The sequence below is a fragment of the Eleutherodactylus coqui genome, chromosome 4, assembly GCF_035609145.1.
Source record: "Eleutherodactylus coqui strain aEleCoq1 chromosome 4, aEleCoq1.hap1, whole genome shotgun sequence".
Taxonomy (NCBI): domain Eukaryota; kingdom Metazoa; phylum Chordata; class Amphibia; order Anura; family Eleutherodactylidae; genus Eleutherodactylus; species Eleutherodactylus coqui.
In genome coordinates, this window is record NC_089840.1 from 216,244,773 (window position 1) to 216,316,861 (window position 72,089).

Sequence of the window (72,089 nt, forward strand, 5' to 3'; positions counted from 1 at the left end):
CCTCAGTAGCAATAATGACACCCACAGTGGCCCCAGTAGTAATAGTATCCCCAACAGTTCCCTTAGTAGTAATAGTGACCCCCATAGTGGCCTCAAAAGCAATAGTAACTCCCACAGTGGCCCCAGTAGCAATAGTGACCCGAAAGTAGACACAGTAGCGAGTGTCGCCCACAGTGGCCCCAGTAGCAATCGTGTCCCCCACAGTAGCCTCAGTAGCAATAATGACACCCACAGTGGCCCCAGTAGTAATAGTATCCCCAACAGTTCCCTTAGTAGTAATAGTGACCCCCATAGTGGCCTCAAAAGCAATAGTAACTCCCACAGTGGCCTCAGTAGCAATAGTGACCCCAAAGTAGACACAGTAGCAAGTGTCCCCCACAGTGGCCCCAGTAGCAATTGTGACCCACACAGTAGACCCAGTAGTAATAGTATCCCCCAGAGTTGCCTCAATAGTAATAGTGACCCCCACAATAGCCTCAGTAGTAATAGTGACACCACATATCAGCCCCAGTAGTAATAGTATTCCCTATATCAACCCCAGAAGTAATAGTGCCCCTACAGTGGCCTCATTAGCAATAGTGTCCCCCACAGTGGCCTCAGTAGTAATAGTGACCCCCACAGTAGCCTAAATAGTAGTAGTGACCTCCTATAATGGCTCTAGTAATAATAGTGTCCCTTATATCGACTGCAGTAGTAATAGTGACTCCCCACAGTTGCCTCAGCAATAGTAACTCCCACAGTGGCCTCAGTAATATTAGTGACTCCATATATCGACCCCAGTAGTAACAGTGACCCCCAAAGTGGCCATAGTAGCAATAGTGTCCCCCACAGTTGCATCAGTAGTAATCGTGACCCCCCCATAGTAGCCTCAGCAATAGTGACTCCCACAGTGGCCCTCAGTAGTAATAGTGACCTCCACAGTGGCCTCAGTAGTAATAGTTACCTCCACAGTACCCTCAGTAGTAATAATGACCCCCTATACCGATCCCAGTAGTAATAGTGAGCCTCACAGTGGCTACAGTAGCAATAGTGGCTCCCACAGTGGCCCCAGTAGTATTAGGGACCCCCACAGTGGCCTCAGTAGAAATAGTGACACCCACAGTAGCCTCAGTAGTAATAGTGACCCCCTATATTGACCATAGTAGTAATAGTGCCCCCTATATTGACCATAGTAGTAATAGTGACCTCCACAGTGGCCTTAGTAAAAATAGTGAGTCTCACGGTGGCCCTAATAGTGACTCCAACAGTGGCTCCAGTAGTAATAGTGTCCTGCAGTAGCCCCAGTAGCAATAGTGACCCCCGCAGTGGACCTAGTAATAATAGTGTCCCCTACAGTGGCCTCAGTAGTAATAGTGACCCCAACAGTTGCCTCAGTGGTAATAGTGACCCCCCACACTGGCCTCAGATGCAAAAGGGACTCACACAGTGGCCCCAGTAGCAATAGTGAGCCTCACAGTAGACCCAGTAGTCATAGTGCCCCCACAGTGGCCCCAGTAGTAATAGCAACCCACACAGTAGCGTTTCAGTAATAATATCTGCCACAGTGGTCTCATTAGCAATTGTGACCCTCACAGTTGCCACAGTAGTAATATTATCCCCCACAGTTGTTGCAGTAGTAATAATGACCCTCATGATAGCCTCAAAAGCAGTAGTGTCCCCACAGTGGCCCTAGTAGCAATAGTGACCCCTACAGTAGACCCAGTAGTAATAGTGTCCTCTACATTGGCCCCAGTAGTAATAGTGACCCCCGCAGTGGCCTCAAAAGCAAAAGCAACTCTCACAGTTGCCCCAGTAGTAATAGTGTCCCCCAGAGTGACTCTAGTAGCAATCGTGTACCCCGTAGCAGACGCAGGTGTAATAGGGTCCACCACAGTGGCCCCAGTAGTAATAGTATCCCCCACAGTGGCCTCAATAATAATACTTACCTCCACAGTAGCCTCAGTAGTAATAGTGACCCCCTATATCAGCCCCAGTAGTAATAGTGTCCCTAATATTGACCCCAGTAGTAATAATGTTCCCCACAATGGCCCTAGTAGCAATAGTGACCCCCCCCCACAGTACACTCAGTAGCAAGTGTCCCCAACAGTGGCCCCAGTACTAATGGTGACCCCCACAGTAGACGCAGTAGTAATAGTGACCCCCACAGTGGCCTCAAAAGCAATAGTGACTCTTACAGTGGACCCAGTAGTAATAGTGTCCCCCGAAGTGACCCTAGAAGCAATAGTGATGCCCACAGTAGACCAAGGTGTAGTAGAGTCCACTACAGTGGCCTCAGCAGCAATAGTGATCCCCACATTGGCCCCAGTAATAATAATATGCCCACAGTTGCCTCAGCCTTAATAGTGACCCCATATATTGGCCTCAGTAGTAATAGTGTCCACTATATCGATCCCAGAAGTAATCGTGACCCCCACAGTGGCGTCAGTAGTAATAGTGTCCCCCACAGTGGCCTCAGTAGTAATAGTGACCCCCACAGTAGCCACGGTAGTAATAGTGACCTCCTATATCAGCCCCAGTAGTAATAGTGTCCCCTATATCAACCTCAGTAATAATAGTGACCCCCACAGTGGCCTCAGCAATAGTGACTCCTACAGTGATCCCAGTAGTAATAGTGTCTCTTACAGTGGCTTAGTAGTAATAGTGATCCACACATTAGCCCTAGTAATAACCTCCTCAGTAGCAATATTAACCCGAAAGTAGCCACAGTTATAAAAATAACCCCCTAAGTAGTATTAACTCCACGTTAGCATCAGTAGTAATATGAACTCCTCGCAGTAGCCCCAGTCAGAGGCGTAACTTGAAGCTCCCGGGCCCCAATGCAAAACCTGTAACAGGGCCCCAACTATAATGGTTTAATAATAGTACTGGGCTCCCTATATAGAGAAGAGAGGCCCTTTGGGCCCCCTAAGGCTCCTGGGCCCGGGTGCAACCGCATCCCCTGCACCCCCTATAGTTACACCCCTGGCCCCAGTAATAGTAGTAACACCACAGTACATTGTTACGCCTGTCAGCTCATAGTTTATTTTGCCAGCACACCTCGTTCTGTCCAGACAAGCCAGGGTTAACATCTCCCGTGCCTCCCAGTCAGGTTAATTATCCTGCTATGTGTCTGAGGAGTGTGCTGGTGATTGACAGGTCTATTTACCTATCGGCTCCTCCCGCCTTCCTATAAGATCCAGCTCATGCTGCCTGGAAGTTGCCAATTATTGTTCTGTTGTTCTAATTTTCTTGTCTGTTGGACCTTGCTATTGTCTGCTTTACTTTCTGTTATCTGCCAGGCCTGTCTGCTAGACCTTGCTTTTATTTTCAGTTTTCAGTGTCTGCTGTGTAGTTCAGCTACTCTGACCTGCTGGTAATCTGGCCCTGGTACTTTGTGTCCTTCCCTCAGTCTGCTTGCTAGTCTGCCTCGTTTTGGTATCCTGCTTCCATCACCTTGTCCGCTAGACCTCACTGTTATCAGCCACTGTTTTCCAGTCCACCTCTGTTTGTATCTTGCTTCTGTCAGTTTGTCTGCTAAGCCTCGCTGTTATCAGCCACACCTTACCATCTGCCTTTCCTGTCGGTGCTAGTGGGTAGTAGTCTCTTGCATAGGTACTGCGGTCCCTGTCTGTCCCCCCTAGTAAGCGTAGGGTTAGAGTTGGCGGCCTGGACGAGTTCACCATAAGGACTATCTCCAGGAAGGGACAGTGGCGTGGGTGTAGGTCAGGGAGCCCCGCGCCTTGCGTACCTAAGCACCCCACTAGTACCGTAACATACATTGAGTAATAGTAACCCCCTCAGCAACCCAAGTAATAATATTACCCCTTCCAGTAGCCCCAGTAATTAACTCCCTCAGTAGTAATATTATTTCCCACTGTAGCCCCAGTATTAATAGTACTCACCTAACCCATATACTTACCTCCTCCTTACAGTCAGCGCCGCTTCTTCTCTTCGAGAAGTAACAGCCGGCTCCCACTGTGGGATAGTGTTGGCTCAGCTTCTGAACCACGCCATGCACAGGACTTAATTTATGTCCTGTTCCGTTAAGTATATGACAGCTAGGACATAAACTTACGTACTCTAGAGTTAAGAGGTTAAAGGGCCATTCCAGTGATTTTTTTCCCATTCATTATATAGCTGTCCCTCCAGTATATAAAAGTGAGCTAGTGTAAGTTGATCAGATTTTTCCAAGGGTCAAACCAGGACAAAGGGGTGTGGTCAGGGGGTGGGGCTTATCCGATGTATGATTCTCATCACAATTGTTACAAAACGTACAGGGCCCCCACAGTAGCCCCAGTAGTAATAGCGACCCCCACAGTGGCCTCAAAATCAATAGTGACTCCCAAAGTGGCCCCAGTAGATAAAGTGTCCCCCACTGGCCCCAGTAGTAATAGTGACCCCCACAGCAGACCCAGTAGTAATAGTGACGCCAAAATCAATAGTAACTCCCACAGTGGCCCCAGTGGATAAAGTGTCCCCCACTGGCCCCAGTAATAATAGTGACCCCACAGTAGACCCAGTAGTAATAGCGACTCCCACAATGGCCCCAGTAGTAATGGGGTCCCCTATATCGGCCCCAGTAGTAATAGTGACCCACACAGTAGCCGTAGCAGTAATAGTGTCCCCCACAGTGGCCTCAGTAGTAATAGTGACTCCCACAGTTGCCCCAGTAGTAATATTATCCCCACAGTTGTCATAGTAGTAATCGTGACCCCCACAGTATCCTCAGTAGCAATAGTGACACCCATAGTGGCCCCAATAGTAATAGTATCCCCCACAGTGGCCTCAAATGCAATAGTGTCCCCACAGTAGCCTCAGTAGTAACAGTGACACCCATAGTGGTGCCAATAGTAATAGTATCCCCACAGTTGCCTAAGTAGTAATAATGTGCCCCACAGTGGCCTCCAAAGCAGTAGTGACTCCCACAGTGGCCATAGTAGTAGTAGTGTCCCCCACAGTGGCCCTAGTAGCAAGTGACCCCCACAGTGGCCCAAGTAGTAATAGTGACCCCCACAGTAGAACCAGTGGTAATAGTGACCCCCACACTTGCCTCAGTAGTAATAGTGACCCCCTATACCGATCCCAGTAGTAATAGTGAGCCTCACAGTGGCCTCAGTAGCAATAGTGGCTCCCACGGTGGCCCCAGTAGTATTAGGGACCCCCACAGTGGCCCCAGTGGTAATAGCATCCCCCACACTTGCCTCAGTAGTAATAGTTACCTCCATGGTAGCCTCAGTAGTAATAATGACCCCCTATACCGATCCCAGTAGTAATAATGACCCCCACAGTGGCCTCAGTAGCAATAGTGGCTCCCACGGTCGCCCCAGTAGTATTAGGGACCCCCACAGTGGCCCCAGTGGTAATAGTGTCCCCCACAGTTGCCTCAGTAGAAATAGTGACACCCACAGTAGCCTCAGTAGTAATAGTGACCCCCTATATTGACCATAGTAGTAATAGTGCCCCCTATATTGACCATAGTAGTAATAGTGACCTCCACAGTGGCCTTAGTAAAAATAGTGAGTCTCACAGTGGCCTTAGTAGAAATAGTGTCCACCTTAGTATCATCAGTAGTAATAGTGTCCCCTATATCGGCCCCGGTAGTAATGTCTCTGATATTGGCCCTAATAGTAATAATGTCTCCCACAGTGGCCCTTATAGCAATAGTGATCCCCACAGTATACCCAGTAGTAATAATGACCCCCCCCACAGTGGCCTCAAAAGCAATAGTGACTCCCACAGTGGCCCCACTAGTAATAGTGTCCCCCACAGTGACCTGAGTAGCAATAGTGATTCCCAGAGTAGACCCATGTGTAATAGAGTCCACCACAGTGACCTCAGAAGCAATATTAACCCCCACAGTGGCCCAAGTAGTAATAGTATCGCGCACAGTTGCCTAAGTAGTAATAGTTACCTCTACAGTAGCCTCAGTAGTAATAGCGAACCCCTATATCGGTCCCAGTAGTTATAGTCCCCCCAACGCATATACTTACCTCCTCCTTGCAGTCAGCGCAGCTCCTCCTCTTCTTGGCGCTGATCCCGGGTACACACTGACAGCAGTGCAAGTGCCCGGAACATTTTTTCCCTTGTCCTCTCCTGCGGAATGAAGGAGAGGACTTAGGGGAGGAGGATCCCGGATGCACACGTTTACATCAGAACATGCGCCATGATCAGTGCTGCCAGCGGCACAACTATGAAGGGCTCTGCATGCCACCTCTAGCACGCGTGACCTACCCACTGACCTAGGTGTGTGTGAAGACTTATAAGACGATCGATACTCTTTTGGAAATATGCAAAAAGGGAACATGGAACAATACCTCTGCAGCACCAACTATTGGAAGACAACATTCATGCAAGTCATTGTTATAAAGACTTACATAAAGAGTCAGACAATGCCTTGCAGGAATGCTGGTCTCCTCACTGACCTTCTAGGTTATAACTTATAACCTTAAGGAGAAACGATACACTTTCTGAGGGTGCCTTCCCACTTGCAAACGCGATATTGCTGCATTTTTTTTAATGCGAATGTCAATGGGACTTTGTAATGTTAAAAATGCATCGCACAAAAATCCCAAGTTTATGCTTTGTGATTTTTGTGCAATGCCTTAACATTAGAAAGTCCCGTTGACATGCACGTTAAGAAAGCGCAGCTATATCGCGATCGCAAGTGTGAAGGCACCCTGACCGCCATTCCTATATAAAACACTGAGTGGGGAGTGTTTAAATCCACCGAGAAGTGAGCGAGCCAACGATGATTATTGTGCTGGCTGAAACTGAACAATGAACGATAGGTTAGTCGTTGGCTCGCATTTAAACTGAGCGATTTGTTCACTTTCATTAGGCTTAATAATTGTTTGACCGATAATCGTTGCGTCTTAACGCACCTTTAAGCGTACAAGGAGAGCGGTGTGCAATGCATATTCTAACATTTCCTCCCTTATGAAACAAAACTGCTAATATTCCTTGTTAATAGATTTTATTACTCTTTTGTATAGTTATAAAACACCTAGAAAAAAATTAAAGAAAGAAACCCCAATACAATTAGGTCAGTTTCACGCGACCAAGAAACTCACATGAGATTTGTGCGTTGCACACAAATCCCGCATGAATATGATCCCTATTCTTTGGAGTCATACGCATAAGCAATGTAAAACGCGCTGCATGTTCTATCTTTTCACGTTCCTTGGAACGCATTGCCATTGTTTCCAGTTGGACAGTAAACCACAGTGCACTTGTCGATCCTCCGACACGGCTGAAAGCTGCGCCGGAGGATCGCTTCTTTACTGAAGTGATTTGAGGCATTTTTGCCGTGGATATCGCGTTCGCCCCTGTGTATAGGTAGCCTCACTGATTAGCTATAAAATTAATTAAAATGAAAAGTCCACTGGAGCTCTGTTTAATAAATCTATCTATTTCACCACAGAGGGCTCTGTTACTTCCTAGTACATCCTACGGACCTCACCAGTCCACACACCTACACATGTCCATCCCTAGGCAGTCACATTTGGCACTATACGGGTCACCCTGAGCGCAGGAGTCATCCTCTTTTTCTCTTTACTTAACCCCTTAGTGACCAAGCCTGTTTGCGTCTTAATGACCAGGCCAAATTTTGCAAATCTGACATGTGTCACTTTAACATGGAAAAACACCAGAAAGGTTTTGCATATCCAAGCGATTCTGACATTGCTTTTTCGCCACATGTTGTACTTCATTTAGGCGGAAAAAAAAGACCGATAGAATTTGTGTTTATTTATTAAAAGCGCCAAAATTGGGAAAATTTTGAAAAAATCATCATTTTTTCAGATTTCCAACTGCAATATCTCAAATAATCTGCAAACATTATCCAGAAATTTTTGCTGAGATATATATTTCCACCCGTTTACTTTATTTTGAGCGCACATTGGAAAAACTTTTGTTTTTTTAACCATTTAGGAGACGTATAAATTTAACATTACTTTTCAGCATTTTGAGGAACACAAAGCCAAGATTGGAAAGGCTCATAGGAGTCAAAATGATAGATACCCCCACAAGTGACCCCATTTTAAAAACAACACCCCTTAACGTATTCACTGAGGGGTGTCATGAGTATTTTAACCCCACAGTTTTTTCTCACGAGTCAATGCAATTTAGAAGAGAAAAACTAAAATTTTTTATATTTTTGCAAATATGTTATTTTAAAGACAGGACTAAGGATGAGCGAGTATACTGGCTAAGGCACTACTCGTCCGAGTAATGTGCCTTAGACGAGTATCTCCCTGCTTGTCCATAAAGATTCGGGGACCACTGCGGCTGACAGGTGAGTCGCGGCGGGGAGCAGGGGAGAGCGGGCGGGAGAGAGAGATCTCCCCTTCGTTCCTCCCCGCTCTCCCCCGCAGCTCCCCGCTCCGCGGCGGCCCCCGAATCTTTAAGGACGAGCAGGGAGATACTCGTCTAAGGCACATTACTCGGACGAGTAGTGCCTTAGCGAGTATACTCGCTCATCCTTAGACAGGACGTTTTTCTATAGTACACATGAAAATGAGGATTTGCACCCCAGAATGGATACCCCTGTTTGTCCCGTGCTCAGAAACATACCCATTGTGGCCCTAGTATTACGTCTGTATGCACAATGGGGCCCAAAATGAAAGGAGCAACCGGTGGCTTTCGGAACAGAAATTTTGCTTGAAGGAGATTTAGTCCCCATTGCACACTTGTAGAGCCCTTGAGTGACCAAAACGTTGGAAAACCCGCACAAGTGACCCCATTTTGAAAAGTAGACCCCTTAACGAATTTATCTAGGGGTACGATGATTTTTTTGACTTCACAGTTTTTGAATGAATCTAAGCCAAGCAGAAGGAAAAAATTATGATTTTCATTTTTTTGGCAATTGTGTCAATTTAAAAACAGTTTTTTTTTGTACAGTGTACATAGGAATGAAGACGTTCACCCCAAAATGGGTACCCCTGTTTGTCCCGTGTTCAGAAATATACCCATTGTGGCCCTAATCTACTTAAAGGAAACATAGCTAGGCCTATAATGGAAGGAGCACCTGTTGGATTTCAGGGTACAACTGAATAAATTCCAGGCCCCATTGCCCACTTGTAGAGACATTGAGCGGCCAAAACATTAGAGAACCCCCACAAATGACCCCATTTTGAAAACTAGACCCCTTAACGAATTTATCTAGGGGTGTACTGCGTATTTTGACCCCACGGTATTTGAATGAATTTAAGCAAAGCAGAAGGAAAAAATTACGATTTTCATTTTTTTGGCAATTTTGTCAATTTAAAAATGGGTTTTTTTTGTACAGTGTACATAGGAATGAAGACGGTCACCCCAAAATGGATACCCCCATTTGTCCCGTGTTCAGAAACATACCCATTGTGGCCCTAATCTACTTACAGGACACATGGCTAGGCCCATAATGGAGGGAATGCCCGCTGGATTTCAGGGTACAACTGAATAAATTCAAGGCTCCATTGCCCACTTATACGGAAAAAAAATTGACTTCCTAAAAATAATCCCCCCCGCCATCGCCATTTTTTTGGCATTCCCTAAATATTAGATAAAAGTAATAATATAAACTGCATTTTATGTCCAAAGACAGGGGTAATTACGGTGGCTGGTTGGGATGGGCACATGGGGCAAGAAAACCGGGTATCCCCCCTTCTCTCTCGGGGGTATTTCGTGACCCCAGCGGCAGGGATAGGGGTGTAAAAAGTGGCGCTCTGTGAAGCTTCGTAAGCTTGCTGCGGTGCGGCGGTCTCACACAGAAGGTGCTCAATAAGCTGCTCCTGGAACTGCAGGTAGGCGAGCGTTCCCGGGGCTTCTTGTAAATTACGGATTACAGGTAGCGATCTGAATAACGCCGGGCTCTCACGGCCATATGCAGAATCCGCTTGCGGAGGCCCGCAGCGGATCCCAGCTGTGCGCCCGGACGTGACCCTGCGTATGGCTGCGTAATGTACTGCGCATAACTGCCTACTCACACAGGCGGTCATGCGCAGTACACCGTTTTTTGTTTATATTTCCCGTGCTGTTGCTTAGAGATGACCCGGGTACCCGCAGCCCGTACACAATGTATTTGCACATGGGCTGCGAGTATATCCGCAGTCATAGAGCACAATGGGCTCTAGGTCACGGATATCCACGGTAAAATATAGCATGCAGTGTTCTGTTTCTGCGAGTGGATTACGTAATTCCGACCCGCTAATTGGGGGGAATTGTGTAGTCCAATGCATGTGATTCCTCTCCAGTCATGCGTGACCGGCCTGTTATATCGCTAATTTATCACGTGACCGGGGACCGCTCAACGAGGCCTCCGATCACTGCTGCAAGCACTCAGCGACCAACGCAAGGAGATTTAAAATTTCCTGGGCTCCCCGGCTCCTGTGAATGTGTCCGGCATTTTGCCGGCGGGTGCATACCCAGTAGCCGGCAGGATCCATGGAGGATAATCGCATCTGGATTCAAATGCGGAAGCCTCCGAGAAGATGTTTCATCTCCTCTCACCGATCGCATTGGTGAGGGAAGATGAAACTTCCACTTTAAGAACTTTTACGTGATCGCCATTATGCATTGGATAACGGCGATCACGTGATCAGTAACCGCATACCGCAGCTCCCCGTGACATCTCCAGGCTCTTGGCTACGTTTGGTAGCCAGGAGCAGGGAGATTTTAAATTTCTGGGGCAATCTTTCACTTTTGCGCATGCATCCGCCATCATGCTGACGGGCGCATGCGCCGAAGCTGGGGTAAGGTCCGCGGATCAACATCCCACCAGGGAACAAATCCGGGGATCTTGGGTACGTAATTTCATCCCCCCTTACAGATATGATCCGTAAGCGGAGATGAAACTTTAACTTTATAAACTTTTAACTTTTTTTAAAAAACTTTTTAACGTTATATGATCACCGTTATACGATTGATAACGGTGATCATATGACTAGAAACCGCATACAGCGGTCCCCAGTCATATCTCCCTGCACTCGGCTATCTGTGACAGCCGGGTGCAGGGAGATTTTGAATTTGACGGGCTCACCGGCCTTCTGCGCGTGCGCAGAAGCCAGCGGAGGGTCCCGAGACTGACCGGAGGACATGGAGAAAGCAGGGTGAGTATTTTCACCTTCCCTCATGGATCCGATCCATGAGGGGAGGTGAAGCTTTTCTTTTTTTTACATCTTACTTCACTTTTCCGCGATCGCCGTTATCCATTGGATAATGGCGATCGCGGTACCGGGGACCGCTCACCGCGGTCCCCGCTGACATCTCCTGCCTCCCGACGACCTACAAGAGCCGGGAGCCAGGAGATTTTAAATTTCCCGGGCCGCCGGGGCATGCGGCTGACGTAAAGCCGCCTGGCGCGCATGCGCAGAAGGCCGGCTTCAGGGCCCGGAGGACCAGGAGAGCGGGGAGCAGTGCGGCGGACTCAGGTGAGTAATTTCAGCTGCCCTAATAGATCCGATCCATCAGGGCAGCTGAATCTTTAACTTTTTAAAAACTTTTTTTTAACTTTAATGCCGATCGCATTGCCGGGGGGGAGGGGGGTCCCTGCAGCCCGGGATGACAGCTCCATGCTGTCGGCTACCTGCGGACACCGACAGCATGGAGCTGTCACGTCCAGAGCCCGAGGGGCTTTATTCTCTGCAGGACACATGTTTTTACGTCCTCAGAGAATAAAGCCCACTTGGGCAGGACGTAAAAACACTATGGGCTGGTCGTTAAGGGGTTAAAATTAAAACCTGTCACACGTGAAGTGTGACGTGAAAAACATTTTCTTGTTATAATCTCACCTGTCAAGGGGTGGGATATATTAGCCCCTTAAGGACATGACCTATTTGGGGTTTAGAGACGCAACGATTTTCTGGGGATTTTCGTTTCTGCTTTTCAAGAGACATAACTTTTTTTTATTTTTCCATCGACACGGCCAAATAAGGGCTTGTTTTTTGCATGGCGAACTGTAGTTTTTATTGGTATCTTTTTGGGTGCATATAATATATTGTAAAACTTTTATAATGTTTTTTGAGAGCAGGGAGAGAAAACATCAATTCTGCCATTCTTTTTTAATTCTCATCAAACAGCATAAATGACACAATATATATTTTTTGCGAAACAGTACGATTACAACAATACCGAAAACATAATTTTTTAATGTTTTCCACTTTTGCATAATAAAACCCTTTTTTGGAATTGATGATTATTTTTGCATAATTGCATTCAAAGTCGCATAACTTTTTTATTTTTCCATGGACGGAGCTCTGTGAGGGCTTGTTTTTTGCGTCACAAGCTGTAGTGCTTTATATACCATTTTGGGGTACATATGGCTTTTTTGGAGGTAAAGGCCGCCTGCAGACAGGCGGAAATTCTGCGGCGGGATTTCTGCCGCTGGAAGCCTGCATAGGATTGCGTTAACAAACGCAATCCTATGCAGACGGCCGCAGTTAGGCTTTGTGAAATCTCGCGAGGCAAACAAACCGCGGCATGTTCTATTTCTGCGAGCCCCGCACAGAAACGTCACTCACCCGCTGCTGGCTCCGGTCTGCGCATGCGCCAGCTGCCGGTACATGAAAGATCCGGAGCTGCGGGGCATGGGTGAGTATGCGCTGCTCTCTGCAGGCGCTCGGGTCGGGTCCCGCGGCGAGAATTCTCGCTGCCGGATCTGATCCAGCCGTCTGCAGGCGACCAAAATAAATAAAATAAGCATTTTGCCTCCATTTTTTTTACCATTTTTTGCTGTGCAGGATAATTAGTGTGCTCAAATTGGTGCTCAAACAGGTCATTAAAGACACGAGGATACCACATTTGCGTTTTTTTTTCTATAGAAATAGGGAAAAATGAGCAAGAAAGGGTTTTCTTTCTTTCTGTATTTTTTTACACCATGTCTTTTGTTTTTTACACTGTTTATGTCCCTGAAGGGGACCTCATTCATAACAGCTATGATAGGGCATTGCAGGACTGCTATGGCTTTTCGCTGGTTTTAGCGAACATAGGCAATGGCAAAGCAGGATGCCTGTATCTGGCGTCCTGTTGCCACGACAACCCGACGGTCCTCGCAATTACATTGCGTGGGTCCAGTAATGTCCAGAGGCAGCGCACTCCCTCTGTGAACCCTTTAAACGCAGCGATCTACATAGATTGCAGCATGTAAAGGGTTAACAGCGGGGATCACTGTCCCAATGCACCCCCGCTGTTGCAGGCTATCAGTATAAGCCAGCTCCTGCTGCCAGATGGCGCAGGATTGTTTTAGATCCCGCGAGATCCACATGACGTAAGGTTATGTAATGTTGCCTTAAGTACCACCCTGCCATGACATAACTCTATGTCCTATGGCGGGAAGGGGTTAAAGGTGTTGTACCAGGATATAAAGTTATTCCCCTATCCACAATATATGATTGGTTAGGGTCCTAGTGGTTGGACCCTGACCAATCGCAAAAATGGGGGTCCCAATGGTCTCCACGTGAATGGAGCAAAGGACACACGAGCATGCCACAGCTACGTTTATTTCAATGACAGTGCCTGAAATTGTCGAGTATGAGCGCCAGAGATTGCTGAGCGCTGTCACTGAAGTTAATGGAGCTGCAGCACGCATCACACTCATCCTCACATCCAGCCATGAGGGGTCCATCGGAACACCCATTATTGTAATCGGTGGTCGGATCATAATGTTATTCCCTATCCTGTAGGCAGGGGAATAACTTTATATCTTGGTACAACCCTTTAAGCATCAAGTGAAGAGTCAGCTCTTGGTGTGTTGGAAGCAGGTAAAATGGGCAAGTGTAGGAAACTGAGTAACTTTGGCGAAATAGTAATGACTAGACGACTGGAACAGAGCCCTCCAGAATACCAGGGAGGGCGGTTCCCAAGATGCAATGGTTAGTACCTACCAAAAGCGGTTCGAAGAAGGACAACTGGTGACAGGGTCATGGGCACCATAGGCTCATGTATGCATGTTGAGAGAGACTTTTGTTAAATGTAAATGAGCAAATTAAAGAAGTATAGGGATCATCGCACTGTAAGAGGTCATTAGATACCTCTACACCCTGGACAGTGGATTTCTAAATTACACTTTAGTTTTTTCTTGCTGGCACAACATTACATCTTACCTCACAATTAAAACACTAATAAAAATGTAACTACAAAACTCATCTTTATTTTAGAAAATAAAAACATTTAGCAAAAATGTAACATTATACACAAGTTTTCACTGTATACAAATCTGAAAACAATCGTCCCTGTTCATTCCCAGTGAAGGTACAATGGTAAACGGCTTTATGGGTCGGGATAGTCACAAATGGTAGAAGACTTCAACGTGTAGCGATTTGTAGACTCATTCTATGGAGCGGCAACGACTGCAGTATAAGATGCTGGTTTTAGAAGAACAACTGAAGACATGGTAGAGGATGTTGAGCCCTGGTAGTACCTTCTCATGCTTGCACATAACAGTTTAATCGTTTAGTATGGTCCGGCTCAGGGGTGGAAGTGGGCTAGGGGTCATCTGCTTCCAACTCTTCCACTAATCCGGCCAACTTCTCCATCCGGGATACTTGTTGATCTGAAAAGATTAGACCTAAACAAATGTTACTGCAATTAGAACAGGATTCTCTCCAGTCTCTCCAGGTTGCTCCATGATGTCGGGTAATCACTGAGAAGGATCATAAGAAATCACTGCTTTTGACAGGAACATAGTCTTATCACAGTGTACATTGACACTTACAAGGTGCTCTCAAGCTGGTGACAGACTGTCTGAGCAGTTAGAAGACTTAGAAGGTTCTTTAGGGATGCTTCTTTACCCAATTAGTGTAGGCACAGGTTAGACTGTTCATATCTGTGCAAGCGTCTTCGGCACACAGCTGACATAGATTCCCGAGCAGCCTGGCGGAAGCCCGGAGGACACCATGCTAGTCAACTGGGTCCTATGGACATCATTCATGTCAGTTAAGCATGGGGTCCAGCACTTCCAATGTTTAGCTCCTATGATGGAGCCAAACAATGGAAATAATAGTGCAAATGTGAATCCAGCCTAGTTTTTGGCTGTGGATGGAGGGTTTATTATACTATCAGGATCAAATATGGCTGGATATTCAGAGGAAGTGGATAGTTTGATTGAGAAAAGAGGTCCATCCAAGTGTAAAATACCCCATTTTTAATTTTGCATAAAATGCCTTTATCAAAAATACAAATAGTGGGTGCCTTACTTGACTTATGGTCAGTAAATTACGGTGTAGCATAAGCAGAGGCAGTGAACGATAGCAAAGTACAACTCAAATGGTGCATTTCCTTGAAAGCCAACAAAATCTTGGAGATTTTCTACAGTATAATTGGCTGTGGAAATCAAGACTTCTAGACCAGCTTTTCTCAACTCCAGTCCTCAGAGACCCCCGACAGGTCATATAGGGGGGTCCCTGAGGACTAGAGTTGAGAAACACTGTTCTAGACCAGTCAACGCTTTGATGGGCTGCGCCAGCTGTCTTGGCAATGCTGATTGGAGGACCGTCTCTGACTGATGCATATCCCAAGATATGGTGCATATTTCAAAATGTTGGTGCAGAAAATGAACATGGCATGGGGTTGAGGGGGAAGGGGAAGGAAATATCATACTGCAAATGTGCTGATAATGTAAGCCTTTAAAAAGCTAAGTTGATATTTCTGTTGCCAAATTTTGTGCCTTCTGAAGTGTCTCTCGTTTTGATTGGAAAAATAGCTCTGCATACAACGCTGTTTTTCTAGTCAGAATTAGTGATGAAGGCTCCAAATGTAGCCCAACCTTTGCAGAAGTCCTTACCACCTCATGACATTAGCACAGTCTAGTCTTATAGTTTTCTTAAATCATAAGTCATAGGAGTACAAAAGTAACCAGTCATTTGTAGTAACTCATACCTCTTGTTATAGTTGTATATCTCAAGATCTGTAAGTTATAGCATTAACCTCTTCAGTGGCACGCCCGGAAATTTTCCAGGACTAGCTGCGCTGCCCATAGTGACATAGCCCAGAAGATTTCCTGGCTATGTTTCACTATAGGACCATGCAGAACACAATGCCATAAGCTGTGGCATTGTGCTCTGCCTGCATAGTCCCACAAAGAACCAGTGCAGGACTTTAAAAAAAGAAGCGGGAAGATATAACCGATCTACCGGCAACTTTCCGATTCTTCCCTGCACTGTTTACATCTGGCCACGGAAACCATCGGCTTTTCAGACGCCGGCTGATGGTCCGCGTGCAGGGAGAGCTGGTGACCAACTGTCAGATGATAGCCGGGCACCAGCTCTTACAGCAGAGAACAAAGAAAACCTCCAATCTCCGCTGTTTAACCCTTTACATACCGCAATCTCTGTGACCGCAGCATGTAAAGTGCTGACAGCTGAGAACGGAGAAAACCTCTGATCTCCGCTGTTTAACCCTTTAACATGTTGTGGTCTGTGCGACTGCAGCATGTAAAGGGCTGACAGAAGCAGAGGGCTCCCTCTGTCACCATTGGACAGCTCTCCCTGCCACGTGGACCATCGGCTCGTCAGAAGCCGGCCAATGGTCTCCATGGCAGGGAGAGCTGGTGATCGGCTGTCAAATGAAAGCCGTGTCACCATCAGAACCCTCGCAATGTGATCAGGCGGTTCTGAAGGGTCTCAGTTGCATCCGGAGGCTTGAATATAGCCTCCGGGTTTGCCAGCTAAATTAGGCTATGGCGCTAAGACTCTGAGCTTCATAGCCTGTCTAATACCCTACTATGCCTCAGCATTCCAGAGTATTAGAAGAATAAAAAAAAGGATTATGCAAGTTCCCTAAAAAAGACAAAAATGTAAAAAAAATGAAAAAGTTAAAAAATTATAAAAAAAACAACAATAAAAATGCCAAAACCCCACCATTCTCCCTTTAGGGCTTATTTAGACGGGCATATATCGGTCAGGTTTTCACGCCCGGCTGATATACGCTGCCCCTTTCTGCAAGGGGAGGAGCTAGTGCATTGAACTCCCGCCCCCTCTCTGCCTCTTGCTACTGTTTGCAATGGAGGGTTGGGTCAGGGGCGGAGCTATGTTCCATCCTGTTATGCCCCCTCCATTGCAAGCAATGGCGAGGGTCAGAGAGGGGACGGGATCTCAGTTCACCAGCTCCCCGTCCCATCTCACCTGTTTCTGGGCTGGTGCACTGAGCTGATTTCTGCAGGAAGCAGACAGCTCCATAATCACTGCAGTGGCAGGGCTCGGTATTGCATCAAATTTTCCATTCATTTCAATGACTGCAATGCAGGGGGTGGGGTTAGTACAGTTAGAACTGATAGATCAGCCATAAGTACGAATAGCAACAAAACAAATTTAAAAAACAAAAAAAATGAAATAAATTGTATGATCACGAATGCACGAAGTCTGATCGGTAAAGTGGGCGAGCTTGAAGCAAGAATGACTGATGAAAGTTATGATATGGTCGGAATTACTGAAACATGGCTTGATGATAAGTGCGATTGGGCAGTGAATTTGCAGGGGTACAATCTCTTCAGAAGAGACCGAAGGAACCAGAAAGGGGGAGGGGTATGTCTGTACGTCAAATCGAACTTGAAGCCGAGGCTACGGGAGGATATAGGGGTAGGAGACGAACAGGTGGAATCTCTGTGGATAGAAATACAGGGAGGAAAAAATAACAAAATCCTGATAGGGGTCTTCTATCGACCACCAAAAGCAACAGAAGAAACTGAAGACTTACTACTAAGGCAGATAGAAGAGGTGTCAAAGCGCAACGAAGTAATTATCATGGGGGACTTTAATTACCCAGATATAACATGGGAGAACGAAACCTGCAAATCTCACAGGGGTGATAAGTTCTTGAGAGTAATTAAAGACAATTACCTGAACCAACTTGTGCAGGAACCAACAAGAGGGAGAGCCATTCTGGACCTAGTGCTAACTAACAAACCGGAACGTATAAAGGGGGTGCAGGTTGAGGGGCACTTGGGGAACAGCGACCACAATATAATCAACTTCCAGCTGTCAATCAATAGGAAGCCTTATCAGGGAGTGACAAAGAAACTAAACTTTAGTAAAGCAAAATTTGATGAGCTTAGAACTACTATCGGTAACATTAATTGGGACAACATCCTCAAAAATATCAGTACAGAGGAAAAATGGGAAAAGTTCAAAAGGATCCTAATCGCCTCATGTGAGCAGTCCATTCCCTTTAAAAATAAAAGAAACTCAGCTAAAAGGAAACCAATGTGGTTCGACAAGACGGTACGAGGGGCAATAAACGAAAAGAAGAAAGCGTTCAAACTACTAAAGCAACAAGGCAGCGAAGAAGCGCTAAAATCATACAGGGAAAAAAAACAAAATATGCAAAGACACGATTAAAACTGCCAAGGAGGAAGCAGAAAGACGGATCGCAAAAGAGAGCAGAAACAACCCGAAGCTATTTTTCAACTACATAAACAGCGAAAGGATTTGCAGGGAGAGCGCTGGCCCTTTAAAAAACAATGCAGGAGAAATCATTGATGATGACGAAGGGAAAGCAAATCTAATAAACAGTTTCTTCTCAAGTGTGTTCACCAAAGAAAAGGAAATGCAGGGGCGTGTCCTGACTTCCCTTCATGGCGGACGTGTCTCACCGGAGCTCCGGCAAAAAGTGAGATATTTGGCCCACCTAACCACCTAAAACAACCAAACTCCCATCAGTAAGCAAAGCACTGCTCACCGGAACACCGGAGAGCAGTCGGAGAAGAAGACCGGCAGACGAAGCGCCAGCGGGGAGGAAGAAAAAAGCCGGCGGCCCACTGAGACCTGCGGACCCTGACAAGCCGCCGACGGTGGGAAAAAGCACCCGTGCTCCGCAGACCAACAGCGGGGTCCATCGGCCGGCTGCCGCCGACACCTGCGAGTCTGACAAAGACTGCCTGCACACCGCATCCTTCACACAGTCGGTGGTGGAGACCCGGACGACCGCACGGGGTTGAAGGAGCGGTCCGCGCTTCTGGGGTCGGCTCTCCCGCGACTTCCGACAGACGGCAGGTACGTCCACAACCCCCCTCTCCCGCCGACAGAGGCACTCCTCGGAGCCCAGAAAAGACCCCGATACGGGGGAAAAATTAGTGACCCAGCTCGGGCGGAGACGCCAGCGAGGCGGCAACACGAGGGTCGCGGAGCCCCCCATTCCCCCCCCTCCCTGGGCACGGTCGCCATTTTAGGTCACCACTCGCTGAGGGACTCCATTACCCCACTGGCGGTCACAAGTAACTCCAACCTGACAGCCGAATAAAGAAACTACCAGGGATAAGCTCCCCCGGCACATCCTTGAATAAACTGGGAACAGCAGCCAGTATCCCACATCGGCATAAAAAGAAGCAGTGCCGGCAAAGTGACAACCACCAATTCCTGCCATAATAACCCCGCAGAGCCAAGGACACTATCCTAATACCACGGATAAGATAACCAGTGGGGACTGCATATTACCCTATGAGCAGTAGCAAACAAGCCACTGGTCCCCTGGCCTCCCGTCAGAGACAAAGACACCATTAACCCCCCTCCGCGGGCGGAGGCGCTCCTGTGGGCCGTGTGAACACTCCGACTTCACATAGGAGCAACGCTTCACAGTAAATACACAGCAACAAGCCCAGCTGAATGTTGCTGTAAGTCTCCCAGAACGACTTAGGAAAGCCCTTTCCAGCTCTGCTACACCTCACATAGCAGAGCCCACAACATAACAAAACTAAGGCAAACCGCTAAGAAGCAAATGTCCATCTGGGACAACCAAACTCCTCTTTAATAAGTGGTCTTTAATACAATAACCAAAACTCTGCATACGATCCACTACAGTGGGAGCCCCCCACTGCTCCTATTAACGACCTTCTATATACTCAGAGTTAGCAGCTAACAACGCTGAACAGACCCACTTTATTCAAACAGTCCTAACTTGAAAAGCACAAGAGTTGGACTCTGCTGCCACCAAGTGGCCGTGAACAATATTGCTAGAAGAAAATTACATAATCTTTACAACTCTTACGGAAAAACCTCCCTATCTCCTGCAATAGAGACAAATACCATACACGCTACACAAATAGAGCGTGGTACATATACCATCGGAAGGAGGAGGAAACAAAGAGATAGGAGGGGTGGGAGGAGGAGAGAGGAAAAGGAGGAACGAGGGGTGAAGGAAAAAAAAAAAAAGACACTTAAGAGTAAAAAGGATGACCTCCTCTTAATGTACCCTTAGCTACACAAGTCTCTAAACGGGGGCTAAAACTGCCAAGTGGACCCAAAAACTACTAATAGTATCCTGGATAGGGAGAGAGAGAAGGACGAGAGAGAAAGAAAGACAATAACAGCGCAACCATGCGCCCCACACAAACACAAACCAGACAGGGGAAAAATTCTCTACCCCAACAGACGAGTTCAAAAAAATCCTCAAGATCACAAGACATCTCTGCATCCTCAGACGAAAATTCCCGCTCCTCAATAGAAGACCCACAAAACGTATCACAACCAAGCAGCGGAAACTCAAACCCGAATCGAAGCCCTACAATGAGCCCTACTTCCAACATCCCAGAAAATCTCTTAATCCAGATAGAAACACTCCTACAAAAGGAACTGTCAAAGACCTCTTCAGAAATAACAACAAAGCTCTCTGGAGAAATTCGAGAACTTAGCCAAAGAACAATTGCCCTCGAAGATAGGATGGACAACGCTACCGTAGTTCTTGAATCCCATGAAAAAGACATAGAGCAGCTCCATGAGGAAATCAACTATTTACATGACAAACTAGAAGAAGCGGAAAACAGAGCCCGCCGCGATAATATACGGATCCGCGGAGTCCCTGAATCGATAAAAGATCTTCAATCAACAACAACTGCACTATTCCAAGAACTTTGTCCCAGCATCCCAGTTGACAGAATGGAATTTGACAGAATCCATAGAGCCCTGAGAGCACCAAACCCTAACGGGCCTCCCAGAGATGTAGTGCTCAAACTCCACTTTCACCGCACTAAGGAGCAAATAATGCGCACAGCCCGCTCCTCCCACAAACTAACCTTTCAAGGGTTCGACTACCAATTATATCCAGATCTGGCCCCCTCAACTCTCTCGAAAAGGAAAGCACTAAAACCCTATCTACAAATTCTACAAAGAGAAAAAATACAATACAGATGGGGCTTTCCATTTAAACTGACTTTCTCTTACCAAGACAAAATACATACGATACTCTCACCAGAAGGAGCTCGACGGTGTTTCACAGATCTAAATATCCAGCAACCACCATCGCAATCGACCTCCACAGACCTACCAGCAGCGTCACCATCTTCCCCAAGACCCACTCCCGAAAATAAGAGGAAGAATTCAACACCTCCTTGAGACCACCGCAGCAGATCTTCAAGGACTTCAGTAAAATGATACACAGCCACAAGTAAAAGTGTAATATCTGTGTTTCACCTCTCTTTCCCCCCCCCCTCTTTTTTTTTTTTTTTATTTTACTACTCCCCCCCCCTCTCTCCATCTCACTTACTTATTATTCCCAAGTCGCACCACGGAAAACAAGAGAAAGAACCCAACAACTTCTTGAGATCAACACAGAGGACTGATAAGGACTTCTTGAAAATGAACCTCTGACGCAAGTAAATGTAAAATCTGTGTATTACTCCTCTCCCCCCCCCCCCCCCCTCTTTTTTTATTTTTTATTTTTCTCTTTCTCTTCCTCTCTCTCTCCTCCTCTCCCCTTCCTTATTTATCTATTATTATCACCTTCTCCACACCACCATCCCTTAACCTCCCACCAGGTCCACTTGAACAATCTCTCCCCAAGTTATATTAATTCATAACCCACCCGTTCTCAGAGTCGATGTGGCTACACCTCTGCAAACCACTCGAACCTATGAGATCCCTTTGGCATGCTGACATCAAGACAGCGAAGCCTACATACCTTGAAATAAATGTTAACAGTTGGCCACCACTTGCATGTTCCCTTCCCCCCCCCCCCCCACCCTTTCCCCCAACCCCCTCTCCCGCGGGGTGGAGACCCTGAGACAACTATATTCATGCATAAATCTCACCATTTGCCATGGATTTAAAAATAATATCCCACAATGTCCAAGGTTTTAATTCCCCTCAGAAACGTTCAAAAGCATTTCGATACTATAAGACTAAACGAGCAGATATAGTCTGCTTACAAGAAACACACTTCTCCACCGACTCAGCACCACGCTATCTATCCCCTCAATACCCAACGTTCTACTCAGCAAACTCACCAACTAAGACAAAAGGAGTAACTATCTGCTTCAGCAGATCAGTCCTCTTCTCACACTCCTCAACAACTGCCGACCCAGACGGCCGCTATTTAATCTTAACAGGGGCCATCCAAGATGTCCCAATAACCCTAATCTCCTACTACGCCCCAAATTCGAGGCAAATTCAATTCCTCACAAAACTATTTGAAATAGTAGAAAGCGTCAAAACAGGCACTGTCATTCTCTGCGGAGATTCAAATTGTATAGTTGACCCGGATCTGGATAGGAGCTCAACCACTCTCCCGACCCACCCACTAACACCACAACACTCCATTTCCCACAAATTTAAATCCCTCCTCCAGCAAAACCGCCTAGTGGACATTTGGAGAGAAGTAAATCCAACCACAAAAGACTACACACATTTTTCAGCCCCACATTCATTATATAGAAGAATAGACCATATTCTGGTACCCGACACATTCATATCCCAAATACCACAGTCAGAAATACTTTCAGTCCCCTGGTCTGACCACAGCCCTTTGTCCATCTCTTGTAACTCCCTAATGTCAAAACCCACAAACACATCGTGGACTCTTAACGACTCCCTTCTTTCAATGCCTGAAATAATAAACTTACTAAGACCACAAATGGAAGAGTACTTCCAAATAAATAGCCCCTCTGTATCTTCTCCTGTCTCTCTCTGGGAGGCCCACAAAGTAGTCATACGTGGCCACCTGATACAAATAGCAGCGCGCCGCAAACGAGAACGCCTGGCATTACAACTAAAATTAGAACAACAGGTCTCTCAACTAGAAGAAACCGCCAAAAAGCACCCAACTAAAAAAAACCTCCAGGCACTCTCACGCGCCAAAACCGAACTAGACCTCTGCCTTACGGACATAATAGAGAGAAAGTTACGATGGTCACGTCAACGATTTTATGCCTTTAACAATAAACCCACTACGCCACTAGCGCGTAGATTACGCGCACAAGCAGACACAACACCATTCTACAAAATACACACTAACCAAAATACAATAACGGCCAACCCAGTAACAATAACTCAAGAATTCCAGAAGTTTCTAAAGAAACTTTACTCCCAACAACACACCACTCCACAAGAAGAAATTATTTCTTACCTACAGGAAATATCCTTCCCTAGGCTACAACCAACAACACTCGAACACCTAGCCTCAGAAGTCACCCATGAAGAAGTGACAAATGTCATCAAATCACTTAAAAGCAGCAAACGACCGGGTCCGGACGGCTTTTCTGCCCCATATTACAAGAAATTTTCCCCAATCCTAACCCCCCACCTAGTAAGCTACTTCAATGCAATAAAAGAAGGTACTCCTGTTGGCCAAACAGCTCTTTTAGCCACAATCTCTATGATACCGAAACCAGATAAAGATTCACTAAACATCCAAAACTACCGTCCCATATCTTTAATAAATGTTGATGTAAAAATCTTAACGAAAATCCTCGCAGAACGTCTAAACACAGTCCTCCCCTCAATAATTGGAGGAGACCAGGTAGGATTCGTCCCCGGTCGACAAGCTCCTGACAGCATCAGAAGAATTACCCACCTCACACACCTTTGCAGGACCAGAAAGATCCCAGCGATGCTTTTATCCCTCGACATTAATAAGGCTTTTGACACGCTGAGCTGGGACTTTCTGTTCTCAACTCTTGAACACTGGGGGCTTCCGGGCGGGTTCCTGTCCTGGATCCGGTCACTATATGCCCATCCCAAAGCCTCTGTACGCTACCGAGGCTTCCTCTCAGATACATTCCGAATATACCGGGGTACACGCCAAGGTTGCCCGCTATCCCCCTTACTTTTTATCATGGCAATGGAAACATTAGCCATTAAAATTCGAAACAACGCAAACATAAAAGGCAGAGAAATAGCCTCAGTACATCACAAATTCTCAATGTTTGCTGATGACCTACTTATGTTAATAACCTCCCCCCATATCTCCCTACCTAACCTTATGCAAGAGCTATCCAGATTCGGGTCAATATCAGGCTTAACCATTAATCAATCTAAATCAAAAGCATATAACCTCACTCTGCCCCCCGAAATACTAAACACACTCCAGGGAAACTTCCCTTTTCAATGGGCGACGGGCTCCTTGGGCTACCTGGGTATCCAACTAACAAACGACTATGCAACCTTATACGACCAAAACTACATCCCTCTCCTTCGTAAGGCAAGGGCACTTCTGGAAAGCTGGAGTCGCTATCACATCTCCTGGATAGGTAGAGTCAATGCATTGAAGATGACACTCCTTCCTAAACTATTATACTACTTCCGAGCACTCCCGATCCGAGTACCCGGCCACTTACTAAAGACTCTCCAGCTTATTTCCCTTCGGTTTGTCTGGAACGGAACGATCCCGAGGGTAACGAGATCCACCCTTTACAGGCATAGACGGAGGGGAGGCCTGGGAGTCCCAAACTACTTAAAATATTACCAGGCGGCCCAGGTAGCCCAACTGGCCCTATATCACTCAACTCACAACACCCCACTATGGGTATCCCTGGAGGCCACGGAAACACATCCTCTCACAATAGACGCCCTGCTCTGGACCCCCCCCAAACACAGACCTACAATCTCTAATCCAATAGTCAACCATTCTCTCCATATATGGGACTCCATTAAATATTCAGGGAAACTGATCTCTCCCCACTTACCTCTTGTGCCAATAGTACGTAATCCAATGTTTCTACCAGGTAAAGAATCGCCACAATCGTTCATAAACTGGTCGAAATCAGGTCTCACTAAAGTATATCAACTATACACAGCGAACGGACCAATCTCTTTCCCCTCATTACAAGAAAGGCACAAAATACCGTCATCAGAAATTTTCCGATACCTGCAAATAAAACACTTCATTTCCACTCTGCTCAAAAATGTAGACTCCCCACTAACCTTAACGCCATTCGAAAAACACTGCTACAAACACCCACACGCGAAAGGCCTCATATCAACGATCTACTCAGATCTAATACACTCCTCCCTCCGAACGCAACTCCCATACACTACCCGATGGGAAAAAGACCTCGGGAAAACCCTCTCTGAGGAAGAGTGGACCCAGATATGGGACGCCACCAACAGCAGCGCTAGAAATATACTAATGTTGGAAACCTCCTTTAAAGTCCTATTCCGCTGGTACCTAACCCCAGATCGCGTTGCCCACGCAGTCCCCGGAAGGTCTCCCAACTGCTTCCGCGGATGTCTATCCACAGGAGACATGCTCCACACCTGGTGGACCTGCCCTAGAGTGAAGAGGCTCTGGATTAGAGTTTATTCATTAATATACTCAGTCACAAGTTATAATATCCGTAAGGATCCTTGGGAGGCCCTCCTAAACAAACGTATAAAAAATATCCCACCGGACTCTAGAAAATTAATATCTTTCTTTTTCTTAGCCACAAAGCAGGTAATCGCACACTCATGGCAAAAAGCCTCGTTGGACTTCGCTGAAGTCAAACGACGACTAGACTGGTACCTAACTAACGAAAAGTTAACTTCCATCCTATCTGACAAACACGAAAAATTCCTAAAAATTTGGTCCCCATGGTTGGAATACTCACTTCCCTCGCAAAACAGTAGATTCTTGCCCTCACTATAAACATTATGAAATAGAGAAACAAACAAACAAACCAACATAAGAGGGAAAACTCTCTCAAACCATCTGTTTGCTACACTGTAGCAAAACACATGGACCATGTCTGCCTCTGGCAATCTTCACCCCGCGGGAAACACCCAAACAGTCCTTGTCACATCCCCCCCCCGCCCCCCCCCCCCCCGCGTCACCTTCCCTACCCCGACTATCCCCTATGCTCTCCAACCCCTCAATATTACTAAGTTGGGCCCTGGCCAGGCCGATTATTCTATATACTGTTTCTCTTAATGAAAACTACAAAATTAAGACTGAACGGAGACACTACGAACAAACACCATATTGAAGGCTTTCAAGCGCACATCTCCTCAGTCTCTTTTGCCTTATTGTAGACATTGTTTACTGTAAATCTACAAGAATGTAACATTTTCTAATGTACCGTCTACCACTCTGTTGTAAAACTGTAAAACTTTAATAAAATGCAAGTTGAAAAAAAAAAAGAAAAGGAAATGCCACACGAGATGCAGGGGAATAAAACGAACTCCTCACAAAATATCTCATACCTAACGCAGGAGGAGGTGCGGAAGCGTCTAAAGAAAACTAAGATTGATAAATCACCGGGCCCAGATGGATTACACCCAAGGATACTAAAGGAACTAAGTGACGAGATAGCTAGGCCGCTATACCTAATATTTCTAGACACTATCAAGACCGGAGTAGTACCATTGGACTGGCGCATTGCCAACGTGGTTCCAATTTACAAAAAAGGGAGCAAAAGTGAGCCTGGTAACTACAGGCCAGTAAGTCTCACTTCAGTAACGGGAAAAATTTTCGAGGGGATTCTGAGAGACGCCATCGATGAGTACCTCAAGGAGATTAAGGGAATAACTCCTCACCAGCATGGATTCATGAAGGGTCGCTCATGTCAGACAAATCTGATCAGTTTCTACGATGAAGTAAGCTCTAAGCTGGACCAGGGAGAATCTATTGATCTTGTATATCTGGACTTCTCTAAAGCCTTTGACACCGTGCCACATAATAGGCTAATATACAAAATGAGGCAGCTCGGACTGGGCGAAAACGTGTGTAAGTGGGTAAAAAATTGGCTCAACGATAGAAAGCAGAGGGTGGTAATAAATGGTTCGTACTCTGATTGGACCACAGTCGCTAGCGGGGTGCCACAGGGTTCAGTATTAGGCCCCACTCTGTTCAACATATTTATCAATGACCTGATAGAGGGGCTGCACAGCAAAATATCAATATTTGCAGATGACACAAAATTATACAATATAATTAATGCAACGGAGGACAATGTGCGGCTACAAACGGACCTGGATAAGCTGGGGGCTTGGGCAGAAAAATGGCAAATGAAGTTCAATGTTGAAAAATGTAAGACTATGCACATGGGCAAGAGGAACGGATGTCACAAATATTCACTTAATGGGGTACCACTAGGGAAAAGTGATATGGAAAAGGATCTGGGGGTATTAGTGGATAATAGACTGAGCTGGAGTAACCAATGCCAGTCAGCCGCTGCAAAGGCAAATAAAGTCTTGGGGTGCATCAAAAGAGGTATAGGGGCGAAGGACGAGAACATTATCCTTCCATTATATAAGGCACTTGTCAGACCTCACATGGAATACTGCGTACAATTCTGGACACCGGTGCTCAGGAAAGATGTCACAGTGCTTGAGGGGGTTCAAAGAAGAGCGACTAAACTAATACATGGAATGACGGGACTGGAATACCCAGAGAGGCTATCCAAATTGGGACTATTTACTCTAGAAAAAAGAAGGTTAAGAGGCGACCAAATAACCATGTATAAGTACATGAGGGGACAACACAAGGATCTCTCCCGTGATCTGTTTACACCCAGGACTGCGACGGTAACAAGAGGACATCCGCTACGATTAGAGGAAAGTAGGTTTCATCACCAACATAGAAAGGGGTTCTTTACTGTAAGAGCAGTTAGACTGTGGAACTCTCTACCGGAGGAAGTGGTGATGGCAAAATCGATAGAGGAGTTTAAAAGGGGACTTGATGTCTTTCTGAAGAAGGATATTACAGGATATAAATTTTAGGTTAAGTGTCAATCCTGGTATATAGGCAGGTAGGAACCATTAGGGGTTGATCCAGGGAACAGTCTGATTGCCATTAGGGAGTCGGGAAGGAATTTTTTCCCCAAAAGGGCTAATTGACTTCTGGCCTTGGGGTTTTTTGCCTTCCCCTGGATCAACACAGTAGGATAGACAGGCTGGACTAGGTGGACAATGTCTTCATTCGGCCTTACATACTATGTTACTATGTTACTATGCCAGGGCTGGCCACCGCACTGAGAAGAAAGCTGTCTGCTTCCTGCAGATTTAAACTTAGTGCATTGGCCCTACAAACAGCTGATCGGTGGGGTTCCTGGTAACGGACTTCCACCAAGCTACTATTGATGATCTATCTTCAGGATAGGTCACCAATAGTTTACAAACTCTTTAATTCACTTCCCTCAGCCATAAAACAGGCATGCATTACTTAATACAGTTTGATAGAAGAGAAATCTGTAGGATGAGTTTCTGTTTGCTGGTGTAGACTGGATTATGGTCATGATTTGCACTCGTTACTTACCATGTTTCACCTGCTTCAGCGCTGATGCGACTTGATAACTGAACACGGATTCACAAATGAAAAATCCCTCTGAGCCATCTGCAAACAGAAGGATAGAAAAACGCATGAGCAACGTTCTTGACCAGACTGCACTATTGTATGTCCTGCCTACAAGTTGTAGAACATCTACTGACACTGGCCAGGATTCCAATCATTTCCACCTACTTTTACTGACATGTGCATGTTATGGCCCCCCGTGCACGCTTATGGACTACTAGCGCCAAACACATGTCTAGGTTAAATGGCCGTTGATGAAACTGTCCCGCATCTGCAGGCGCGTGTAGTGTGTGTTTGCGATAGAAACATTACATTGTGAGCGTTACCGGCGACCATGACAGATATTAGGGACGACAATCTCTGTACATTGCTGCAGAATATGTTGGAGCTATAGAGGTAACAAGAAAATGAAGACCAGCACAAGTAACCATTTCTCCGCATTCACATGGGCGCTTGCGTATTTCGGTCTGTAAATACGCTGTTGCCTTGCGCTTTGCGGCGTATTGGTATTCTTTTACTTCACATAAATATGCAGCGTATTTCCGCATGTAATAGAAACGTGCGAAATCTTCTTGATTTTGTGGGTAAATACGTAGCGATTACGCAGGTTTCCTGTGTATTTTGTGTGCATTTGCGCATGCACATTGATTTCAATAGGCTTCTACAGTGCGTAACAGACGCTAAGATACCGTGCTTCCTTAAAAAGAAGACCCTGTCTTATATTAACCCCTTAAGGACACGGCCTATTTTGGGCTTAAGGATGCAGCTATTTTTGGCAGGGTTTTATATCCATTTTTCAAAAGCCACTTTTTGTCGCCACGGCCATATAAGGGCTTATTTTTTGCATGGCGAACTATAGTTTTTATCGGTGCCATTTTTTTTTACTCTAAATCATCACTGTTATCTATTGGATAACAGTGATCACGTCCCCGGTGACATCTCTCTGCACATGTTACCCAGGAGCAGAGGGATTTAAAATTTCCCGGGGCACGAGCCCCTCTGCACAGAAGGATACTTCAGGTCCCAGGAGATTGGGACATCGCGGAGGACCCGAGTGAGTATTTTCACCTCTCCTTATGGATCCGATCCATGAGAGGAGATGGAACAAACTTCTTTCCAACCTTTTAAAACCTTTTCGTGATCGCCGCTTTCCATTGAATAGTGGCAATCACGTGCACAGGGGACCGGTCACCTCGGTCTCCAGTGACATCTCCTGGTTCCCGGCTACCATCAGGAGTCGGCATCCAGGAGACTTTAAATTTGCCGGGGCTCCTGGCCTTCTGCGCATGCGCATGACGTCATACATCTGGCACACATATGCAGAAGAGCGGTGACGGGTCCCAGAGAACCAATTCCCCGTGGGACACCACGGACAAGGCGGGTGAGTAATCTCAGCTGCCCTGATGGATCGGATCCATCAGGGCAGCTGAATCTTAATCTTTTTTTAACTATTTATTCATTTAATTGCGATCGGCGCTATACACCGGATCACATTGCCGGGGGGGGGGCAATAGGGCTTTAATTCTAAGAGGATGCATGTTTTTATGTCCTCCAGGATTAAAGCCCACTTAGCTAGGACGTAAAAAGGCAATGGGGCCGTCACTAAGAGGTTAAAGTTGAAAGTGTAAATTGTTACAGATGCCCATAATCCCACTGACAGATGATGTCACAGGAAATCAGGTGACCGCTGCAGCCAATGAGAAGCTGCAGTGTCACCATCCATTCTCCTGGCATCGGCGCTCAGACCCTGATAGCCGCGATGCCAGGAGTTCAAGAACATGATGCTGCATTTATCATTGGCTACAGAGGTCATGTGACTTCCTATGCCCCTCCCCCTGAGTCTGCAGCAGGCTGCAGTGCTGAGTCCTGGGGTACGCGTGTATCTCTGTATATTATTTTCACACAGGGCGTCCTACTGAAAAGGGGTTGTCCGGTAACCGGAGAGTCCTTAAACATAGACATATACCTTATATTTACCATCTACAATGCAGTAACAATAAAGCAATATGACCGTTGTTCTCAAACAGCTGAGCGATCTCTCCGAATATAAGTGCGAGATTTACTAAACTGAATAAGGCAAAATTCTGGCTCAATCTTAGGCTGAAGCGGTGCGCCCCCTGTGTACGTATGATGTAACTACACGCTATGCCTCACACTCACTCATCATCACCATAGCATCTGCAGGGTGGTCCACGGAAAAGAAGGACGGCAGCCCACACTGTCTATAAGAAAGTCTATCAATGTTGTCCATAGCAACCAATCACAGCGCAGCTTTCATTTCTTATACTGCTGAGGTAAATGAAAGCTGCGCTGTGATTGGTTGCTATGGCAACAAAGATTTTCTTTTAGACAGCTTTGATGAGAGTGTGGTGACGGGCTAATATTCCGTGGCCCATCCTGTACAAGAAGCTTCATTAGAATATTGCTTACTGGGAAATATTGTAATTAGATGCGCCAAGAATATAACAAAAGTCTGGAAGCTGCTGAACAGTTCCGCCCGTGGCTACAGAAATACGGCGGAGGGGGCATGCAGAGGGACCTCCATGTTGGTTCACCCCGAGTACTTTGTGGATTAGGAACAGAGGACGCCTTTACATTATAACTATTATTCCTAAGGGCTCGTGTCCTCGGGTGGTCTTTCACCGCCTATTACACATGCGTTGCACGGCCACGTAAAGCGTGCTGAATGGAGCTAATGAGAGTAAATGGACCTTCATTAGTCCTTGCACATGAGCGTATAGACACTGCATGTAGATACCAGCGAGAACTAGATCGCAGCATGCTCTATTCTCCGGCGTACCACGCAGAGTGAGCCGTATACGTTTGTATAAGCAGCGTATGCAAACCTGTCCATACACAATACATTATGTACGGGCGGCGATTCATACGCAACGCAGATACGACACAGCGGGGGATTAAAAAAAAAGACAGCCACACTGCGCATGACCGCGGCCGTGAGATACGCAGATATGCGCAGTACACTCGCTGCCCGTACGCGGTATCACAAACACTGGTAAAACGCTGCGAGGGCACCTGTGGACATGAGCCCTAAGGCCGCTGAGTAATTCTCCTGAGCATGGAGATATGTATATAGATTGCAGTCGCCGTCGGGACGGGCTTCCCAATAATACACCATATCCCTGCAGCACATCATATATTCTGTCACACAAGTACCACGTCCGCTGCCGGATATCCATACTAATAGTATACATGCTAAAGTAAGGCCCAATGTCCACAGGCGGATTCGGTTTGTGGAACCAGCGCTGGAGAACCGCAAATCAAGCCGTCCATAGGGATGCATGGATGTCCGCAAAGCAATGACAAGCATGCAGATGTGATTTTTCCCACACACCGCATACAGGGCTCAGGCAGGCAGATCAGCCGGAAGGTCAGTTTCTTACTTTGATATCTGATGTTCAAAGCAGCTTTCAAAGATGGCGCCGTTGTGCTGACTTCCCACAATGCCCTGCGCTCTCCCCCCTCTGTGTGCGAGCTCCCAATGACTGGCCTCGCTCAGCTCCCGTCCTGGCCACGCCCACCTCTAGTGAACTCATCTAAGTCTCTTCCTGCCCAGGCCCCGCCCCCTCTAAGTCCCTCCACAGGACAGCATGTTCTCCTGCTGTACAGTGTACTTAGAGGGGGCGGGGTCAGGAGAGACTGTCTATACTCACAGGATAAAATCCTGAACGACGAGAGTTCAGTGTAAACAGCAGCCGTTCAGTACTGAACGTCCGCTGTGCAAAGTGAATGGAGAGGGGCGGGGAGAGAATACCCGCTTGACAGGCACCTCCCCCCCGACTGTGACAAGTTATGGTGACAGCCCCCTCCCACCGTGCAACAAGTTATAGCAATAGCCCCTTCCCCCCTGCGACAAGTTATGGTGAGAACACCCCTCCGCCTCTCCCAGTGCGACAAGTTATGGTGACAGCCCCCCTCCCGTGCGACAAGTTACGGAGACAGTCCTCCCGCGCGACAAGTACACTGACAGCCCCCTTTCCCCCCACATGACAAGTAACACTGACAGCCCCCCCTCTTCCCCGCGGCGACAAGTTGTCAGCACCCCAACTCCCGCGGCGACTAGTTGTCAGCACCCGAACCCCCGCGGCGACAAGATGTCAGCACCCAAACCCCGCGGCGACAAGATGTCAGCACCCAAACCCCATTGCGACAAGTTGTCAGCACCCCAACCCCTGCGGCAACTAGTTGTCAGCACCCCAACCCTCGAGGCAACTAGTTGTCAGCATCCCAACCCCCGCGGCGACAAGTTATCAGCACCCCAACCCCCGCGGCGACTGGTTGTCAGCCCTCCAACTCCCGCGGCGACTAGTTGTCAGCACCCCAACCCCCGCGGCAACAAGATGTCAGCACCCAAACCCCCATGGCGATAAGTTTTCAGCACCCCAAACCCCACAGCGACTAGTTGTCAGCATCCCAACCCCCGCGGCAACTAGTTGTCAGCACCCCAACCCCCGCGTCGACAAGTTGTCAGCCTCCCAACTCCCGCGGCGACTAGTTGTCAACACCCCAACCCCCGCGGCAACAAGATGTCAGCACCCAAACCCCCATGGCGATAAGTTGTCAGCACCCCAAACCGACTAGTTGTCAGCATCCCAACCCCCGCGGCAACTAGTTGTCAGCACCCCAACCCCTGTGTCGACAAGTTGTCAGCCCCCCAACTCCCGCGGCGACTAGTTGTCAGCACCCCAACCCCCGCGGCAACAAGATGTCAGCACCCAAACCCCCACGGCGACTAGTTGTCAGCACCCCAACCCCCGAGGCAACTAGTTGTCAGCATCCCAACCCCCGCGGCAACTAGTTGTCAGCACCCCAACCCCCGCGTCGACAAGTTGTCAGCCCCCCAACTCCGGCGGCGACAAGATGTCAGCACCCAAACCCCATGGCGACAAGTTGTCAGCACCCCAACCCCTGCGGCGACTAGTTGTCAGCACCCAAACCCCTGAGGCAACTAGTTGTCAGCACCCCAACCCCCGCGGCGACTAGTTGTCAGCACCCTAACTCCTGCGGCGACTAGTTGTCAGCTTTTAACCCGCGCGGGGACTAGTTGTCACCCCCCAACTCCTGCGTCCACTATTTGTCACCACCCCAACTCCTGTGTCGAAAAGTTGTCAGCACCTGAACCCCCGCGGCGACAAGTTGTCAGCACCCCAACTCTTGCGGCAACTAGTTGTCAGCACCCCAACCCCCGCGTCGACAAGTTGTCAGCACCCTAACCCACACAGCAACTAGTTGTCCGCACCTCAACCATTCAAAATAGTCATGGCTCTCCTCCCTGCACAGACAGGATTACACTGAGAGGTGGCACCTATATATAGATAACACAGGACCACCATTCACAATAGTCACAGCTCACCTCCTCTCCTCCCTGCACAGACAGGATTATACTGAGAGGTGACACCTATATATAGATAACACAGGACCACCATTCACAATAGTCACAGCTCACCTCTCCTCTCCCTGCACAGACAGGATTACACTGAGAGGTGGCACCTACATATAGATAACACAGGACCACCATTCACAATAGTCACAGCTCACCTCCTCTCCTCCCTGCACAGGCAGGATTATAGTGGGTGGGTTGGTGGCTCGCTGGGCAGGTCGGTGGCAGGGGCAGTTATACAACCCACTCCCCTCCCTCCCTGCAATAAGTTATGGCAGCCCCCTCCCCCACTCCCATGAGAGAAGTTATGACAGCCCCCGCTCCCAGTAGTAATACTTACCCTTCAGCTGATGACCGGTGGACACTCCTGTCCGTCTCTAGTACGGACTGCGCATGCGCGAATAATCTGACGCGTGTTCCTGAGCCGGCAGGCGCTGCTGCGCATGCGCAAAAAAACAGGCGCGCACCCCTGGCCCGAGGACGTGTGTTTACGGCCCGACAAGAGGAGAAGACTGAAGATAGGGAGCACTCCTGTAGGTAAGTATATATCTTCTGTATGGCTGATTTACAAAGCACAAAGTATATTACAAAGTGCTTTGTAATGGCCATACAGAAGTGCATACATACATTTGTCAGGGCCAGACAACGCCATAAAGTGCGGTGGAGCGGAGTGCCTCCACAAACGGGCAGACACCTGAGGGCAGACGTCGTTGCCGCACGTATGTGATTATTAGGCTAGCAGGGGTACCAGCGTTGCCCCGGATTAAGGGTGGGTTCACACAGGGCGGATTCCCGTCGGAAATCTCGCGGTTTGGCCACAGCAAAAACCGCGAGATTTCCGCCGGGAGAACCACCGCGGTTTAAGCTGCGGCGGCTTTGAAGCAGCTCGGCGGCATGCTTTTCCGTTGCGGCTGGTGCTCCCATAAAGGGAGAGCGCGGCCGCGGTTTCAACCGGATTTACTGCAGCGGATTAGCCGTCCCGTGTGGACGAGGTTTCTGAGAAGTCTCATCCACATGGCTGGCTAATCCCGAGATTAGCGGCCGCGGGCGGATCTGCTGCGGCAAATCCGCCCTGTGTGAACCCAGCCTAAAACTTGAATGAATGCCACATTAACATGGATTGAGATTTTAAAGAAAATCTGGGTTTCCCATAGCAACCAATCACAGCGCAGCTTTTATTTTACCTCAGTAGTATAAGAAATACCAACCAATCACAGCGCAGCTTTTATTTTACCTCAGTAGTATAATATATACCAACCAATCACAGCACAGCTTTTACTTTACGTCAGTAGTATAATACATACCAACCAATCACAGCACAGCTTTTACTTTACGTCAGTAGTATAATACATACCAACCAATCACAGCACAGCTTTTACTTTACGTCAGTAGTATAATACATACCAACCAATCACAGCACAGCTTTTACTTTACGTCAGTAGTATAATACATACCAACCAATCACAGCACAGCTGTTATTTTACCCTAGCTGTGTAAGAAATGATTTTGACAATTGTATTTCCCATCCATTTTTTGCTCTTCCTGTAATTCGCCTCACAAGGACAAGTCAATCACAGAACATGGCCGTTACTTACTGAGTGAGGAGTGCATATAGACAAGTCAGCTCGAGCGCATCTGATGACCAGAGCATTTGTAATGACCATCAATAAGGCTCAAGGGCAAACACTGAGGCCCAATGTCCCCAACCGAAAGATACACAAAGGGAAACATGGCCGTCCGCAATGAAATAAAGCATGTGGATTTGATTTGCGGACCTTTCGGTCTAGAAACAAGTTGCAGCATGCTCCATTTCAGTGCGGATCCCTCATGGACGACTTCCATTGCAGTCAATGGAAGCAGTCTGACCCGCGGCCCACGCGTATCTAACTGTGCCGCCGGGCAGCGGATCCCGCGGGAAAGCAGGAGACTTGAAAAAAATCCTCCACTGCGCATGTACGGCGGCACGCCAGCCGGCACTGCCGCACACATACGTAGTGAAGAAAATAGAAGACCCGGACGGGTAAGCAGTGTCCTCGGCCACGGACAGAGTGGGAATCCACTGCGGGCTACTGCCACGGAATCCGACCCGCCCGTGGACATGAGACCTTATGGTAGGTGGTGTACATTTTCTCATGGGCACCTATGCGCCGCGCTCACATGTATACAGGCCACAAAACCTTTATATCCTAGCAAAAGATGACAAGACCAGAAACGTACAGAACTGCGCTGACAGCAGATCGCGGCTACATTCCTTTCACTATTTCATAAAAAACACAAATTCCACGCAGATGGAAATATGCTATAGCCCCCCCTTGGCTCATGTGCTGGGATAGCGCTGCCGCCGCACACGGCTGGGGTCAGGGGTTGGCCACGGCAGTCATGTGTGTATATGAAAATGTCACCCCAGCAGCATGTCAACAAAAGCCAGCGAAGAAGCCTGGAGCAGTGGAGAAGACTAACCACTTTACCCCTCATCCGCTCCATCCATGGCAGGGCGGCTGTCTCTGACAGCTGACACCCGCCTGTAACAGCCGCCATCAGCGTTCACATTGATCGCAGCTGTTAATCCTTTAAATCGATCTGACAGCGGCATTTAAATGCCCCAATCGGCATTTAGTGGTCCAAAACAGCCCCCTCGCGATGAGATTGCAAGGTGCGGTTTGGTTGTCATGACACCCTGGGCCTCCTGAAGATTCCCAAGGCTACCATGAAGAGACTGACTGTCAGCATACAGCATAATGCAATACTATGGTACTGCATTACACAGTATGGCCTCATGCCCATGGCCGGGTCCATTTCCACCTGTGAAATATCGCAGCAGAATCAGACCTGGCGTCCCCCAGACACCCTATAGCAGTGATGACGAACCTTTTAGAGACCGAGTGCCCAAACTGAAACCCAAAACCCACTTATTTATCGCCCCAGCGGTAATAGTGACTGCGCACAGCGACCTCAGTGTTCATAGTGACATCCCACAGCGGATTTATTTAGCTTCACAATACATTATATGGTGCATTAAAGAGAACCATAAAAAACTACAATTCGCCCCACAAGAAGCAACAAGCCCTCAGACAGCTGCGTTATCGGAAAAATAAAACGGTTCGGATTTTCTGAATGTGGGGAAGAGAAACGAATCTTATATAAAACCGCCTGCAGGCTTTTCTTGCACCGCACTTTGACCCCTTTGTGTGACCTTGGGTGGATGATTTTGGTGTCATTAGATTTGTGACATCGTCACCACCGCCGTAAAATCATGAAATTAGAGTTTGATGCATTGAGTGACTCTCAGGCCGGGTCAAAGATCTTATGTTAAGTCTAGCGGCGCTGTTGTGCTTCACCCATTGATTATGAGCGCTATAACCAGCGATAAGGTATTGCTGTACAGAAGTCATGCAATGCCTTACCATAGCAATCACTGCTGCTATGGAGCAGGTCCGCTTCAGGGCTTATTCACGCCTGTCCGATATACGGTGTCCCTTTCTGCAGGTGGAGGAGGTGGGCTGGTCCAGGAGCAGTGCACTGAGCTCCCGCCCCATCTCTGCCCCTCGCCACTATATGCAAGCGGAGGGGGCAGGATGAGGCGGAACTTCTCTCTGCCATCCCCACCCTCCTGCCCCTCCCATTGTAAACAGTGGTGAAGGGCGTAGAGGGGGCAGGAGCTCAGTGCACTGCTCCCGGACCGCCTCCTCCCCCTGCAGAAAGGGACACCGTATATTGGGCGGGTGTAAAAACCAGGACAATATACGGACGTCTGAATAAGCCCTCAGGGAAATAAACAGTGTAAATAAACTAAAGAAATAATGTAAAGAAATAAAATAAAATACCTTGGTTTTTTACTTGTTTACCGCTATTTGCAAGAAAAAAAATTACTAATTTCAGAAAAACCTCACATATGTGGTATCATTGTGTCCGTAATGAGCACACGAATTATCCTGCGCAGCAAATATCTCCTAAAAAGAGCAATAAAGGCAATCCAAAGAGCCATATGTACCCCGAAATGGTACAAATAAAAACTACAGTTCGTGACGCAAAAAACAAGCCCTGACAAAGCTCTGTCCATGAAAAAATCAAAAACGTTATGTGACTTTGAATGTGATGAAGTGGAAAAACCTAAAAAAAATTATGTTTTTGGCATTGTTGTAAACGTATCGAACCGCAGAAAAAATGAATTGCGTCATTTATACGGTTAGGCCTCATGTCCACGCGCTTAGAATCCGCAGCGTTTCTCCTGCACGCGGATCCGCGCCTCATAGGGATGCATTGCACACCCGCAGGTAGTTAAATACCTTTGGATGTCATTTCCCGCGTCAGGCGCGGATCCGCGTGCGGGAAACAAAATGGACATGCTCCATTTTCGTGCGGGTCTCCCGCAGGGACGGCTCCCGCAGGCTTCTATTGAGGCCTATCGAAGCTGTCCGGATCCGCAGGAGACCCGTACCAGAATTAAACTCACCTGCTCCGGACGATGCGGTTCTTCCCTTCTTCGCGGCCGGATCTTCTTTCTTTGGCCCGGCAGATGTGCCCGGCACGCCGCCGGCGTGTCGAGCACATCCGCCGGGTCGGAGAATGAAGATCCGTCCGCGAAGGAAGGAAGATCCGCATCCTCCGGAGCAGGTGAGTTTATTCTGATTTTTAGGCATCATGTCCGCGAGGCAGGAGGGACCCGCTGCGGGATTCTACATGAAGAATCCACGGCGGGCCTGATTTTCCCCGTGGACATGAGGCCTTAGATTGTCGCTGTAAAAAAAAATAAAATTAAAAACAATGGCAGAGTTAATTAATAAAAACTATAGTTGACCACGCAAAACATAAGACCTTATACGACTGTCGACTGGAAAATTAAAAGTTGTGGCTCTTGAAAACTGTAAATGAAAATTCCTCAGAAATCGTCGCGTTCTTAAGCCCAAAATAGGCCATGTCCATAAGGAGTTAACCGCTTAACATCACAGGACCACAGATCGCGGTATGATGTAATGCTATACATTAGATCATACTGTAGGAGCGATCAACGCATCACAAGTTGTTGTCCCCTCTGGGGACTAACAAAAAAGGTAAAATTGCATTTTTACTGATTATTAAATTAAAAAAGCTAATAAAAGTAAAACAAAACCCTTTTGCCATATTTATAATAAAGGGATCTAAATAGTAATACAAAAATACATATTTAGTATCGCAGCGTCCGTAAAAGTCTGATCTATCAAAGTAATGCATTATTTACCCTGCATGGCGAACATCATCAGAACTAGAGATGAGCGAGCCTACTCGGCCAAGCCCCTTTTTTGCCTGAGTACCGCGATTTTCGAGTACTTCCGTACTCGGGCGAAAAGATACGGGGGGCGCCGTGGGTGAGTGGGGGGTTGCAGCGGGGAGTGGGGGGGAGAGGGAGAGAGAGAGGGCTCCCCCCTGTTCCCCGCTGCTACCCCCGCTCCGCCACGCCGCCCCCCCCCCGAATCTTTACACCCGAGTACAGAAGTACTCGAAAATCGCGGTGCTCGATTGAGTAATTACTCGAAACGAGTAGGTTCGCTCATCTCAGAACATAAAAATAAAGAACACCAGAATTGTGCTTTTTTGGTCACCCCTATATCCAAGAAAAAATGTTATAAAAAATGATCAAAAAGCCGTATGTACGCCAGAATGGTAGCAATGGAAACAATGGGGCGTCCCGCACAAAATGAGATGTCGTACAACTATGTCGAAAAAATGAAAAAGTTATAGTCGTCAGACGATGGAAGCAGGAAATAATTTTTAAAAATTACATATCTTCGAAAAACAAAAAAAAGGAGTACAGCCCAAAAAAAACCTATATAACTTTGGTATTATAAGTATTCGTACTGACCCATAGAATAAAGTGATCAGGTCATTCTTGTTGCAGTCTGTACGCCGTAAAAACAAGACACACCCAAGATGGTGGAATTTAGTTTTTTTCCCATTTCACTCCACTGAGAAGTTTTTCCTTACATTATATAGTACATTATATAGTACCACTGAAAAACACAACTCGGCCCGCAAAATACAAGCCCTCATAGAGCGACGTCGATGAATAAATGAAGGAGTTATGATTTTTTTAAAAGGGGAGAGGAAAAAGCGAAAATGGAAAAACAAGGGCCGTGTCATTAAGGGGTTAAAACACATATATACCGAGCAAAAAATATATAACCATCACTTGCATCATATATACACTTCTGTACATCCCATATGCCCCCTGTATATACAGATAACGACAGTTATCACACATTTTATATATAATGTGAGCCCTCACTGACCGACTCTGAGGCTGACTTCACACTGCGCTCGTCAACGTGCGATTTCACCGCGGATGCGAGGCGTCTTTTGTATTAAAAACATCTGGCATCACTTCGGAGAAGTAGCGATCCTCCGCCGCGGCTGATCACGGAGTTTCTCCCATTGTTCTCATTGGTGAGACGCCTCATTGCATCGCGTGCATCTAGCACATGGAGCGATGCTGCCGCCGGCCCCACTGACAACAATGGCCGCTGCGATGTGAAGGCGCGCCCAAAGACGGTACGTGTCGCGATTCTTTTCCTGTATCGCTTTGTGGTGCAATGTGGGTAAACAATCGCTCATGCGTATGACCCCGTTCAAAAGAATGGGGATCATATTCACATCCCGCAAGGCACAAGACTCGTGGGAGAATCTTGCCCGTGTGAAGCCGGCCTGACTCATCACTAATTCCCTAAGGCCGCTCTCACGCACGCATTAGCACATCATGGCGTTTTACTGTGATTTCGCGCGGCCTTTTCTAAGGCATTCCACTATTTGTCAGCGTTTTTTGAAGCGCCCCACTATGGGTGATGAGGTGCGTTAAAAAGTGCTAAAATGCACGAAAATAGAGCAGACAGCACTTGAAAATCACAGCGTTAGACATGCTGCGTCCGAGCGCTAGTCGGCAGAACATCACTGAAATCAATGGAGGCGCTGTGCCGCGATTAAGCATCGCAGTAAATAGCGGGCTGTGTGAGAGCGGCCTTACTCCCCATGGAGGACAAACATGACATTTGGCGCAAATGTTCCTTAGATCCTAAGTAGGAAACGTAACGGGTCACAACTGGATTATACAATTCTAGCCAAGGAAGCACGCGGTCACCTCCACGCGGTGTTTCCTGGGTAACGTGAAGAACCAGGCAAAGTGGGGAACATACTATAATCCTCGGTTCCTGTTCTCTGTACCAAACTAACTGGGGCGAAGCCGAGTATATCAGCCAGTATATATATATATATATACACACACAACACCCGTATGCGCATAGCGCTCACACCATACATATAGCACCATCATCCACCGGCCATACACGCCTTCTACACAGGAATATGGGGTCGGACACATATACTCTATCATATATATATATACAGAACAGAGATCAGAAGGCAGCGCCCCAGAGTGGGGGGGGGGGGGATTTATATTTACCAATTTAATAAATATAATATTTTTATCTCACCCTGCGGTAACCGGGTTTCCCTGGGGAGCGCCGGTGGGTCAAAGATCCAGGCCGGCAGGAAGAACCAGATAATCGGGTGGTTGAGGTGATAGATATGCTGGTCGCCGGTCCTTACGACATCACATCATGGAGAGCATCGGAGGGAAATTAGAATATATAAGTATAAACCGGAGAGAGATAGACAATAGCAGAAACTAAATAAAAATCCCCAGCGAGCGGTCCGGACCATGCGGAAGGGGCGGGCCCAGGGGATTATACAACGCTTCTTTAGATGAGGGGTGCACTCGGTGTGAGGCACCCCGTGAAGTAGGTCCGGCACATTTATATGTCTGTTGGAGTCCGTTCACTGCAGCGCTGGGAATATTTATATAGAACACACATATACAAACGTTATACAACATCCAGAGCATCATATACAGACAGTATGCACACAAGGTATAATGTGCATTCACAGCATGCACACGGTGTATTATTTAGGCCGCCTGCAGACGGCTGGGTCGGAGAATTCTCGCAGCAGGATCCGACCCGCGCCCCGGCAGTGAGCAGTGCGGCTCACCTTCTTCCGCGTCTTCTCCTCTCTGTGATGTGCAGGCTGCCACCCAGCGGGCACATGCGCAGAGCGGAGGCGGCGTGCCAGGGGTGACATCTCTGTGTGGGCCTCTGTGAGACCCGCACAGAAATAGAACATGTCATGATTTGTTTACCGCGTGTGATTTCACACGGACAAATCACGGCCGTCTGCATAGGATTGCGTTTTGCAAAGCAATCCTATGCAGGCGGGCACGGGCGGAAATTCTGCGAGAAATCCCGCCGTGGAATTTCCGCCCGTGTGCAGGGGACCATAGTCATATACAATGTATACCAACTATACAGTGTAGTATACAGGCATATCTATATACAGTGTACTACATATAGAATATACACACTATGCCCACAGTGTATTATACTACCATATACACACACTGCACACTGTAGTATACAGCCATATATACACACTATACATACCGGTAGTATACAGCCATATAGACACACTATACATAGCATACAGCCATATACACACACATACATAGTATACAGCATATATACACACACTACACATAGCATACAGCCATATATACATACATACATAGTATACAGCCATATATACACACTATACATAGTATACAGCATATATACACGCACTATACATAGTATACAGGCATATCTATATACAGTGTACTACATATAGAATATACACACTATGCCCACAGTGTATTATACTACCATATATACACACACTGCACACTGTAGTATACAGCCATATATACACACTATACATACCGGTAGTATATAGCCATATACACACACACATACATAGTATACAGCCATATACACACATACAGACTATACAGCCATATATACACACTATACATACCAGTAGTATACAGCCATATACACACACACATACATAGTATACAGCATATATACACACTATACATACCAGTAGTATACAGCCATATACACACACATACATAGTATACAGCATATATACACACACACTATACATACTATACATAGTATACAGCATATTAACACATACATAGTATACAGCAAATATACACACATATGAGCAGACTACATACACCAGACGTGCAGCAGAGTGAAGCTTCTCTCCTTCGGCAGTAGGAGCTCCGAGGCTCCGCAGAGCCGCTCACCATGATGTAATCCTGCGGAGGGCATAATAACTTTTTCTTCCCCAGTTCTGCCTAAACTCAGCAATTCAAGCAACCTTAGGGTTAGGGTTTAGGCTTGGGCTTAGTTGCCGACCCTCCTACGGCCGTGCTGCTGCTTGTTTAACTACCCGGCCACACGTGCACATCTCCAAAGGGGGTGTGTCTCCAACAACCAATCAGGTCGCTGGAATCGCTCACTGCTACTGAACTGCGGCTGAAATCCCAAATATGCCTCCCGGCTACTCTGTGTTGCAGTTCTGCAGGAAGAAGAGACAGGAGTCACGTGAGCTGTCAAACCCCGCTCGAGCTCCGCGGGTCACGTGTCCTCCCGCGCGCACCTGATGTCACAACAGACTGCACACGGCTCAACTGACAGTTGAGAGTCGCGCTCAACCCGTATGGACGACGCGATGGACGCAGCCAAGAAGAGGATCCAGCGCCTGCTGCACGAGGCCTCAGCCTACAGGGACTTGTCATCCGCCCTGGACCTTCGGGACAGCCCTGCTCTGTCAGGTAACTCCCCTGCTGATTACCCTCTGCAGGCCCCTCATCTGCTCGGTGTCGCCCCCACACTCCCGGTGGTCAGCGCTGTGCACACAGTGCCGCTTCCCCCGGAGATGTTAGATTATTTTAACCCTATGAAGAACACTCATTGCATGATGGGAGTGTTCCCTGAGATCAGCCAGGCTTGGCTGGCCATTAGCAGTGACCTCTTCCTGTGGGACTTCCGCACCGGCCGGAATGTCACTCGCTTTGGTGGCCTCAGGGACACAATAGTGTGTGCTGGACTGGTCAGACCTCAAGAAGGTGTCGTCCAGCCACAGACATCCCATCTGCTGATCATTGCCACTCCGGTCACACTTGTTGTATTAGGAGTGAGCTGTCTGCAGCCTGAAGATCCCCATGACAACCCTTCTGGGCAGATCCAGCTGCTAGAAGAGCCCTTGTATTCAGCCGCTGCAGAAGATACCTACGTATCTGTCGCCGGCACACACAATGGGCGCATCTTTCTGTCTGGTACATCCGGCTGCTTGTATGAAGTGGTCTACCGGGCTGAAGCCGGCTGGCTTAGCCCCAAGTGGCAGATTATTAACTGTACGCGGAGCGCGGCCGGCGTGCTGCTCGCCTCCTGGCTTCTAAGCAGCCATGACCCCGTCGTTCAGATCGCTGTGGATGACAGCCAAAACATCTTGTATACCCGCTCTGAGAGCGGCGTACTACAGGTCTATGACTTGGGTCCAGATGGCAGCGGAATAACCAAAAAGGCGTCAGTATTCCAGGACGCCATCGTATCCGCTGCTGTAGGGATCGCCAAGACAGCCGACCCGTCACTCTTCAGGCCCATCATTCAGATTGCTGTCATTGAAGATTCAGAATCTGTGAATTGTGACTTGGTGGCTATTACTGGCGCCGGCGTCCGCCTTTACTTTACATCCGCCCCGTCAAAGCGGCCCGCAGCTCAGCCCTGGCGATTGGATTTAGTCCATATTCGCCTACCGCCCGGATTTATAGACTCTGCCACCGTGGACAAGCCATCAAACGTCCATCAAGTGCTTTATAGCGATGGCGTTTTCCTTATGGCAGCTGCTGAAAACGCCGTCTATGACCAACTATGGTGCATCAACCATAACTGCGTCCCATTTCAGAACCAATTAATGGAAACACATGCCGTAAAACATCTGCGGGGTCATTCCTGTGTAATTGCGTCTGTCAAGGACTCTTCCATCCAACAACATATGGTTCCAGCCAAGACGTTTGTTGTGCTCTCCGCACATGGAAGCCATATCTTCTCTCTGGTCAGACCGGTGGAGCAGCTTCAGGATCCTCTCATCGACGCTTATGAAGATGAAGATGAGCAGAAGACTGAACAACTTTTTAAGGTGTATCACCCGGACCAGGCCTGTGCAGCTAGTTTACACCTTGCGTGTTCTACTGCTGCCTCCGATCAGAAGCTGTCTACCTGGGCTACTGAGGTATTTTTCAGATATGGAGGAATAGCGCAGGTGAAGAATAACTCTTCACTTCCCGCACCCAATAACACCAGGGCAAATAACACCATATCTGTTGGGTCACCCTTACCCACATGTAGCCAGATACCAAATAAACGCTTCCAGGGTTCAACTCAACAACATTTTTCTGGAGGACACAATGGGATTTACATCTATTTTACCAGCATTATTCACCTCATCTGGGATAAAGACCTCATAGTCGAAAGAACATGCAAGAATGACAACGGTGACTTCATAAAAATGGATAGTGGCATCTCCGGAGAACTTCTGCAATCAGCTCTACGAGACCTCAGAGACTTACAAGGATTTCTGGAGAGAAATTTTAATTTTGGAACGGGCACCCTCAGAGATCTAAAGTCTAAATATGAGAGCACGATCCCTCGTGGCAACAGGGCGACCACCGGCACAAGGCAGAAGCTGAAGAACAGTTCTGGAAAAGCCTTCAGTTTCCTAAAGCGTGATACCAACACCTGCCATCACCAAGAGGTACATGACGAGTGTCACACTGAGGCCCCGCTAACGGAGAAGACCTCCCTTCAAGGAATTCACCAGTTGGTGAAGAAGACCTGCCAAACCTTAGCGGTGTGGAACCAGTTCTGTGAGCCCCACTTTCACCAGGTAGTGTCTGGGCTTCGCAATGAGTTGCAGAAGCAGCTGAAAAACATGACCTTTAAAGATCTAGTCATCCGAGGGAAGAAGCTGACCAAGACTCTCATCGCATCATTGATCGACTGCCATATCCGTCACAATGTAAATACGGATGAGGTGATCTCTTACCTGCAGCACATGTGCCCGATATTTTACAGCAGTGAAGATGCCATATTGTCCAAGGCTTATGTACTTATACAACGATCCCTTCAAGTCAACAACAAGTATGATAAAGAACAATTGCTGCGCGCGTCACTGCAGGAGTACCAGAAAGTATGTCACCTTCTTGACTTGGCTACTGTTTGTGGCAAGTACAGACAGCAGTGTTTTTATGAGGGTGTAGTACAGCTGTGCCTTACATATGCTGGAAACAAGGATCCGCAAGGCCTTGGTTTGCGCTATCTGAAGAACGGTGAGCCCGAAGGCGATGAGTTGGGCTTACAAGCATTTGAAACCAAGATGCACAGCTACAAAATCATCATTGATTTACTGCAAGAGCTGGTCAACCAAAGGAAATCTGCTCCCCGAAGAGTAACCACAAAGCACGGCCCCTCTGGACTTCTTTTTCACCAGATACTGGAATTGCTTCCGCGCTCTGCAGATGAATTCTTCCATATTGTGTTATTCAACTGGCTCATCAAGGTTGATCTCACAGACGTCCTGCTGGAGCTGAAGTCACCTTTTCTGGAGTCTCATTTGGTGCGCATGTCCAACCATGAGGACAACGAAGTGCGCTACATGAATTTATTGTTCTGTTACTACCAGAAGAAGGGAAGTCCCATCAAAGCTGCCAGGGTGATGGACAAACTAGCGGACTACGAGAGCCCCAACATCTCTCTGAAAGGAAGGATTGAATACTTATCTAGAGCCATCTTGTGTGCCAGAACCACCAATGGCCAGTATGGACGTGCTGAAGATTCAGAACTCATACATGAGCTGGAAGACTTAATGGATGTCGCTAAAGTACAGCTTGAAATCCAGAAAGTGCTACTCAGGAAATACTCCCAACATCCTCCAGCACAGACTTCTGCGGCGCAGCTTGATTCACAGGTAATGGACCTTACAGTTCTGTATGAGAAATTTGCAGACCCATTCCAGCTTTCAGAGTGCAAGCTTGCAATCCTTAGATGTGCTTCTTTTTCTAATGCTTTCTTGGTGCAGCAGATATGGAAGGAAATCATACAAACAGAGTTGAAGGACAGCGTAGAGATGGATGCTGCCGACAGGATGCAACTGCTGAACCTGAAGTTGGTCTCACTGGGCAAGATCTATGCCAGCACTCCCATGTATCTTCCTCTTCAGTTTTTGGCTCAGTACCTGGAACAACAAGTCTGCTCCTTGGATTGGCCGGCAGACTTTGGGTTAAAGACAATATTGGAGATGAATGTGCCGTTTCCCACGTGATTTCAGAATTGGAAATCCCTTCTGGACGGAGGTGAAGAAGCCTTTCCTTCTGCCGCAATGTATTCATGGGCTGCTCCCCGCATATGGAAATGACCATAATATCGTCCAGAGCCTTGACAGACAGCAATTTAACACAACCTGTGTTCCAATGCATCAGATCACACGGGCGTATTTCCAAGCCAATATAGCTCCGGGCGTTTTTACATTGGGCCCAAAAGATAGTCCAAGAACATCGGCCGCTGCATGGGCTCCTATGCTTAGCTCCGCCCCTTCCATTGCACAGTATCAGCGGGGAGGAACAAGAGGTAAGCCTGCGATTGGAAGGGAGGGGAATGGAGAAGTTGAGAAAACATCAATCTATTTTACCACCTTTTCTCAACAACCACTCATTCCACATTCCCCATTGGCTTATCAGTTCCGCCGACATTCTCCATGCTCCACATCTTACTCTACTGCTAGAAATATTGGGCATCTTGTCTTGCTGCATAGATAACATCGATCTGCCGTACCAACTTTCAAAATGTTGATCCAGGGATTATTCTGACTGCCATTATGGAGTCAGGAAGGAATTTTTTCCCCCAATGGGCTAAATTGGCTTCTGCCTCATTGGGGGTTTTTTGCCTTCCTCTGGATTAACAAGATAAGGTGGTACAGCAGAATGATGGTATTCATGCATCAGGACAACATGCGCCACATTTAGAGCAGTAGAGAAAGATTTTAATCATGGGGACTGTGGACTTAAACGACAAGCCGAGGGAAATTGTGTAGAAGTGGAAAAAACATCAATCTATTTTACCACCTTTTGTCCACTTCCACGAATTCCACATTCCCCATTGGCTTATCAGTTCAGCCGCCATGATCCATGCTCCACATCTTACTCTACTGCTTGAAATATTGGGCATCTTGTCCTCCTGCATAGATAACATCAATCTGCTATACCAACTTTCAAAATGTTGATCCAGGGATTATTCTGACTGCCATTATGGAGTCGGGAAGGAATTTTTCCCCCCAATGGGCTAAATTGGCTTCTGCCTCATTGGGGGTTTTTTGCCTTCCTCTGGATTAACAAGATACGGTGGTACAGCAGAATGATGGTATTCATGCATCAGGACATGTGCCTCATTTAGAGCAGTAGAGAAAGATTTTAATCATGGGGACTGTGGACTTAAATGAGAAGTAAAGGAAAATTGTGTAGAAGTTGAGAAAACATCAATCTAATTTACTACCTTTTCTCAACAACCACTCATTTCACATTCCCCATTGGCTTATCAGTTCCGCCGACATTCTCCATGATCCACATCTTACTCTACTGCTAGAAATATTGGGCATCTTGTCTTGCTGCATAGATAACATCGATCTGCCGTACCAACTTTCAAAATGTTGATCCAGGGATTTTTCTGACTGCCATTATGGAGTCAGGAAGGAATTTTTTCCCCCAATGGGCTAAATTGGCTTCTGCCTAATTGGGGTTTTTTTGCCTTCCTCTGGATCAACAAGATAAGGTGGTACAGCAGAATGATGGTATTTATGCATCAGGACAACATGTGCCTCATTTAGAGCAGTAGAGAAAGATTTTAATCATGGGGACTGTGGACTTAAATGATAAGCCAAGGGAGAATGTGTAAAAGTTGGGAAAACATCAATCTATTTTACCACCTTTTCTCCACAACCACTAATTCCACATTCTACATCGGCTTATCAGTTCAGCTGACATTCTCCATGCTCCACATCTTACTCTACTGCTAGAAATATTGGGCATCTTGTCCTCCTGCATAGATAACATCGATCTGCTATACCAACTTTCAAAATGTTGATCCAGGGATTATTCTGACTGCCATTATGGAGTCAGGAAGGAATTTTTCCCCCCAATGGGCTAAATTGGCTTCTGCCTCATTGGGGTTTTTTTGCTTTCCTCTGGATTAACATGATAAGGTGGTACAGCAGAATGATGGTATTTATGCATCAGGACAACATGTGCCACATTTAGAGCAGTAGAGAATGATTTTGAGCATATAGAACATGGACTTAAATGACAAGCCGAGGGAGAATGTAGAATGTGTGGAAAGTGACAAAAGGTGGTTCAGCACATTAATGTTTTCTATACAGCAGGAGAAGATGCCCCATGTTGGGAGCAGAAGGGAAAGATATTGACCGTGGAGAATGTGGGCCTAATTGATAAGTCGATGGAGAATGTGTAGAAGTTGAGAAAACATCAATCTAATTTACTACCTTTTCTCAACAACCACTCATTCCACATTCCCCATTGGCTTATCAGTTCCGCCGACATTCTCCATGATCCACATCTTACTCTACTGCTAGAAATATTGGGCATCTTGTCTTGCTGCATAGATAACATCGATCTGCCGTACCAACTTTCAAAATGTTGATCCAGGGATTTTTCTGACTGCCATTATGGAGTCAGGAAGGAATTTTTTCCCCCAATGGGCTAAATTGGCTTCTGCCTCATTGGGGTTTTTTTGCCTTCCTTTGGATCAACAAGATAAGGTGGTACAGCAGAATGATGGTATTTATGCATCAGGACAACATGTGCCTCATTTAGAGCAGTAGAGAAAGATTTTAATCATGGGGACTGTGGACTTAAATGATAAGCCAAGGGAGAATGTGTAGAAGTTGGGAAAACATCAATCTATTTTACCACCTTTTCTCCACAACCACTAATTCCACATTCTACATCGGCTTATCAGTTCAGCTGACATTCTCCATGCTCCACATCTTACTCTACTGCTAGAAATATTGGGCATCTTGTCCTCCTGCATAGATAACATCGATCTGCTATACCAACTTTCAAAATGTTGATCCAGGGATTATTCTGACTGCCATTATGGAGTCAGGAAGGAATTTTTCCCCCCAATGGGCTAAATTGGCTTCTGCCTCATTGGGGTTTTTTTGCTTTCCTCTGGATTAACATGATAAGGTGGTACAGCAGAATGATGGTATTTATGCATCAGGACAACATGTGCCACATTTAGAGCAGTAGAGAATGATTTTGAGCATATAGAACATGGACTTAAATGACAAGCCGAGGGAGAATGTAGAATGTGTGGAAAGTGACAAAAGGTGGTTCAGCACATTGATGTTTTCTATACAGCAGGAGAAGATGCCCCATGTTGGGAGCAGAAGGGAAAGATATTGACCGTGGAGAATGTGGGCCTAATTGATAAGTCGATGGAGAATGTGTAGAAGTTGAGAAAACATCAATCTAATTTACTACCTTTTCTCAACAACCACTCATTCCACATTCCCCATTGGCTTATCAGTTCCGCCGACATTCTCCATGATCCACATCTTACTCTACTGCTAGAAATATTGGGCATCTTGTCTTGCTGCATAGATAACATCGATCTGCCGTACCAACTTTCAAAATGTTGATCCAGGGATTTTTCTGACTGCCATTATGGAGTCAGGAAGGAATTTTTTCCCCCAATGGGCTAAATTGGCTTCTGCCTCATTGGGGGTTTTTTGCCTTCCTCTGGATCAACAAGATAAGGTGGTACAGCAGAATGATGGTATTTATGCATCAGGACAACATGTGCCTCATTTAGAGCAGTAGAGAAAGATTTTAATCATGGGGACTGTGGACTTAAATGATAAGCCAAGGGAGAATGTGTAGAAGTTGGGAAAACATCAATCTATTTTACCACCTTTTCTCCACTTCCACTAATTCCACATTCTACATCGGCTTATCAGTTCAGCTGACATTCTCCATGCTCCACATCTTACTCTACTGCTAGAAATATTGGGCATCTTGTCCTCCTGCATAGATAACATCGATCTGCTATACCAACTTTCAAAATGTTGATCCAGGGATTATTCTGACTGCCATTATGGAGTCAGGAAGGAATTTTTCCCCCCAATGGGCTAAATTGGCTTCTGCCTCATTGGGGTTTTTTTGCCTTCCTCTGGATTAACATGATAAGGTGGTACAGCAGAATGATGGTATTTATGCATCAGGACAACATGTGCCACATTTAGAGCAGTAGAGAATGATTTTGAGCATATAGAACATGGACTTAAATGACAAGCCGAGGGAGAATGTAGAATGTGTGGAAAGTGACAAAAGGTGGTTCAGCACATTGATGTTTTCTATACAGCAGGAGAAGATGCTCCATGTTGGGAGCAGAAGGGAAAGATATTGACCGTGGAGAATGTGGGCCTAATTGATAAGTCGATGGAGAATGTGTAGAAGTTGAGAAAACATCAATCTAATTTACTACCTTTTCTCAACAACCACTCATTCCACATTCCCCATTGGCTTATCAGTTCAGCTGACATTCTCCATGCTTCAACTCTTACTCTACTGCTAGAAATATTGGGCATCTTGTCTTGCTGCATAGATAACATCGATCTGCTGTACCAACTTTCAAACTGTTGATCCAGGGATTATTCTGACTGTCATTATGGAGTCGGGAAGGAATTTTTTCCTCCAATGGGCTAAATTGGCTTCTGCTTCATTGGGGTTTTTTTGCCTTCCTCTGGATCAACAGGGGGGGGGGGGGGGGGAACAGGCTGAACTAGATGGACATTGTCTCTCTTCAGCCTGTGTTATTATGTATTTGTGGGCAGCATGGTATCTTAGAGATTATCACTGCTGCCTTGTAGGGCCATAATTAAAAGGGGTTGTCCATTTGCAAATGATTGATAGCCTATCTTTAGAATAGGCCATCGCTAGCATATCCGCCAGGGTGTATTCACAGACATAGGTTAATGTAGTCAAGCACTCAGCTGATTTCTGCAGAAAGAAGACAGCTCTATTCCCAGGGCAGTTTTCAAAGGGAATTTGGACTGCACCACAAAGCAAGGCCGCTACAATGCGAAAGGAGCTATATGCTTCCTACAGAAATCAGCTCAGTGTACAATCACCCTGGCCTGGTAAACAGCTAATTGGTGAGGGTATTGTGTGATGGATCCACATCACTCTACTATTGATGACCTAAACTGATGATAGGCCACCAAAAGTTTACAACTAAACAACCCCTAGAAATTTGGCTATGGCAACATCTGCTGTGCATGGAGCTTGTTTTCCGTGTGTTTGCCTGGTTTTTTTTTGTTGTTTTTTTTTAGGATAGGGAACTCGCAAGGTAATGAGGACCCTTGACGTGGGTTGCGAGCTTACATATCTTGGCCAAAAGCGGTGGAAACGAACACCTCTGTATTGCATTCTACTTTGTCCATACACTTTGATTTTATATTGGCATAGCGTGGTGTTAGTACGTTTGGTGCACTTGGGGTGTTGGAGTATCTGCCAGGTCATATATTCATGCCACTGCATTGTCAGTACATGACTTTGTTTTACTGGCAGACCATACCCAGTGCATATATAAACACACTGAGCAGTCACTGGCATCTCCTCAATATATTATTTATTGTTCATTTGGATCCACACAATGAAGAATAAGTTTTCAGTGATGAAAAAACGTGCACAAACACGGCCATGTGAAGAAGCCCTAAGACCTGGATAAGTTAACACAATGGTGGAACTTGACATGTTTGCGTATTTTGGCCAAGATATAAACCAATACCTCATGTTATTTAATGAAGGAAGATAGAACAATTACGAGATTGATATTTTCTTTATTTAAATGAGTAAAAAGGTTATGAGTTCATGGGTAAAATGAAAAGAGGAGCTTCTACATGAAGGTATTGTGAGGTGCAGATGGGTTCACATGGCAGCCCAGAATCAAGGGAAGGTTCCTGGGTCTGCCATGTATTGCAGTCTATTAAGCTCTGTCACAGTCAGCTCTCAATAAAGCATCGTTAATAATACTATATGCTACTGTAGAAGTGACCAAACTGTTGCAAGGTCAAATCACCAATAGGGACCAAAAAAATTAAGATTATTAATTAAAAAAAAAAATATTTCAAAAATAAAATCTATTTAAATAAAAAAAAAACCTTAAAGGGGTTGTCTGGCCAAGACAAGTGTATGTATGCACTTCTGTATGGCAATTACAAAGCACTTTGTAATATACATTGTGCATTGTTAATGAGCCATACAGAAGATATATACTTACAGGAGTGCCCCCTTCTTGTGTTGACGGTCCTGTTGTCCCTGGTTCCGACAAATTTCTTTCTTCTGTCTTCTCCTCTAGTCGAACTGTGGACTCGCGTCCCGTTTGTTTGCACATGCGCAGTAGCGCTCCTTGGGCTGTGAGTGCGTGCCTGTGTCTTCGCGCATGCGCAGTAGCGCTTGCTGTCTCGGGTACACGCGGCAGTTCGCAGTGAGGGTCCGCCGGTCTCAGCTGGAGGGTAAGTATTATTACTAGGGGCGGGGGCTGTGTCGGTGTGGGGTCTGTCACCATAACTTGTCACACAGGGGGGTGGGCTGTCACCATAACTTGTCGCACGGGGGAAAGTGGGTGGTGGGATGGGGGGCTGTCACAATTACTTGTTGCACAGGGGGTGTGTAGGGGGAGGTGGGCTGTCACCATTACTTGTCGTTTCAGGGGTGGGGGTGTCACCATTACCCGTCGCACGGGGGTTGGGTGGGGGAAAGGGGTCTGTCACCATTACTTGTTACATGGGGGGGATGTCACCATTTCTTGTCGCATGGGGCGTGGGTGAGTGTGGGGAGGGGGGCTGTCACTATTACTTGTCACACGGGGGAGGGGGGCCTGTTACCCTAACTTGTCGCACGGGGTGTGGGGAGGGAGGGCTGTTACTATTACTTGTCGCACAGGGGGTGGGGGGACTTTCACATAAACTTGTCGCACGGGGGAGGGGGGCCTGTTACCCTAACTTGTCGCACGGGGTGTGGGTAGGGAGGGCTGTTACCATTACTTGTTGCACAGGGGCGGGTTGGTGGCCGTAGGGGGGGCTGTTGCTATAACTTGTTGTGCCGAGGGCGGGGTGGTCGCTGTCGGGCTGTCACTGTTCGGTTCGGGTGCGGTACTGGGACAGGTTTGTAATTGCCCAAGCAGTGATAGTAATCCCCAATAATTGCTACAGCAGTGATGATCACTTGGTGTCATTATCACTGCTGGGTAATTACTGTGTGTCACAATTACTGCTGGAGCAATTATTAAGGGGTAACTGTCCCAGCAGTGATAGTGATCCCCAATGATTGCCCCAGCAGTGATAGTGAAGCCCCATATTATTACTGCTGGGGCAATTATTGGGGGTCACTATCACTTCTGGGGCAATTATTGGGGGTCACTATTATTGCTAGGGCAGTTGCCCCAGCAAAAATAGTGACTCCCCTAGCAGTGATAGTGACCCCCAATAATTGCCCCAGCAGTGAGTGACCCCTCAATAATTGTCCCAGCAGTGCTAATTACTGGGGGTCACTATCACTTCTGCAATTATTGGGGGGCACTGTTACCGCTGGGGCAATTATTGGGGGGCACTATTAGTGCTGAGGTAATTGCTGGGGGTCACTATTAGTGCTGGAGCAACTATTGGGGGTCACTATTACCGCTGGGGCAATTATTGAGGGTTACTATTACTGCTGGAACAACTATTGGGGAAGCACTGATGCTGCTGCGGCTGCTATTGTCGGGGCAGTGATGTTGCTGAGGCTAATATGGAGGGAGCGCTGATGCTGCTGTGGCTATTATGGAGTGTTTCACTATGCTATGTGGGGGCACTATGTTAGTTGGGGGCACACTGCACGATCACCATGTTGGGGCACTGTGGGGGGGGGGCACTGGTAGCACCATGTGGGGGCACTATGTGGGAGCACTATGGGGGCTCTATGTTATGTGGAGGCACTAGGTGAAGTCACTGTGGTAGCATCATGTGGGAGCACAATAAGAGTTGTGAGGGGTAGTATTACTGGCGCTGCCAATGACTGACCCAGCCAGCCTCCCATCCAGTGTAATCCTGCCTGTGCAGGGATGGGAGGAGGTGAGCAGTGACTATTGTGAATGTTGGGTGCTGTGTTATCTATATATAGGTGTCTCCTCTCAGTGTAATCCTGCCTGTGCAGGGAGGTGAGCACTGTGGGGATACTATGTTATGTGGGGGTGCACTGTGGGGGTACACTGTGGGAGCACTATGTGGGAGCAATATGGCAGCACTATGATATGTGGGCAGGCTCTATGGGAGCACCATGTGGCGGCACTGTATGGACGGGCACTATATAGGTGCACCATGTAGAGGCACTGTGGGGGCACTATGTAGGTTCACCATGTGGGGGCCCTGTGGGTACGCCGTGTGGGGGCACTACGTGGGAGCACCATGTTATGTGGGGGCACTGTGGTAGCACCATGTGGGAACACTATGTGGGAGCGCTATGGGGCTCCATGTTATGTGGGGGCGCACTATGCGGGAGCAGTATAGGGGTACTATGTTATGTGGGGGGTGCATTATGGGGGTACTATTTGGGAGCACCTCAGTGTAATCCTACCTGTGCAGGGAGGGGAGGAGGTGAGCTGTGAATATTGTAAATGGTAGGTCCTGTGTTATCTATATATAGGTGTTCACGCTTAGTGTAATCCTGCCTGTGCAGGGAGGGGAGCTGTGATTATTGTGAATAGTGGGTCTTGTGTTATCTATATCTAGATGTCAGCTCTCAGTGTAATCCTGTCTGTGCAGGGAGGAGAGGAGGTGAGCTGTGAATATTGTAAATGGTAGGTCCTGTGTTATCTATATATAGGTGTTCACGCTTAGTGTAATCCTGCCTGTGCAGGGAGGGGAGCTGTGATTATTGTGAATAGTGGGTCTTGTGTTATCTATATCTAGATGTCAGCTCTCAGTGTAATCCTGTCTGTGCAGGGAGGAGAGGAGGTGAGCTGTGATTATTGTGAATGGTGGCTCCTGTGTTATCTATATATAGATGTCACCTCTCAGTGTAATCCTGTCTGTGCAGGGATGGCAGGAGGTGAGCTGTGACTATTGTGAATGGTGCCTCCTGTGTTTTTTACATATGGGTGTCTCCTCTCAGTGTAATCCTGTCTGTGCAGTGATGGGAGGAGGTGAGCAGTGACTATTGTGAATGTTGGGTCCTGTTTTATCTATATATAGGTGTCTCCTCTCAGTGTAATCCTGCCTGTGCAGGGAGGCGCGCACTGTGGGGGCACTATGTTATGTGGGGGCGCACTGTGCGAACAGCATGGGGGCACCGTGTTGTGCACCATGTGGGGGCACCATATAGGGGCACTGTGTGGGGGCACTATAAAGGTGCACCTTGTAGGGGCACTGTGTGTGCACCATGTGGGGGCACTGTGCAGGTGCACCTTGTGGGGCCACTATCTAAGTGCACCATGGGGGGCACTAACTAGGTGCACCATGTGGTGGCACTGTGGGTACACCTTGTAGGAGCACTGTGGGGGCACTATGTAGGTGCATCGTGGGGGCCACTGTGTGTTTGTGTGGGCCACTGTGGGAATACTCTCACTTTTAAATAGTTTCAATGGGAGAGCATTGCGATCTCCTGCTCCTGCTGGTGACAACTGTAGCAGGAGATTCCTTCATCTCCCCAGCATGTCTCCATATCACTGGACACTGTGACAATGATGTGACAATGATGTGATAATGATGTGACAATGATGTCACAGTGTTCAGTGATGAGGGGACATGCCGGGGAGTTGAAGGAATCTCCTGTCAGAGCTATCACCAGCAGTGGTAAGTGATCGCAATGCTCTCCCATTGAGGGCGGACACCCACTGGTGACATTTTCTATCTTGCGCTGCGAGAGCAAGTGAAAACGCTTGCCTCACAGCGCAAGAAAGAAGCCGCAATGAAACTGGGATATCGCCAGTCTTTTCAATGGGGCAAGCGGCAGCTACGCTAGCCCCATTAAAAAGATAAGGAGAATACCGTGGACTTCTGCCACAGCTGTGGCAGAAGTGCAGCATGCTATCCCATTGCTTTCAAGGGGATCGGCGCTGCTGCCGGTCCAATTGAAAGCAGTGGTTTTTGGCAAACCCTGCAGCATGATTTTCGGGGAAGGGCTTGAAATATAAGCCCTTCCTTCCCTGAAAATCATCAATAAGTGGTAAAAAAATGTAAAAAAAAAAAAAAGTACTCACCTATCCGCCGCTCACACGCGTCCTCCGGCTGGCTCCCCAACACTGCTATCCAGCACTTTCAGCAGGCGGGGATTTAAAAATCCCTGCCTCCTGAAAGGGCTGTGCTGCTTGGCTGAGCGATTAGCCAATAGCAGCTAGTGCTTAGCTATTGGCTGAGCGCTCAGCCAATTACAAATAGTGCTTAGCTATTCATTCATGAATAGCACTATCCTAGCTATTCATGAATGAATAGCTAAGAACTATCTGTAATTGGCTGAGCGCTCAGCCAATAGCAGTGTCGGGGAGCCAGCTGGAGGACGCGTGTGAGCAGCGGATAGGTGAGTACTTTTTTTTAAAAAAAATTTACCACTTATTGATGATTTTCAGGGAAGGGCTTATATTTCAAGCCCTTCCCCGAAAATCATGCTGCAGGGTTTTCCAAAAACCACTGCTTTTAATGGGATCGGCAGCAACGCCGATCCCATTTAAAGCAATGGGATAGCATGCTGCACTTCTGCCACAGCTGTCACAGCTGTGGCAGAGGATTCCTTCATCCCCGCCGTACCCGGGGCTGCCGCTGGCCGCATTGAAAAGACAGGCAATGTCCCGCGCGGCTGCCGGCCCTGTTGAAAGCAGTAAAGGGATTCCCCGCAGGGGTACGTGGCTGTTTTCACATGAAACGCCGTGCATCCAGGAGACTCACATGGATGGAGAGAGCGATATCAGGCCGTCACTCACAGCTTGATATTGCTTTTCCCATCACAGCACGCGCCTCTCTTAATGACGCCAGTCTTTCAGTCATGTGACCGGCGTCGTCAGGAGCGCGCACGCTCAAGAGGAGAGAGAGCAGCGCATCATGGGAAGTACCCTGGTGGCGCCATCTTTAGGTCAGCTTTACAAGGAGAAGATAAGGAATAAAAAGGTTAGCAGAATATCGTTTTTATGTGTAATGCTGCATAGTATGATCCTTTTAATCTACAGGGCATTAACCTCTTGAGTGGCGGGTTTCCTACCACCCTGTCGTGCCCACCAGGGCAGGTTTTTTAAAATGCTCTAATCATTGAATTTCAACTAATTTTGCAGCTGCGTCTCAAGAGCCATAACTTTTTCATTTTTCCATTGACATGGCCATATAAGGGCTTGTTTTTTGCGGGACAAGTTGTGATTTTTTAAACAGGGGGGAGGAAAAAAAGAAAAAAAGGGGCCATGTCATTAAGGGGTTAAATAATGCATTAACTTCCTTCTCTGGGTCATTATGACACATGGATACCACATGTGTGATTGTATTTTTGATTTTTTACAAAGTAAAGGGAGACAAGTGCTTTTATAATTTTTTTAAATAATTTTTAACCTTTTTTATTTTTATTTTTTTAAATTTTTTTTTTTGTCCCTTTAGGGGACTTCCACAGGGACCCATCAGGACCCCTGATCACATTCTGGGGGGCCGATGGTAATAGCCCTTTACATGATGCAGTGACAGCCCTTTACATGCTGCAGTCACATAGACTGCAGCATGTAAAGGGTTAACACAGCAGAGATCGGAGGTTTTCTATGATCTCTGCTGTAAGAGCTAGTACCTAGCTGTCCTCTCACAGCCAAGCGCTAGCTCTCCCTGCCACAGAGACCATCGGCTTGCTTCTGACAAGCCGATGGTCTCTATGGCAACCTGTAAACAAAGCAGGAGATTGTTGACAGGACTGTCACAGTGTTCAGTGATGAGGGGGCTGCAGCTGGGACGAAAGAATCCTGTCACTGCTATCCCATTACTTTCAATGGGGCCAGCGCTGCTGCCACCCCGTTGAAAGCAATGGGATGAAGGCAACCCCTGCAGTGATGATGTTCAGAAGGGGTGCTAGACATATAAGCCCTACCCTGAAAATCATCCCTAGCTGTGAAAAAAGAAAAAAAAATGTCCCCCCCCTTCCTGAACCGCTATTCGGCTCTTCTCCCCATCCCTATCAGTCTGCATCTGTATCTGGGGGTCGGGGATTGAAAAGTCCTTGCCTCCTGAAAGCGCAGCCTCTGATTAGCTGAGCGCTGTGTCCAATCAGAGTGAGCGATCAGCTATTCATTGAATGACAGCTGAGCGCTGCCTCTGATTGGTCAGAGAACTCAGCCAATCAGAGGCAGTAGTCAGCCATTCATTAAATTCGTCTGAATGAGCCCCAGACCATGTGATTTGTAGCAGTGCTGCCGTGCGCTACCGACTGCTGGCAACGTGCTCACACTTCTTAATTGAGAGGTAGAGGTGGCGGAGGAGAAGGAGGGGGGGGGTTTTGGAGGAGGTGAGATAATACGCCGCAGATACCAGCACCAAGGTAGGACCCGCTATTCTTGGTGTGAGTAGCACGTGAGGGGTCCCATGCTCTGACTCTGTCCCAGCCTCCACCAAATTCAACCAATGTGCCGACAGGGAGATATTGTGTCTCTGCCCGCCAGTACTTGTCCACGTGTCCATTGTTAAGTGGATCTTCCCTGTAACCACATAGGTGATGAAACGGTTTATGTTGCGTGAGACGTGCTGGTGTAGGGCAGGGACAGTACTCCGGGAAAAATAGTGGCAACTGGGACCGAGTACCGAGGGACAGCTGCCGCCATCATGTTGCGGAAAGCCTCCATTTGTAATAGCCTGTATGTCAGCATCTCCAGGCTGAGTAGTTTAGCGATATGCACGTTTAAAGATTGTGCTTGCGGGTTGGTGGCCGTGTATTTCCGCTTTTGTTCCAACGATTGGGTTAGCGACAGTGGAACGCTGTGCTGGGACACATTGGTAGAGGCAGTGGAGGACCGTAGAGGTGAGGGTGTGGGTGTAGGCTGGGAGGCGCTCGTGCCTGCATCCTGGGAGGGGGAATGTACCTCTGTTCCAGGTTGTGACACGGGGGAAGAGGCAGTGGTGTGACCCGCAGGCGGTGAATGGCTTTCGTTCCACCTCATGGGGTGCTTAGCCATCATATGCCTGTGCATGCTGGTGGTGGTGAAGCTGGTAGTGGTGGCTCTCCGGCTGATCTTGGTGCGGCACAAGTTGCACAACACTGTTTGTCGGTCTTCCGTGTTCTCACTAATAAACCACCAGACCTTCGAACACCTAGCCCTCTGCACGGAGGCTTGCCGCGAGGGATTGCTGTGGGAAACAGTTGGTGGAATATTTGCTCTGGCCCTGCTTCTCCCCCTGGCCACCCCACTGCCTCTTCCAACCTGTTCTGTTGCAGCACTTGCCTCCCCCTCTGAAGCCCTATCTTCAGGAAGCTTTGCAAGCCAGGTGGGGTCAGTCACCTCATCGTCCACCAGCTCTTCCTCTGACTCCTCAGTCTGCTCCTCCCTTAGACTTACTACCCTAACAACCACCTCGCTGACAGACAACTGTGTCTCATCCTCATCATCCACGAATAGATCTTGAGAAAGTAATTCGAAGTCCCCACCCTCATCACCCTGAGTCTATGAAAGTTCCACATTTTCGGCATCGGTCATGGAAAACTCCTCACGTGGCTGTTGAACCATTTTTTTCCACTCAGGGCAGGGACCCGAGAAGAGTTCTTGGGTGTATGCCTGTTCATCATAATCTCTCCTTTTCCTAGAGTGACCAGGCTGGGCGGAAGAAGGAGCAGCCTGAGGATTGAGAGATGCATTCCCTTGGGTGGCGTGAGTGGACTGCGTGGAAGACTGGGTGTTGGATAAAGTAGTGGAGGTGTTATCCGCTATCCACGTCAGCAGCTGATTGCACTGCTGTGCTTGCTTTTAATAATGAATGGTCTACCACGCGGACCTGCAAAATGTGACATGAAGCTGGGGAGTGGAGATACGCGGTGCTCTACTAATCTCTCTGCAGCAGGGCACTGTTTCACCCTGCCAAGGACCTCGGTCTCTGCCCACACGCTCATTGGGAGGCCCACGTCCTCGGCCTCGACCCTTACCCCTATTCTTCATCATGAAGGATAAAGCATAGAGCAGGGCCAGAAAAAATTTCACCAGTGGATACCGCTGATCCCTGGGGCTAATTCACCGTCTACAGAGACTGGTAGATTTGAGAGACTCTGATCAGGGCCAGAATAAATTTAACCAGTGTATAACGCTGAGACCTAGGCCTAAATCACCGCCCACAGAGACTGGTAGATTTGAGAGACTCTGAGCAAGGCCAGAAAAAATTAACCCACTGTATAGCGATGAGAACTATGGCTAATTCACCGCACAGAGAAAATGGTCGCTTTTATAGACTCTGAGCAAGGCCAGAAAAAATTAACCCACTGTATAGTGATGAAAACTACGGCTAATTCACCGCACAGAGAAAATGGTCGCTTTTATAGACTCTGAGCAAGGCCAGAAAAAATTAACCCACTGTATAGTGATGAAAACTACGGCTAATTCACCGCACAGAGAAAATGGTCGCTTTTATAGACTCTGAGCAAGGCCAGAAAAAATTAAAGGGGTGGTCTCGCGAAACAAAGTGGGGTTATACACTTCCGTATGGCCATATTAATGCACTTTGTAATATACATCGTGCATTAATTATGAGCCATACAGAAGTTATTCACTTACCTGCTCCGTTGGTAGCGTACTCATCTCCATGGTTCCGTCTAAATTCGCTGGCGGCTTGCTTTTTTAGACGCGCTTGCGCAGTCCGGTCTTCTCCTTTCAGCACGAGCCGCTTCAGTGTGCTCCCCGCTACAGCTCTTCTGCGCATGCGCAGACAAGCTGTCACTGCTCGGGAGCGCGCTGGAGCGGCCATTCTGTACCATCCTCTGTTAGAGGAAGGTGCAGAGCCACCCAGCCGAGAAGCCCAGCAGCCCAGCCGAGAAGCCGCCCAGGTAAGTGATGGGCCGGGGGAACTGTCGCTGGGCCGGGGGAAAGGAACTGTCGCTGGGCCGGGGGGGGGGGCTGCCGCTGGGCCGGGGGAACTGTCGCTGGGCCGGGGGGGGGGGGGGCTGTCGCTGTGCCGGGGGGAACTGTCGCTGGGCCGGGTGGGCTGTCGCTGGGCCGGGGGGGCTGTCGCTGTGCTGGGGGAACTGTGAGGGTGAGGTGAGGGTGTGGGTGCAGGCCAGGAAGCGCTCGTGCCTGCATCCTGGGAGGTGAATTGGATCAGTGTGGCAGGTTGTGGTATAGGGGAAGAGGCAGTGGTGTGACCCAGAGGCGGTGAATGGCCTTCGTCCCAACTTGTGGGATTTTTGGCCATCATATGCCTGCGCATGCTGGTGGTGGTCAGGCTGGTAGTGGTGGCTCCCCGGCTGATTTTGGTACGGAACAGGTTGCACACCACTGTTCGTTAGTCGTCCGCGCTCTTACTTAAAAACATCCACACATTTGAACACCTAGCCGTCTGCATGGAGGCTTGCCGCGAGAGGGTGCTGTGGGAAACAGTTGGCGGATTCTTGGCTCTGGGCCTGCTTCTCCCCCTGGCCACCCCACTGCCTCTTCCAACCTGTCCTGCTGCTGCACAAATTACCCCACCGTACAGCGCTGAGAACTGGGGCTAATTCACCGCGCACAGAGACTTGTAGATACCGGAGGCTCTATGCTGTGACTGGGAAAAATTAGACCGCTATCTTGCGCTGATACCTAGGGATCATTGACCACTCACAGAGACTTGTAGAGAAGAGAGGCTCTATGGAGTGGGAGAAAACTAGAAAGCCAGTGGATAGTGCTGGTAACTGAGGCTACCTCAACCCCCCCCCCCCCCCCAAGAAAAGGGTTTTGTGAGATGCTCTTCACAGGGGCAGAAAGCTATAAAGCCAGTGGATAGTGCGAATAACTGCGGCTACTTCACCACACCCAAGGAAAGGGTATTGTGAGACACTCTGCACAGGGGCAGAAAGCTATATAGCCAGTGGATAGTGCTGCTAACTGCGGCTACTTCACCACACCCAAGGAAAGGGTATTGTGAGACACTCTGCACAGGGGCAGAAAGCTATATAGCCAGTGGATAGTGCTGCTAACTGCGGCTACTTCACCACACCCAAGGAAAGGGTATTGGGAGATGCTCTGCACAGGGGCAGAAAACTATACAGCCAGTGGATAGTGCTGCTAACTGCGGCTACTTCCCTGCACCCAAGGAAAGGGTATTTTGAGATGCTCTGCACAGGGGTAGAAAGCTATACAGCCAGTGGATAGTGCTGCTAACTGCGGCTACTTCACCGAACCCAAGAAAAGCGTATTGCGAGACGCTCTGCACAGGGGCAGAAAACTCTAAAGCCAGTGGATAGTGCGAATAACTGCTGCTACTTCACCGCACCCAAGGAAAGAGTATTGTGAGATGCTCTGCACAGGGGCAGAAAGCTTTACAGCCAGTGGATAGTGCTGCGAACTGCGACTACTTCACCACACCCAAGGAAAGGGTATTTTGAGATGCTCTGCACAGGGGCAGAAAGCTATAGAGCCAGTGGATAGTGCTGCTAACTGCGGCTACTTCCCCGCACCCAAGGAAAGGGTATTTTGAGATGCTCTGCACAGGGGCAGAAAGCTATACAGCCAGTGGATAGTGCTGCTAACTACGGCTACTTCACCGCATCCAAGAAAAACATATTGCGAGACGCTCTGCACAGGGGCAGAAAACTCTAAAGCCAGTGGATAGTGCGAATAACTGCGGCTACTTCACCGCACCCAAGGAAAGGGTATTGTGAGATGCTCTTCACAGGGGCAGAAAGCTATACAGCCAGTGGATAGTGCTGCTAACTGGGGCTACTTCACCACACCCAAGAAAAAGTTATTGTGACACGCTCTGCAGAGGGTCAGAAAGCTATACAGCCAGCGGAAAGTGTGAATAACCGTGGCTACTTCACCCAACACAGAGAATAGTATCTGTGAAATGCTGTTCTGCAGTGGCCCAGGAAATATTTGCATACTATTCAGCGATGACAATGAGACCTCTGCCTAAGGCACTGCACACATAGTATGGTATGGCTGCAATGATCTACAGTGCCCCATGAAATATTTGCGTACTATTTAGCGATGAGAGTGAGACCTCTGCCTAGGGCATTGCACACATAGAATGGTATAGCTGCAATGATCTGCAGTGGCCCAGGAAATATTTGCGTACTATTTAGCGATGAGACTTCTGCCTAAGGCACTGCACACATATATAACGGTATAGCTAAAATGATCTGCAGTGGCACAGGAAATATTTGCTTACTATTTAGCGATGAGAGTGAGACCTCTGCCTAAGGCACTGCACACATGGAACGGTATAGCTGAAATGATCTGCAGTGGTCCAGGAAATGTTTGCGTACTATTTAGCGATGAGACCTCTGCCCAATGCACAGCACACACACTACAGTATAGCTGTAATGGCCTAGATGCTTAAAAAAAAAAATCGGTGCGCTACTGCTCCCCGCCGGCCCCAACAGTAATGCACACAATGAGGAGTAGCCCTAAGAAGCACCGTTGGGGTTCTTGAAGAGAGGATCCTACTCTAACACTTTCCCTATATTAGCATCAGCTCTTTCCCTAACCTCTGCCAGCATGCGTCTGAGGCGAGCTGCGGGCGGGACCAGTTTAAGTACTCAGCGGTCACCTGATCCCGCCAGCCACTCATTGCTGTTGGCGGGCAGAGGGCTGGTACATCACAGCAGGAAGTGGTAATGCCGTCCCCGCATGTTTATTGGCTAGAAAATGGCACTAAACATGCGGGGAAGGGAGATGAAATTGACTTGAATACCCCGTGGTGTTCGTCTTGAGTAACGAGCATCTCGAGCACCCTAATACTCTAATGAGTATCAAGCTCGGATGAGTGTCTTCGCTCATCTCTAATAGAAGCCTGTCCGGTGTCTGCACAGTATGATGTAATGCCATAGCATTACATTATGCTGTGCAGGACAGATAGTTCTTATCTTACAAAGTTCGTAACTCGAACGTTCGCAAGTAGGAGACTATCTGTACGTTTTTTTTCCCAGTGGAATTACGCAGTGTTTCATGCATCTCCTTGTGTATTGCGCATGCATTTGCAGACACCCCATGTTTTTTTGAGCAACCAAAATGTATGCGCAAAATACAGAAATATGAATGATGCAATTGAAATCAATAGGTTCTATTCTCTGCATATTGTGCGCGCAAATAGGCCCCTGTGAAGCCAGCCTTAGGGCTTATTCACACGAACATATGCATAAATACGTTCGCTCGTACGGAATGTATTAACACATGAATGAATTACAAAGCTCATCTCTTGATCTTAATTGGCGTATTTAAAGCCACTCAAACCGTGCGCTGCAGCGCATATGTAAAAAAACACGCTGAACCATCGCAAGCAACGACCGGAAAGAAAGGCTTGGAATGGAAATTAAATGCCTAATCATGGCGAGTTGTCTTATTTTTCCTATGTTGTAGGCATGTTAAATTCCTCCCCCTCCCTTTTTTTCAGCTGCCATAGAGGTCTGCATAATCCGGACAAAGACAGGGCAAGACGTACCTTTTCACGGCCCGTATAAAAGATGCATCCTACAAAGATAGAGCAGGTCCTATCTTTGCTCGCACAAATATTTTCCTTGGAAGAAAAGGTAAGTCTGAATGACGCCATTGAAAGCAAAGGCATTGCTTGGTCGCGTTATACTGGCGAATTGTTCACGTGCGGAAAAGCCTCCGCAAATATGTTTGTGTGAAATTAGCCTTATACTTCCCTGTTGTTCCCTCGGTGTCAGCGCTCAGACAAGCCGCTGCAGTACATTGAGCACCTCACTAAGTAGTCCTCCCAATCTAATGTTACTACTCAATGCACTGGCGAACGGCGGAGAAAGTGAGCTTAAAACTTACATTCCTGGACTCAGAGGGGAACTACTGTGAGGCCATAAGATTAGTTTACGGGGCTAAAAGGTGCCCACAGATTCCCTTTAATATTTTTTATATTTTTTTTAAATGAAGAACAATTCCTCAGAAGTCCCATTGTTTATTACATAAGAGCCAAAATATAGATTACGTGGCTAAGTGGGCAGCGCAGTTCCAGTACCAATATAATAGTGTAAGATGGTAGCGTTCTGCTTAACCCCTTGAGGACAGGGCCTATTTTGGCCCAAAGGACGACAGCGATTTTCTGGTATTTTCATCTCCACTTTTCAAAAGCCATAGCTTTCTAATTTTTCCGTCAACATGGCCGTATGTGCGCTTGTTTTTTGAGTGGTGAACTGTAGTTTTCGTTGGTACCGTTTTGGGTGCAAAAATTGTATTTATTTTTTAGAAAGCAAGGAGAGAAAGGTTTTTTAGGTTTTTCTACACAATAATAAAAAACATTTTTTGACAATTATTAATTTTTCTATATCATTGCATTCGAGGTCCCATAACTTTTTTACTTTTCAATGGACAAAGCTCTTTGAGGGCTTGTTTTTTGAATGATGGGCTTTTGTTTTTATTTGTACCATTTTGGTACAACTCATGGCGAGTTGGCTTTTTCAATGTTTTTTGTGTTTTTTTGGGAGGCAAAATGAACAAAGTAAACATTTTGCCAAAATTTTTAAGGGTTTTTATCACAGTTTTTTTGTGCAGTTCAATTTATTGTAGAGATCGTGACTCGTTACAAATACGATGATACCAAATATTTGAAATTTTTTTAACATTTTTCATTTGTTTACAAGTACGGGAAAATGCACAAAAAAAGTAGTTTTTTTAATTTTGTTTGATATTTTTCATGTCCTTGTACGTGAATTGAACCATGACAGCTGGGATCACTATGATTATGCATTGCAGTACTTCTGTACTGCAATACCTCATTGCTTACAATAGCGATCATAGGCAATGGCAAGCTGGGAAACAAGTATCTTGCTTCCTCTTGGCCCAGTGATGCTCCCTCTGTGAACCCTTTATCTGCCACAATGTACATAGATCGTGGCACGTAGGGATTAGCAACAGGGATCACCGTTATTACCTGTTATTGAAGCGGGAGGCCAGCTATCAGTCATAGCTGGCTTCTGCTGCGGGATGGCGTGGGTTCAGCTTCTGAACCTGTGCCATCCACAGGACGCAATTTATGTCCTGCTCCATTAAGTATACCACCACTAGGACATAAACTTATGTCCAGTAGAGTTAAGGGGTTATAGGGCCATTGCAGTGATTTTTTAAGTTTATTATGTAGCTCTCCTTCCAGTATATATAAGTGAGCTAGTGTAAGGTGACCAGATTTTCCAAAGGTCAAAGCAGTACAAACGGGTGTGGTCAGGGGGAAGGGCTTATCACGATGTATGATTTTTACTCTGGGCTTAGTAGCAATACTGTGACCTCAAAAGTAATAGTGACTCCCACAGTGGCCCCAGGAGCAATAGTGACTCTCACAGTGGTCTCAGTAGTAATAGTGACTCCCACAGTGGCATCAATAGCAATATTGACCCCCTATATCAACCCTTGTAGTAATAGTGTCCCCTATATTGGCCTCAGTAGTAATAGTGACCACCACAGTGGCCCCAGTAATAATAGTGTCACCCACAATGGCCTCAGTAGTAATAGTGAACCCACACTAGTCTCTGTAGTAATAGTGACCCCCACAGTGGCCTCACTAGCAATAGTGTCCCCTATATCAGCCCCAGTCATAATATTGTCTCTGTATATTGCCCCTAATAGTAATAGTGACCCCCACATTAGCCCCAGTAGTACCAGTGATCCCCACAGTAGCCTGAAAAGCAATAGTGTCCCCCCACAGTAGCCTCAGTAGCAATAATGACACCCACAGTGGCCTCAGAAATAATAGTAGCCCCCATAGTGGCCCCAGTAGAAACTGCCGAGATGGGGATGCAACATTCCTATCACAGTTACTGATGATGATTAGAGGTGCCTGACACATAGTTATAACAAAGGAGATCACACCCATCCTCCTCACTGTATAATTCAGGACTGTAGCTTATTTAGCTGAATATAGAATAAGGCCTAGTGCCCAGGGCCGTGACGGGCTCCGCAAGCGGAATTACGCCCCCCTCCCCAGAGACCCCATACTCACCTTCGGATCCGCTGCCCAACGTCCCGCAACCCGTGCAGTGCAGCGCATGACACACCGGACGCATCATATGATGCGGGCGTCGGTGGGCGGAGAAGCGTTTTCACGCTATCTTCTGCTGTGCTACAGCGGAAGATACCGTGACAGACGGCTTCCATTGACTGCAATGGAAGCCATCCGCGCGTACGCCCGCGGCATGTACGTGTACTTTCAAGGGGCGGAATTCCACAGTGGAATTCCGCACCGCGAGCTCTGCACTATTAGGTTCAATAGAACCTAATAGTTGCGGGGTAACGCCGCGGATTTCCGCCGTGTCATACGCGGCAGAAATCCGCCCGTGAGAATTAGGCCTAAAGATGTAATGGTAGTGTTGGAGAGCTTGTATAGGCTGTATCTGATTATGTAATGCTATGTTGATGCATCATGGTATTGCTGTGAAAGGGAAAGCAACATTAACATGGAGCCTGCACTGCATGGAAGCAAGTTCCTGGGCCCCAATGCAAAACCTGGAACGGGACCCCCAACTATAATGCTTTATTCATTGTACTGGGCTCCCTATATGGAGAAGAAAGGCCTCATGGGTCCCCCAAGGCTCCTGGGCCCGGGTGCAACCGCATCCCCTGCATCCTCTATAGTTACACCCCTGCATGGAAGTCATTACAATATACATAGAAAATGACCAGAGTGTGACAAGCAATCTGGTGATGGGAGCAGAGATGGAAAAATATGCTTTAGCCAGAATGGCCCTTTAATTGTAGTAGATAATTGTTATGTAGCAGAAGTGGATCCTTTGTGCCTTAGAACTTATTTGACTTACGGCTCGATTCAGAGGCCACAGCTGGGGATTCCTGGTTTTCATCCATTCACCCCACCAATCGGGATTTGGCCTTCGATGTGTGGAACACCAGACCGTTACTTTAGAACAGGGGTGTCAAACTGATTTGCACCGAGGGCCACATCAGGCTTATGGTGACCTTCAGGACTCAGTCACACGGGGCATCCAGGCGCCAATGAGTTTGTCGTCCTGCATGAAGAAGACGGCCACACTGCAGGTGCGGACGACTCACCGCAGTGCTGGAAGAAAGAACACATGACCGGCAATGGAGTCGGCCATGTGTTCTTTCTCCGAACCTGTGGTGTGGCCATCTTATCCTGCAGGAAGACGGGCGCATCAGCGCCCTAATGCGCCCGTGTGACTGAGCCCTTAAAGGGCTGATTGTAAGTCAGTATAGTAATGGCCTGTTCACACAAGCGTATTTGCGCACATAATATGCAGTAAATAGAAGCCATTGATTTCAATGAGTTAATTCACATGAATGTATCTTTCACACAGCATGACCTATTTTGTTGCATACTAAGCACCCCAATGGGCTATTGAAGTGAATGGGACGCACAAATATGCAGTGATTGTGCGGGAAATCTATGTATTCACTGCATATTTGCGCACTATTTCAGTGAGCCCATCTGCGTTCTTTTTTTGCGTGCTAAAATATGCAGGCATAAGCGATTTTCAATTACACAGCGTATTTGTGTGACCGAAATACGATTACGCCTGTGTGAACGAGCCCTAATAGTGACCTCTATAGTGGTTGCAGTACTAATAGTGACCCCTATAGTGGTCGCAGTAGTAATAGTGACTCTCAAAGTGGCCCCAGTAAAAAATAGTGATTCTCATAGTAGACCCAGTAAAAATAGTGACTCTCATAGTGGCTCCAGTAATAATAGTGACCCTCATAGTTGCCTCAGTAATAATATGGACACCCATAGTGGGCCAATTAGTAATAGTGACCCCCACAGTGGCCCAATTAGCAATAGCGACCCCCACAGTGGCCAAATTAGTAATAGTGACCCCCACAGTGGCCCCAGTAGTAATAACGACCCCCACAGTGGCCCCCGTAGTAATAGCGACCCCAAGAGTAATAATAATAACCCCCTCAGTAGTAATAACCCCATATTAATATTAACCCCCCTCAGTAATAGTATTATCCCCGTCAGTAATATTAACCCCATAGCAATATTAACCCCCCTCAGTAATAATATTACCTCTGTCAGTAATAATAACCCCATAGCAATAGTAACCCCCCTCGGTAATATTAACCTCCACAGTATTATTAACCCCCCTGAGTAATATTAACCCCACTCAGTAATATTAACCCCCTCTCAGTAATAATAGTTCCCCTCCAACCCATATACTTACCCCCTCCTTGCTGTCAGCGCTGCTCCCCCTCTGCTCGTGCTGAGCCCGGATGCACTCTGACGTCAGAGTGTGCACCCCGCACGCTTCTTCCCTGAGTCCTCTCCTGCGGCACTGAGGAGCAGGGACCTCAGGGGAGGAGGATCCTGGCTGCACACTGACATCAAAGTGTGTGTCGGGATCAGCGTTGCCAGCGTGATTACTAGTGAGGAGCTGCAGCAGCCCAGCTGGTAATCGCTACAGTGGTGGGCGTTGTCGGCACGCCACGGGCCACATAAAATGAGGCAGCAGGCCTGCGGGCCTTGTGTTTGACACCTGTGCTTTAGAAATAGTCTAAGTCAAGGGCATAACTAAAGGCTCAGGGGCCCGGGTGCAAAAGTACACCTCGCCCCCCCCCCCTCCACTCCTGTACAGGTGCTCATACCTAAATTGTGCTGCATACAGCTGCAAAATGAATTTACATACATAATCTAACCTCTTGGCACAAGCTTTCCAAACATGGCTCATTTCCTGGACCACATGAAAATTTGCTTGTAGCCCCTTAGGCTACGTTCATGCTTTTTGTTGTATTTTTGAACCACGATTATATAACACATTAAAAACTGCATACGATATTCAAAAACCACATTTGTTTATAAGAAACTGCATAAACTACTGACAAAAAATTGTTTGCATTTATATACAAGAGATACCCAGGTTATACCAGCATACTCCATATCACTATGTACAGGGAGATGTATAACTTATATCAACTGTATTTATATAATTATATACAGGAGATACCCAGGTTATACCTTCCAGTAAGGTCTCTATAATTATATACAGGGAGATGTATAACTTTTACCAGCTGTATATTGTGAGGGCTTAGTGTTAGGATAGGTAGCAATCTGGGCGTTAACAGTCAGAGACAGTGACACTCTGGATAAAGTTCGTAGTCCAGGCTTCGCCTGGGTTTATTTCAGCACAGAACAAAGAAAAACAGGCCTTACCACCAGGCCAACATGAAGTAACTCCTGCTCGTCTGAGCACTTACTAGACATAGACCGACCCTGACTACTCACTTGCAAAAACAAACACTTGCTGCGCACAGCTAGCCTGGCTCTCAGAGCTGCAGAGGTCTCAGCACACCTCTCAAAGGACCGGCAGGTCCAGGCTTTATAAGGCCTGGTACTAGCCTCACCTGGTACATGGGAGTGGCCATCCCACCCTTCACTTTGACCACTCCAGGAAAAGCCAGCCCGGATTATGCGGCTTGGAGCCACTTACCAACTACAACGTGTCAGTAACTTAATGCTACTGACACACAACTGCCGGCTTCCTCCACTGAGCCCAGGCTGCTCGGTGGCACGTATCTGCCCACGTGCTTGCTAAAACCTCATAGGAGAGCATCCTAGGCGAAATATATCTGCCCTCCAGTACTTTGCTCGTCACTGTCTCACATACCCTCCCCCTCTGTTCGAGCCTGTGGGTTCGGACACCTTTAGCAGCCATACAAGGCGTCCTAGACAAGGCATCTGCATTGCCCTGTAGCTTTCCTGCCCTGTGTTCGACAGAGAAACTGAAGTTTTGAAGCGTCAGGAACCACCTAGTGACTCTGGCGTTTCTCTCTTTTGCCTGTGAAATCCAGGTTAAAAGAAAGCGGTCTGTGATCAGCCTGAAGTGCCGACCTAGAAGGTAGTATTTTAGGAATTCAAGGGCCCACTTGATGGCTAGGCACTCCTGCTCAATAATACTGTAATTTTTTTCGGGTGGCGTGAGCTTCCTGCTCAGATAAATTACGGGATGTTCTTCTCCCTCTACTTCTTGGGACAGAACTGCTCCCAGTCCCACATCGGACACATCTGTTTGAACCATAAATTCCCTTTTAAAGTTGGGTGTGACCAACACAGGACGTCTACAGAGTGCCCGTTTTAACTCCTGAAACACCTTTTCTGCGTCAGGGTTCCACTTGACCATGACTGACTTATTGTTCTT

The 72,089-nt window shown here is 47.4% G+C and overlaps 1 protein-coding gene and 1 pseudogene across 2 annotated transcripts; one reads left to right on the plus strand and one right to left on the minus strand.

Annotated features, from left to right (window-relative positions):
- Positions 1–14,084: 14,084 nt before the first annotated feature.
- On the minus strand, positions 14,085–43,486 carry LOC136626035 (anaphase-promoting complex subunit 16-like). Of its 2 annotated transcripts, none has more exons than XR_010792610.1 (3): positions 41,284–42,739; positions 28,390–28,467; positions 14,085–14,506 (listed from the first exon to the last, which is right to left on the minus strand). XR_010792610.1 is itself a non-coding variant. In XM_066600743.1 (3 exons), the coding sequence occupies exons 1-3, from the start codon at positions 43,000–43,002 to the stop codon at positions 14,439–14,441; spliced, it is 243 nt and encodes an 80-aa protein (XP_066456840.1). In that variant the 5' UTR covers positions 43,003–43,486; the 3' UTR covers positions 14,085–14,438. The 2 variants fall into 2 exon arrangements, 1 of the variants encoding a protein (XP_066456840.1); XM_066600743.1 differs by lacking the exon at positions 41,284–42,739 and adding an exon at positions 42,906–43,486.
- Positions 43,406–47,056, plus strand: LOC136626603 (nuclear pore complex protein Nup155 pseudogene; annotated as a pseudogene).
- Positions 47,057–72,089: the final 25,033 nt, after the last annotated feature.

Excerpts from the sequence above, each read along its gene's own strand:
- LOC136626035 (XM_066600743.1), bottom strand. The coding sequence starts at position 43,002 with ATGCCCTCCGCAGGATTACATCATGGTGAGCGGCTCTGCGGAGCCTCG. Across the intron at positions 28,468-42,905 it reads CACTCTGCTGCACGTCTGGT|ATGGCTCAGAGGGATTTTTC; the intron begins GTATGTAGTCTG and ends TTCTGTTTGCAG. Across the intron at positions 14,507-28,389 it reads GCTGAAGCAGGTGAAACATG|ATCAACAAGTATCCCGGATG; the intron begins GTAAGTAACGAG and ends TAATCTTTTCAG.